Consider the following 72,089-nt stretch of genomic DNA (forward strand, 5'->3'; position numbering starts at 1 on the left):
TCAATTTGCTACAATCAGTAACTTTCGAAAGAGCCCACATAATTGATTTCACAGTAATATAGGCATAGGTGACTGAGAGCCTCAGCTTCATTTAGACAATGTTTTCTTTCATTCCAAAGTGCAGTATTCAATAGAAATCAAATTTTTTTCCCAGCAGTTGGCAGCTAAGCTTTGGCACATACGAAATTTTTTTCTTCTTCTTTTTTTTTTATTTATGGTGCAGAAACATGAAAATTGAAATTAATGCCCAGGGTGATCTAATAGTATTTGACAGGCTTTAGGTGAAAGAACTTCTTTTTGGAGTTTGTACCATAAGGATTTCAGCCAACAGGCAAGGAGCCATTCTGAACACCATTCAGACCTATAGTGACATTTGTTACTGGGGTATTTTCTCAGCGCCCAGCCAACGGAGAGCTTAGATGTGTATACGGCTATTATTAACATCTTAAACATTGCTGTTGCTATCTATTGTTTGCCTATTTATAGCATGTTCTTATTTTCACTACTTTTTTGACCTATGACTGCTAATGATCTCTGTTTTTAGATGAACATATGACTTTGAATCAGCTGAGCTTTCTTCTTTGACCTACAGACGGATAACAATACATGTTAAGCTCTTAATTTTACTGCCCAGAATGGGAACTAGCTGCCAAGTTATGGAAGAAGAAGCAGGTTCTGACCCAAAGAACCTTATAGTCAAATACTCTGTGACTTGTCCTTTGGGAATCAAGCAGAGTATGCAATTTTAAATTCATGACTTTACTAGACAGACATTTGGTTGGGCATAAGGAGAAAACATGCCCTATCTCAAGAAGCTGGCATCTTTAGATTCAAATCCCAGCTATAACCCTGGCACCTATATGGCCTTGGAAAAGTTATTTATTTTCTTTGCATCTCAGTTTCTTCAACTATAACATTGGATTAATAATGCTTCTTAGGGTTTCTAAGAAGGTCAAATTAAGTTATTTCTGTCAAGGGTTTACCACGGTACCTGGCACTAATCATGAATGATTTTATAGTTATTATTATAAAAGTTATTTTATTGCTCCAAATCTTCTTGCTCAATGATTCTCAGTGTATATGAGTAAGCCCTGAGTAACATGATATACTCAAATTCTACAGTTCCCAATCATATCATGCACGACATTTTTAATGCAAACATAATACAAAAGAAAGCCTGTTCATTTCACTTACTATAGAGTCATAATATATAATTTTCAAAGGTTATTTCCTTTTGAAAATGAGGGATTGCAAGAGCAATTCTGACACTGTGGGCATTTGCAGAAGTCATGTTTGGCTCTGATCCATTGGGACTGAGAGGCTGATAACAGCACGACGTGCAACATTGTAAAACTTTACCAAGATCTACAGGATAAGCCCGGCCGTGATCTGGTTGTGGTGTCTGCCACAGGCATTTGTGACAATAGAGGTGCATTTTCCACTCCTGGATCTGACCTTGTGTTGTCCGTGTGTCATCAGACTTTACTGCACGCAGTGTCTGGAAGTACACCATTGCTTTTTATTTTTTCTTTCTTTAACTCTAGTTGCTCTTCTCTAGTGTTCTTTCATATCCACCACATTGAGAAGACATTAGCCTCTATAGGTGACAAAGATAATGTTTATTATTAAAAACCTTTACGTGGTTATGCAGTATCAATAAAATCAGAACTATATGCTAAAAGAGAGAGATTTTCAGGGTACATTCAATAAATAGTCTAGGAAGCAAATGCAGAGAGAATCATTTTTAAAAGGGCACGATTTAATATGGCTTATTACAAAAAAAAACTCAAACACCACTTTCTGATATTATATATTTAATATCAGTCTGTTGTTAGCCTGTAAAAGAAAAAAAAAAAAGAAATGATCGTAGTATCAATTTTCCATGTAGTAAATAACCATGGCATATATCTTTAATGAGTTGTTTACAAATGATAACGTAATTGTAAATAAAAATCAGTCATGTCACATCATTAAAAAATAAACTTTTTTTAAACCCAATAACATTAATGTAAAATGTTGCATGAGTCTCATGATGTATTTATTACTTGAGGGAAAACCAGATTGACCTCTTTGGATGCTGAAAGTGGATGCTCTGTGGTGAAGAAAGCAAGATTATGAGCAAAACCCCAGCAAAATCCAACCAAAGATCTTACTAATGATAGGGAGAATTCCACTGTTCATTCTTTCATTCACATATTCGTATAACAAAATTGTTCTTGAAAATGTCATAATGGTGAGGCAACTCAGGCTTTTAAAAATTAGGCAAAAAGTATTTGACGAAACTGCTGATTCATATGGTTCAAAAATGCTGTACGCTTCTATGTAAAATCAAACAGATAATCCATGGGAAAGATTCATACCCTATTTTCAAAATCATAATTTTTAAATTTAATGACACAATATTTTATTTGGAAATATATAATTTTCTACAGTGAAAAATTCACTAGTGGCTTTAAAAGTTGTCTCTTGATCTCAGCTGTTCACTCATTTGTGTTAGCTCTTTTCTACTTGTCCCTGCACTCTTCACACTTCTGCATCATGCTTTGTGCCCCAAGGAACCAGTCTCCGTGAACTAAATTAAAGGGCACCTGACCTCTAGCTTCCTGTTGGGCTTTGCCAATGAAAGTTCCCTACAGATGCCTAGAGGGCAGGTGGTGGAGTGTTGAACTGGGGTATTCATTCTTCTTGCTCCTGTCTAGCCCAGTGCCGAAGGCTGGCTTTGTCCCTCTACCAAAAGCCACAACTCCTGCTTGGTGTTCCTCTCCTCTTCAAGCTCTGTAACCACTTAGTTCTCTTGTCCCTTTAGGGTGTGGTAATGACTCCCACTGTAACTAGCTCTGGGATACTGCGCCACGTCTTATTGGCTTCTCTTAAGCCTGTGTGTATTTTTTAAAATAGTTCCTTTATTAATCTCTCTCATTTGAGAACACCATCTGTTTCCTGATGGGACCCTGAGTGGGACCCTGAGGTGGGAGATGCTGATTCTTCCCAGAGGTATAGCTTCCCCCAGGTTGTCCAATCGACTGGCCTAAATTAGCATTCTGAGATGCAAATTGAGAGACAAACTAGAAAATACTCCCAACAGCACAGTGAATCAGTCTAGAAGTCCTGGAGTGGGAAGGATGGCCAGGAGGAAAAGGAGTGACAGATTGTCATCCCATATGCACAGACCAGGCATCATTAGAATAGCAATGTTATATTTTGCTTTTTCACTTATCGTATGATTTAATCATTTTGTCATATTCTTAAGGATTCATTGTAAACATAATTTTGGATACATATTATTCCAAATGATGGGCTGGGTTTCTAGGATTCATAAATTCTAGATGTAGTAAGGAACATCTTTTAATTTTACGTGCTGTTCCGTTTCCCCATTCCTACCATGCAGGGTACAGTTGTACATGTTGCAGATCTCCTGAAAAAAAACAAAAACCTCAGTGGCTGAATGAATGCATAAATTAAAGTTTTATCCAAAGATATCTGCAGTCATCCTAGGCACTCCTACCTAGGATGTAAGTAAGTATTCCCTTCCACTGGTTTCCTACATTTGAGTCAATAGCTTCATGAGAGATCTAATCTCCTAGATTAGTCATATTAATTAATATATTAGCCATATCTTTAAAAGAGGGTTTTATGATTTACCTTGCAAGAGTGAGCAGTGGAAGGAATTCCAAACACAATGGCAGGTAGAAGTGAGTAGATGTGTTGGGAGATTTCACAGAATATAAGATGGTCGTCAGATCTCATACAATGCAGTGTCTGGGTGAAATGTGATTATCTTTTAAGTGTGATTGCCTGTGCCTGGCACACAGAATAGAACTCTTGTCCATGTCACAGTCTGGTCAGACAGAGGAAAACACAGGCAATACACCGTTTACATCAAATTGTAAAGAAAGATAGGAGCAATAAACAGAGAAAGAATTTTTAGAGGATAATTTAGGTTATCAGGTCTAGAAATCCCCCATCCTCTTCAAAAGAAAGGATGCAAAGAATAAAAAACATCATGCCACAATTTTATTAGAGACCAAAACTGCCCATGACTGTCCTAAACAGCTCTTACAGAACTGGACACAAAGGGGGAACTACCGTCTACTTATCTTTCCTTCCTAGGCCTGAGCTAGGCGTCTGCTGCTATGAGATGCTGGCAGTCACTGGTCTTCCGGTAGCTCGATCAGATATGCAGAGACCTCGCCACATTACCATTCTGACACATTGCCATTCCTCCCCCATGGAAATCTTTCTGGGTCTGCAAAGCTAGTTAGACAAATCAACCCTCTCTCATGTCTGCCCCATTTTTATATACATTTGAGAGTTGTTTAAATAAGCACCTCGCCCTCTATTCTGGAGGCTTTGACTTTAGAGCAGTCAATAAAAAAAAAAAAAAAAGGAAAAATCCTTCTGTGGAAATTACTTCCCTATCCCACTTGGGTTCTGAAAATCTGTCCTTTTCTGCGCATCAGCCTGTGAAAGAAACAATTTAAGGGTTGTTTTGTTGTTGTTGTTGTGTGCGTGGTTTTCTTGAACATCGGAGTTCAATTATAAACTAGCCAGGAGATATATTTCTATACAGCAAATTTGAGCAGCCTTAAAGTTTATGCTGCTTAAATCACTTCAGATTGTGGGATATTCACATCTCTGAATTTTATGATAATGTCAAGAGAGCTTCTGGTGAGTCCCATTAATTTTTTTGGTATTGTTTAATTTTACATGAGTAAATATAATTACTCCTTTTGTCATGAAGAGCAAGTTCTAATACCAATTTATAATTCATGGAGCTAATTATGTTAACGAGAAGGCAATCATTCCTCAGCTATCTCCCCTGTAATTTTAAAGGATTTTGATTTTTTTCCCCTTTCCTCTACAATTTCTCTTCCAGCTATGAAAAGGAAGTGTACACAATTCATCTGTGATATAATTATTTACCATGGCAACAGTTTGTGAATGGGATTGGGAAGTTGCACAGAAGGAGAAAGCAGCTTAAGGGGAACAGCCTAAAAAATCCTTTCAAGACAAGTGAAGAGGCCTTTCAGGTGGGAAAGGTTTTTGTTTTCCTGACATTTTAAGGAGGAGCTCAGGTTTGCCTACCATTGTAAAAACTGTTGTTGATCCTAAAATGAAAGAGTCTATTTTCTACAGTTGCATTTCTGAAAATCATCTTGATTAAGAGAATGGCAGAAAAGACAAAGCCACGTTTTTCCTCTGCATTTGAATTAACAGCTCCCAGGAAGATGGGAGGGAAGTGTTTGCAGGCTGTATTATCAGATTGTAAATGAGAAAAACATTTGAGAAAAAAGAGACTCCTGTTCCTTTGTAGTCCTGAGACCAGTAATAGCCTAACCCCACTCGGCAAAATCTTCCTTCCTGGGTGAGGACAGATCCAAAGAAAGAAAGAAAAAAAAAAATCTATCCAAATCCAGTGGTCCAATCTTTGGGCTTCACCTGAGGCTGCCACAAATTCTTTCCCCATCTCCTCTGTTCAATGGGATATTGATTATTTCATCCCCATTTGTGTAATGCCAATGAATGTAATCAATATACTTCTAAAGAACACAAACATGCATATCAAAATAATAATAATATTAAAACACAAGCCACCATCTCCTAAGTGTTTTCAGGCTTTTGTCCTTTTGTTCACTTGTGAGAAATGTAACTTCTTCCTTTCTTACAGTTTTCTGCAATAACTAACATGTAACCTCAGCTGAAGCATTCTTGATTGCTTGATAAAATTACTTTTGCTTAATATTCCAAGATGCTAATTGCATCAAGAGCTGTGGAAAAAGCTCACAACCAGGAGTTGTATGAGCAGAAGGCTCCAGACAGCTTCATCTCCTCAGAAACATACAGAAGCAAGTGAGGCTACAAAGATGCCTGGTGATACAACATGTTAGAAAGAAAAGGTTAAAAAAAATTGATCCTATTGAAAGCACTGAGATCCTGTGTTCTAATTGCAGAACCAGCAATCCAGGGGCACGATCACATTTGTGACATGCTCTTGCTGATGTTATTGCATTTGAAGGACTGTCATTTGAATACGCCTATGGTGTGTCTGGAGTTCGGTACCACGGTGTGTCACTTGAGTAGAACACAGGATTGTGCAAACTAAACAAAGAAAAACATATTTCTCCTTCCTATCTTTCATAGTTTTCTAGGAAAAGGGAATTGAAACTAAGAGAATGCAATAGTTCACCCTTTGAACTATTTAGCCTGATTAAAGAAATTTGAAGAAAATTTACATTAGAAAAAAACAGTTAACATAATTTTTGAAAATATGTACATGAAAGTGATAAACTAGCTCAGCCCAGTGCAATTAAGCATGTGTTTTCTTTATCTCTTAATTTATTCCATAGTCCTTTTTCATTGCATCTGGTAGATTTGGGATTACAAGAGAAGCACCACACAGTTTTGTAGAACATTAGAACTAGAAGAGAACTTTGAGGGTCATATTCCCATTTCCTTATCTTAATAGATAAGAAAATTGAGTCTCCAGGAGGTTAAAAGAACAGCTTTAGGTCTCAGAGACTTCTTGCCTTCCAAGTTTAATTGCTTGTTCAAACAAGGTGTATAAGTAAGAAACACATAAGGAACTTTAAAATCAAACACAGAGATGATACATTTATACAGCAGTGACAAATTCTACAGAAATTTAGGGAAAGAAAGATTGTCTATGATGGTTAAGCAAGGGAGACTTCATGCAAGAGGGGCCATTGAAATGAGCCATACATGATGTGTGTAATTTACTCTGGAGGAGGAAAGAGGAAGAGGTTCTTTCTTACGTAGAGGAACATCAAGACTGCCCTTGAGTTTGCCATGAGCAACACTGTTAGTGAAATCTCTTTTTAGTTGAAGCATGAACTTTTTGCTTTGTGGCCTGGACAATGAGTAAGTGAGATTCTTCCTCCAAGAAAAGCATAATTGAAGACCACAGAACAAGATAAACTGCTCTTGATCCAGTCTTTACAACTAGGAGTAGGTCAGCTATAATATGGCTAACAAATTAGTTTGTTCATTTAACCACATCCATCCAACCAACCCAGATACCTCAGTTTCATTACTGTTGGGACCATCATCATTCCAGCAACCACAGTGTCCAAGTCACTTCTATTACTATTAGGGGATTATAGGCATAAGTTTAGCCCCCTTGATAAATCTACTTTTTGTCCCTATTCTAACTTTGTTCGATAGTCTCCTCTTTTATTTATTCATGTCCTTCCATCAAATATTCTCATTCTGCCACCTTATTGCCAAATTTCTCAAATTTAACTGCATGCTAGAGACTTCCCTGTTCAGAAATTCCTGCTTTGGATAAGAAACTCTCTTCTCAAGGTGCCCCATTCTAGCAGTGCACTTTGTAGTGGAATGAAGGTGAGTTATTAATTTATTCACATGGAGTTGTTTATGTCTGTAAGTGACTTTAAATGTGCCTCTTTGGGGGCATTTTCCTTCTCGCTAGTAGCTTCTCCTAAGAACCAGAAACACAGGAAAATGTGACTGTCTCCTGCAAGCTGAGCTGGGATGCCAACACATCATCTCTCTAGTGTGAAGAGGAGGGTGGGCAATGGGGGTGGTGTTTACTATTGAGATTGAACAAAAGAGAAGAGAGGAAGCAATAGCTGGCGGTGCTCATCCCAGCACTGCTCAGGAGAACAGAAACTTTACACTAAGGACCCGGACTATCTCAGTGCCTTAAGGAAGTCCTCGATTTTGGCGGTCAGCCTTGGCCACACCTATCCTATAGTAAGGAAGTAAAAAATTTAGATTCCTTTTTACTTCCCTTGTTCCTATTTCTTGATCACTAGGACACCTTCTGTCTAGGATGTGGTGGATTTACCCTACAATGTCTGCACTGGCCATTTGTAATTTGCAAATTGCTTTTCTAGTTCTTAGGAGAAGCTACTAGCAAGAATGAAAATGTCCCCCAAGAGGGGAATTTGGAATCTGCAAATTCCAAATCCTGTTGCATTATTATTTCTCACAGTAAATTCTATAAATCAGCATTCTCTTTCCATACATCAACCTTACAAATTTAGTGGATGTGAGTTCTCTGTGAGTGATGGGAAAATGATCACCTGACAGAAGTCAGGCTTCGGCACCGGGGAGGCCGAGAGTCAGCCGCAGGTCTAGAGGGGACCTCTCCGGAATTCGAAAGCCAATCCTCCGCACCTCCTGGCCTGCTGCCCTTTCCTGACAAAAATTCCCACCGTGATTTATCTGTCTTTGGCTGTTTGAGAATTTATTTGTTTTTTTCTCCAAGAAAAAAAATGGTGACTTATTTAGGAAACACAATGTTTTCCCTTAAATTGATGCTTCTCTGCTGATGAACCTTTAGAGATTGCGGCAGATTAGTGGTAGATGTAACTTAGATCAGCCTTTGTTCAGGCTGCCTCCCTGGGCACAGCCGATTCCTAGAGCACAGGCAGCACTTACTCCATGCGTACGTAAAGTCAGCGGTGGTGACCACTCCACCCTTCTGTAAACATGTGGCGTGTGACTCCCGAAAATATTAGAGGAAGCCTATCAAGCCAGACATCAAGGCTCCTTCTGGGCTTAATGGGGTGAATATACAGACTGTGCTGCTGCAATGACCAGAAGCTTCCATGCCTCTAGGTGGGAGTGAGGGAGGAGAACATTCTTATTGGAATCACAGCATGCCTGTTTGCAAACCAACAGTTCAAGGCTACCCTGTAATTAAACCAAAGTGACCTTCTATAAAATATTTCCCTTGTCCTTTCCCTGGCTCCCAGGTGAAGGCAAAGTGGTTGTTTAAGTGGCATTGACCATCTATGGACGTCCTTATTTATAAAGAAGTCCTTACCATGTGGCAGTCAGGCGATAGCAGTTGCAAAATGGTATTTCCCAGCCCCTTCCGCATCCAGATGGCTCATTTAAAGCATCATGAAGTGAAAGGCAAAAAGAGGAAAACATTAGCACAGACAGAATCGTAGCTTGTTTGCGGAAAATTAGAAGACGCACCCTTTGATTCCTTTGTGGCTCCCCATCCCCACCTCCAAATGGTTTAAAATTAAAACGGGGACAAAAAAGCATCTCCAGATTTATTTGGCTCTGCCATATTAACCGTAAAAAAGATCTAGCCTGTTCCAATCTTAACCCAGCAGTAAACTATAAATTCAACTTCCCTTCTCTGCTGGGGAAATAAAATCCAAATACAGTAGCATCCAAATAATTATCAAGAGTTGAGCTGTGCTGGCAGGGTGCAATGTACAAGATTCAATTTTAACTAGTGATTACAGACCGGCAACCTTCTAGCCCTGAATGTCAAACGGCCATGTCACTTTCTCCTGTCACGGAGTATGTCAGGACTCACCGCAGCCTGGTGACTTTTCATCAGAGGTAATGAATCTTGTACTCCTGAGATGGGAAATGTCACTGTGCCTCCAGCCCCTTCCTCTCCCCCCACCCTACCCCTCATTCCCTTCCTGCCTCCTGTCCAGGTCCTAATAATTAGGAAAAAGATGTTGTGTGTGACATTGCTTTTCACATCCACACCAGGGCCCTGCTGCTGTTGGTTTAAATTGTGCCGTGAGTATCCAACTTGCAACCACACGTGATGAAATGGCCACCTCAGTAGACGGTTTATGGTATTGGAGTCTCATGCATCAAGTTCTCTTGTCCTTGAGCAATAAAATGGAAAAACAGTTAAGCTCTGACCTTATAGCCTGTATGGTTTGGGGCTCCAGTCCAACTCCTGATAACTCGCCTTTAAATCTCGTGAACTTGGCGCTTTTTGTTTCTGACCTTTTTGCTGCTGAGATGCCATTTGGGACATGGATGAGGATGGAGCCCAGATTTTCCTGAGTAGTGACAAGGAAAGAGTGTGCTGTGGCTCTCAATGGTGTCTCTAAACCCCAGGAGTTTGGTGTCTGACATAAAATGAGACTGCACAAAACATTTTATTATTTTTATTATTTTTTACATAATGAAATCACAGATGATACTCATACAATTATAATCACTAGTTTTTGGAAACTTTTTCTTGAATATCTTAAACTCTTAACATAAATCCCAGAATCTTAGAGGCTTGAAGGGAGTATATATGAATTGAATTAGGAAAAAAAAATATGTGAACTAAGAAAACACTCGTTGCTTTTTATACATATCATCATTTTTAAACATATTTAGTACCTATTATGTTCAGCATAATACGTTAACCATTGAAAGATATAAGAGAGCAATGTATGGCTTGATCTCTGCCTTCAGTTAATGTCAACAATAAGACACATGCATGATATAAAATAAGGAAATATGTATAATTTCTGTATAAAGTAAGGAAATATGTAGTAACAGGAAGGAGATAGCCTTCCCTATATGAATAACAAACCCCACAGGGCACAAGTCAATTAAACTCATCTCAGATGATGGAAAAGACGCAAAACCAATATGGTCTGGAGTCACAGACTCAACCAAAGAAAAGGCATCAAGGAAGCACAGTACATGTCAACACAAGGCAACATTGCTAGGGCTGGGAACATCTCCACATTTGGTTGTAGCAGTTAGGTATCCCACAGAACACAGAAGTAAATCATAGCTGAGGTCAGTTAACCCACTGTCATCCAATATAAGCCAGACAGATGGAAAGGCAAAATCAAGGCTAATCATGGTGTCAAGCATGGCTCCAAAGGATCGGTGGGTTTCCCTTGCTAGGTAGACTTTTTGTTTTTCCTGAACAGCTTGGGGCTCTCTTATTAGTCAAGATTCTGAGCAAACCACTTAATGTACTAGGGCTTGTTAGAGGAAGTTTGTTATTTCTAGATCTGAGACTTGCTTGCTAACCTTGCTTCCTTTCTTCCTTCCTCCCATATCAAGTTCCAGACATCAAGCTAAGCACAAGCAGTAAGCAAGGAAAACAGGCTCCTTGTCATAATGTGGCCTAAAACTTGGTGGAGAAGATGAGCGAGCATCCAGGTAATTAAAATATGGTGTGGTAGGAAAATGAGAGAGGTTGCCACATGCTAATGGGGCTTTAATAGGCTGCCCGGCCCAAATGCACGAAGGTAATAGGGAGAGCTTTCCAGAGGATGCCCAAAGGTAAACAGGATGCCTTTACCCTTGAGTCTCAGGGGAGCCATGGATCTCTGGCCACATTTGAGGTTCTTTGATGGGGGTTTGAAATTTCCTCTCTCAGTTGCTAGAATGGGTCCTCCCTCACAGTGAGAAATGGGAGGTCACCCTTATTAACACCAGCGTCTTTATCCTCAGTGATTTAATGTGACATTTAGAGGAGGCTTTCAAGGACAGAAGGGGCCTGCATTTAAGGCACATGCAGTATTCTAATCAGGATTTTGTGGTGTGATGTAGCAAAGCATAACATACCTTCTCCTTTGTTTCATTTTTCTGTGCCATTATAAGTTCATTAGGAATGAGGAATGGGCAACAAAGTTAGAAATTTCTTTAAACCATCTCCTTGAAATGTTACAGAAAGTTGGTTTTCTACTTTATTTATTCTTGCCATGTCTATTTTTAAATGTATTTTTATGTTTAAAATGTATCCAACAATTGAGACTCTGTCATGTGGTAGGCAAACTGCAAGTCACTGGAAGATCCAAGAGCAAATAAAAACAATACTTTCTTTCTATTATATAATTTTCAGTCTAGGAAGGGAGAGAGATGTGGACACATAGTTACACTGCGATTTTATACCTATGTAGATACAGGAAGCAGTAAATGGTGCTAGACTGTCTCTGCATGCAAAGTCTGGGATTGTGGTCCAAAAAAGTTCATGGATCTTTTGAAAAAAAAAAAAAAAACAAATGTACATAAGCCAATATATCTGTTGAGTTTAAATAAGGTGCAGGCTGCCATTCCAAAATATGAAAGTGATTCCTCTTTGATAGTTAGAACTACTTGTAACTTCACAGATCGGGGAGATACTACTCTGGTTTCTGTGACGATCCGGGACAGTGCCGAAGTGAAGGAGGCAATAGGTGTCGCAAACAAAGGAAGGTGCCTGCATACCCCCTAGTTAGACAAGATACACGACAAGTATACATGTTTGGGAAGGCCTCTTATGAGGCAGACCGAATTAAATTGCAAATTTTTTTTTTTTTCTTTTTCATCACCAACCCTGAGATCCCAGTCTTATCTTCAAGTCAGATTGATTGAAATGCATTTCTCTGGAGACAGAGAGACTCCCTGCCCAGTGGAGCTGAGAAGACAGGTGTCTCAGTATTTGTACAAGCAGTCACCAAAGGGACGCAAGTTCCTTGAAATGCAGGTGTGTCTGGGATGAAGGTGAGTGGTCACAGAGGTCAAACTCTAATTGGCTGACACACAGGAATGTATTGCAAGAGAAACTATGCTGTATGATGTTGTAATGTTGGATACATGCCATTATATTATTCATAATACATTTGTGAAAACACATAGAATATAGAGCATAAAGAGTGAACCCTAATGTAAACTTGGACTTTAGTTAATAGAAATGTATCAATATTGGCACATCGAGGGTAAAAAATGTACCAGGTTAACAAAAGATGTTTATAATAAGGGAAAAGGTGGAGGGGCTGGGTTGATGGAGTATATGGGAATGCTCTGTACTTTTCCCTCAATTTCTTCATAAACCTAAAGTGCTCAAAAAAATAAAGTCTCTTTTTTAATACTTATTATACTATAGAGTGTCTATCCATGTAATCCATTTTTGGTCCTCTTGTTTGTCTATGAGTTATGAAGTTAAAGTCTATGTTTTCATTTTCTATTGAGTAGCTTAATAAACATTTATTGAATGATAATAAAATATAATGCTTATAAAATGTTTCTCTACGAAAAAATGTAAAACCGAGATGCGTAGCAATCCAGGCAAGAGGAGAATGGCAGCAGTTTGAGTGGAAGAGGTGACACTCTGCACAAAGGTTTGGGTGCACAAGTGGGGTTCACTGGATGGCCTGAAAGCACCTCCACTTGGTGGAAACCTTTAGTGAAACTGAACCAAGGTCTTGGTCCGTTGCTGTCGGAATATGCAAATATAGCTCCTCCTGCCTCTATATACAGTGTCCTCACGTAATCTTTTCTGGAATGTTTATTTAGCTATGTTCATCTTACTATTTTGCATTTTGGGGAAAAAAGGCTGTTGTACTTGAAGCCAAGAAACACCATCATGAAAATTCAATTTAAATGCAAACTTCAGAAATTATATTTCAAATAGTCCTAAGAGGACTAATTAATAATTGTAAAGTGCTTTGAAGACGGAAAGTGCTAAATTAATGTCAATATTTATTTATTAATAATCAGAGAAGGTGATGCTGCCATCTTGAACTTGACTCTTTCACTATCAAGTGCTGACTACTGCCATGATTTAACCCTCTTAATTGCCTTCTCCAGCCACCATTGCCATGTGGGAATTCCACACTTTATATTTAGTATTTCATTATTTTAAAATATTGCCAGTTATATATACATGATAGGAAAGAATTTCTGCACCTTGCATGCAGTGAAGCTGTGCTTTACAATGGCACCTAAAAATTTTGGCTTCATATAAAATCAAGTTGTAGTTAACAGCACCAAGTACAGTGGCCACGATAGAGTAGGTGCTTTGTAACAAGGCTTTGATTGAGTGACTGAATAAATGAAAAAACATAATAATGCGATCTGTTTTATACAAGGTGGAATACTACATTTAGACTCACTTCATAACTAATTTGTACCACTGGGAAACTTGATTCATATATTCATTGGATCTAAACAAAATGCTACTTTTATTTTTTATTCCATGAATACTAGGTTGCAATCTTCACTGCCGTATATACTTTTCTGCAGTTCATATATAGGTTGTGTTTTTGCCAATTACATTTGATGGTATGACAGTGAAAAGAGATGCTTTTAAAAAAAAGTGCAACAAGTAACGAAAATATTAAATATACCCAAATAGAGATCAAAGCTCGAGAAGGCTTCTTGACTTTTAACTGAAAGTTAGCTATTTTATATTATCCACATTGGACACTGTCACAGGAACTGCTGGCAGAGCCTGTAGTCCATGACTCAGTGTCTACTGTGTAGTCTTCCACCAACTACCAACTAGAGGGAGTAAGGACTCTGGTTTGAGAGATGCCCATCTGCACCAGCTGTTTGTTATTAGTCAGAAATCACCATCACCTCTTAGAAACAGCAGCTATCTTTAGCTGACTACACATAGGAACAAGGTTTGTCACTCAAGGAGAAGGGAGCTGGCCAAAGAACAATGAATAGTCAGCAAAAATTCACCTATGAGATCAAGTTGTGGTTTTCAAAACCAAGCTTCAAATCAATACAGAAAGGAGCGGGTAAGAGGAAGGATATATGGATCAGCAGAGAAATACCGCTTTGAATATGGCACAACAGGTCCTGTCTGATAGGAAAGTCTGAGCTCCCCGGCCCATTTATTGATTAAATAAATATATTTTAAGCACCTGGCACTCAAGCCCTGAATTAGGCTTTGTGGCAGATACACTTATGTGGCATTTTGAAGATTTGAAATTCTGCTTGTTCTCAGGGAATCCCCCCAAAGACTGAGATGCTCAGCAAATGAGTGACAACCCAAACACCTGCAGAACCTTGCCATTTCCATGTGGCTTTGCTCACTTCTTCAACACAAAGTCAGTAACTCCCAGATAGTATTTTTTTTTTTTTTTTTTTTTTTTTTGGTGAAGAGACTTCACAGCTAAGGGGGATAAAAAGCTAAAAATTTTAAAGGGAGTTATGTACATATTCAACACATTCCACTTGGTAGAGAGCTGACTCTGGAGAGAACAAGGAAAGTTTACAACAATTTCCATATGAGCAAAGTAAAGGGTTTGCAAAGAGCATGCCCCTCTGTAACCAGCAGTGTTTTATGGTCTAAGACACTATTCATCTATTACCATGTGACAGGTAAATGTAAATTCTACATAATGGAAATACAATTGTGATGAGATCATTTTTTCATATTTCTAAGTTTTATCTCATTTGTCAGATTGCCTGTTTTTAAATAATTTGTACATATTGGCAGATACACACTCAGAAGGGACTATGGTTGACTGATCGATATAAAACAGACAGAGAACAGTATCCTTTAGTCCCCAACCCCCGGGCCATGGACGGGTACCCATCCATGGCCTGTTAGGAATCAGGCCGGAGGTGAGCGGCAGGTGAGTGAGCGAAGCTTCATCTGTATTTACAGCTGCTCCTCATCACTAGCCATCACCCCCACCCCAGTCCGTGGAAAAACTGTCTTCTGTGAAACCAGTCCCTGGTGCCAAAAAGGTTGGGGACCACTGAAAACAATATAAAGCAATATAAGCCAGTCCAGGGCCCAATTCTAACATCAGTACAAATGTATGGAAAGCCACCGGGAGAATTTCCAATTTTACTATTTTGAAAGATCCGGATGCCCCAAGTTTCAGTATGGAATTAGAGGATGAAGTTTATATAAATCAAGGCTTAATTCAGGAAGCAAACTCAAATTGTTTACAATGAAGACCATCCTATCAAACTTATCGTCCTATCTTCACCTATGCTGTTGTGATGTTCAGTGCCACGTCCATACCAGCTGGGCACTGCTGATGGCGACATTCCCACTAGCAGCAGAAATATCCTCTCAATATGCATCGCAAATATCCTTCAGCAAATACAAGGCCTTCACACTGTATTCTTCACTGTCGGCCTCTTCTGCTTCCCATTTTGTTTATTTTTTCTGGTTTCCAATGTATCCATCCCGTTGATTAAGAAGTGGTCTGCTCTAAAACTAACATTCTAATAACAATTCATTTCCCTGTGATTTGGCTTTTCAGACGCTCTCTGTTCCCACATATTTACAAGCTATGTGAGGTGGTGACCTATCCTCCACAGGACCTGGTGCCATGTCCCCACCACCTCCCGCCCTTCTGTGAGATAAAGTAGGACAGATAAAGGGGTGTGTGTGGGAAGCTGCCCCAAAACTTCATCCAAGAAATTGCTTGGGAATGATAAAATTATGTCTCAGCTACTACCCATGATATTATGTTGAAATAAATTTATATGGGATTCCCTGGAATTATACGTTATGGGAAAACATTGCTCCTATCTGAGATAATTTTTTTTTACTATATTAATATCCCCCACCTTTTGCTCCACATTTCCCTTCCTCCCTAAGTCATTACTACCATACTTGGGTTTCCTACTAAATAAGAGTTCTTACCCATTGTGTCACCCATTGTGAAGGTGTAATAGTGAGGACATTTCTTTCCAGAAGGAAATCAACAATTCAACTATATTATTTATTGTTTTTCTTTTTTGAGGGGGCTGGGGAGGGAATCAACTATATTAAGTTGCTGGGTATTTCACCTCTCATATCTCTATGCAGTCTTCTCGTCATGTTCCCTCTCCTAACTCTCAAGTCACTCATGGCCATTCTCATATTTCCATTTTACAGTTATATGTATAAGCAAAGACTTGTTTGGTTTCCCAAGATGATAAATGCTCACCTTGGAAAACCTTCTTGAGATCTAGAACTTTGTCCTTTATTTTCATGTCTTCTGCCATTCCAGAACTGGGTATATCAGAGATGGTCAGATTTGATTTGACATTTGATTGATTGAATGATTGATCGACTGAATGTCTATGGTAGAGAGCACACCAGAGACAGCTGTTTTTTCAATTCATCCTGGTTCTGTGCTTGATAGATAGATGGTCTAAGCATAGTTGCTATAGAATTCTGAATACAGGGTAAGAATCCTAAGGAACAGTATTGGAAATTCTGTGGTCTAAATTATAATGAAAATAGTTTAATCATACTTTACAGCTTCATATATGTTAATATAAGTTTATTTTTGTTCTAACTTTTACAAAAGAAAACAACAAAAATAACTATCATTGCAAAGGCATAAGAAAATTGTGTGGTCTCTCTCTTTCCCTCTCTCTCACTCTCTCTCTCTCTCTCTCTCTCACACACACACACACACACACACCCCTCTATATATCAAATTGACTCCATGTGAAACACTAAGCATCTTTGTTGGGGCTTTGACAGCTAAATTAAATTAATTTAATTTAAGTTAAATCAAATACCTTGCATTGTATATTTAAGTTGCCATTCAAATAGTACAGATTTTTCTGGCTGTCATTTAGAATGAATTCAGTACCACAAGTTTTCCATTGAATGAACAGAGCTAACTGAGGGCATCCAAGAAGAAACCTTCGTAGATAATTGGCTAGCTCTGGGAGCTAGTGTAGCGGAACATGCTTCCAGATTGAATCAAATTCTGGAGCTCTACTGAAGAGAGAACTAAAGGATGAAAGCAAAAGTTTATATGCCAACTAAAGAATGATTTGTACTTTCATTTTTATCAACTTTTATTATTTTGCCTGATATGCAAATGCCTTTATAACATATTTAAAAAAATAGTTTCTATTTTTACTACATTTTATATATTATAAAGTATAACAAGGGCAAAATTCTGTTAATTGCAAGAACAATGAGCATATAAAATAATCAGGATTCTATTTTCTCTTTTTTATTTTGAAAAAGAAAATATTAGCTTCACGGAGACTTTGACAGAATTGTCATTATGACATTAACAAGGCACAAGGAAGTCCTAGACTGAAATTTATCTCGTGTGTGAAATGTAAATGCATCACTGACAATAACAGAGATTAAAATGACCTTAAGCCCAAACAAACATCATTATATTTGATGTTGAAAGTTTAAATAAGTTTTGTATTTGTGGATATAACACCAAGATTAAAATTGCTCCTTTATTATCTACCCCAGATTTTCTTTCTCTCCCCCTCACTTTCTCTTTCTTTCTTTCTCTGTCCATTCATTCTTTATTGTTCATCGTAATCTGTCCACACCTTAATAATGTACTGTGCTCCCCATTTATAGTTTCTTTAATATATCTTGGTGTCTACTATCTGTCTAAAGCCACACAATATCATATCTAAGGACATAAAGGCAGACATATCTATCTAAAGTCATCTGAGTGTTCTGTGACTACAAGGATATTTGTCATCAATTATCTGGCTGCTGTACATTACATGTGGGCTACATCATAAAGCCTGTGGTTCTGTTTTATAATTCTGAGGCCAGACATTTCCATGTTCAACTCTCACCACAATTCTTTCACTCTTTCATCACTCCATAAATGTTTACTTTTCTCTCTTTCTTGCCGGATCCCTGGTTCCTTGGAGGGTACTGCCTTCCTCATCACTGAATTTTCCATAACATTTAACATAATACATTGTACATAATATGTGCCTATTGTGTCTTTGATAAATTAATGAATCATTTATGTTTGATTTCGATGGATGAGATGAGACAGACATTTCAATTTTAAATATTCTTTTCTATTTTTTTCTGTAGGCATACTAATGTTACTAATATTGCGTAGCCTGACTACTTGATGCAACTCTCTGGTCTATGTGGCAGTGTGATTCTACCTTTCCCTAGACAAACTCAGTGTCTAGTGTTGCTGGTTTGGGCCAAAGAATAAGGGTGGTGTAAGGCCTCCTCGAGATGACTGCAGAGTCCCATTCACTGCAGTCTTTGTAAATGTCACCTCTAAAACTCATGCAGTGCTCAGTCTGACAGCTTTAGAAGCAGTATCCTTTCCTCCCTCCCAATCCATCCAACCTCACAATTCAAAAACCAAGCAAGTCCCAACTGGCCTTGTCTGTGCTGTGACCATTATATATGCTATTGTTGCAGGAAGACATTTCCCTCTCTTATTCTGTGTACTCGAAAGCTAGAAATGCAGAAATTTTCCAAATTCTTAGAACACTGAAGACAATGACAATCGAGGAAACAACAGCACCATTGAGTAGAATAACTAAGCCACATATATATATATACTGGTGGCATGGAGTGTTTTCTCTACTAAGATAAGTGATGTTAATCACAGAATGACCTTTCCTTTGGCAAGGTGCCTAAATGGGAGACTCTACTGTAAATGAAATACAGTGTAGATGTATAGCCCACTACATTAATGAACAGAATTTTTTAAATGGCAAAGATGTCTAAGGAAACATCTAGAGCTGGGCCAAAGGATTGGTGGTGATTCATGGCTGTTGTTAATTTTTAAAGAGCACTGAAAGAGAATAGTATTTTTAAGTTCTCCTAGGAGAAAATCAACAGAAAGATTTGGATTTGTAATTATGCAAGTTAACTTGCCAGATGGTATAATTCAAAATATTTTTATGAAGGAAGTATTTTCATTTTACAGACAAACAAGAGTGATTAATAGGAACTTCTTTTCTGGCCACCCTCAGCATACTTTCAATAAATGGAAACCTTATCTTATTCCCTGCCATGGGCCATGGTGGAGCTGAATGGAAAGCTGTCCTTGTCACCTGTCATCTCTTATGTGCTCCCAGGGGAATTGAGGGTTGCCTTCATCACGTGGGTCCAAGGTCCAGTATATAAAACTCTATTTTTTTGAACTATAGCCATAGATATATTGTAGCCTTTTAGTGCTAAATAACTTATACTTCCACCTACAAAACACTGACACATTTTTGTTCTCTTCCATTTCTCCATTACATGTGAACTGATCTTTCACTCCCCTGCCACGTACCAGGTTTCTTCAAGGATATTGCCTTAGTCACTATTGGATTTTCCACAATATTTAGCACAATGCATTCCCTTGCATGAGTCTATCGGATTCTTGGTAAACACATGAGTCATTTATGTTTGATTTCAATGGATAATATGTAGGATGAAACTCGAATTTCAATTTCAAATATTCTCTCTGTGTTGTAAACTATCACTGTACATAAAAGCCCAGCTGTGAACTCCAGCCCCTGTCTCAGTGAATCACCCAGGCCACTTTCCATTGACTTTTTTCCAACTAATATTTCCATGCTCCAGTGTTCCCTAGCATGTCACACACCTTGCAATACTTTGGCTTGACCAACAGTTCTTCTCTTTGCATGTTAATCTAGTGTTTGACTCTGGCTTGATGCACAGAGCTCAGGTTAGAGAAACCTCTTTTGCTCCTTTTTCTCTCCATCCACCTAGGACTATAACTATCAGTCTAATCTTTAAAAAAATATAATAATCTAAGAAATATGGAGTCAAAAGAGGTTTGAACATATAACTGTGATTAAGACAGTCACAGTGCTGGGTGCAGTGGCTCACGCCTGTAATCCTAGCACTGTAAGAGGCCGAGGCAGAAGGATTGCTTGAGCTCAGGAGTTCGAGACCAGCCTGAGCAAGAACAAGACCTCATTTCTACTAAAAATAGAAAAATTAGCCTGGTGTCCTGGCACATGCCTGTGGTCCCTGCTACTCTACTTGGGAGGCTGAGGCAGGAGGATTGCTTGAGCCTAGAAGTTGAGGTTGCAGTGAGCTATGATGATGTCACTGCACTCTACCCAGGGCAACAGAGTGAGACTTTGTCTCAAAAAAAAAAAAAAAAAAAAAAAAAAGACAATCATAGTTAATATAAATGAGAAGAAGATCCAAATGGGATATCAGAGAGGGGAAGATGCTGGGCTATATACCAAGAACTGGACTACATCCCTGAAAACCCAGAAGTTGAGGGAGTGAGTTAATAAAAACGGGTGGATAGAAGGGAGGCCAGGATGGAGTCAGAAAACCATGCTGCTATCGACACTGAACATTTTGAATCAGCACAATTTTATCCACCATAGGATGGATTTAAGCACCAGTAAATCACCCACAGACACTTGTGAAAATATTTTTCAGGGGTACCATATGTATTCTTATAAGAACTGAGGAAAACGACTTGCAAAATATTTATAGAAGCAGAAAATTGCAAGAATTAAGCCTGAATTTGAGATTCTTTGAGATACAACATCTCAAATGCAAACAGAAAAATCTATTGAAATGTTTTAAGTTTTCTGATACTGGCTACTATTATCATTTTTAGTTTCTTTTCAACTAAGTCATTGCAACTAGGTATATTTAAAAGCAGAACAGGTAGTTTAATAATGGAATTTTGGGTTGGTCACATCTGACTTCTTTCAAGGCATGGTTTGGGGAAAAAAAAAGACATGGCAAGAGAAAGGGTTATTGACTTTCATCCGGCTTTCATTTTCTTATAGCTTTCCTTTCAAATAGCCTAAAACCTATTAAAAGTTGTTGAAGTTTCTTGTGGCCAGGAAACACTGAAAAGGTCCCCCTCAGTTCCACCTATCCAAACTTACCATCTATGGTCTTCAATAAGAACACAGTGGACAGCACTGCAGATGTACAAAATGCAATGTGGTCCTTTACCTTTGCAAGTGTGCAAGGTGATCTCTGGCTCAACATGGTGATAAAGTGCCTGCATTTGCCTCCACTTCTCATTGAAATAAGAGAGAATCAAAATGGAATTAAACTCATAAACGTTAATAGGAGAGAGAATGAGAGATGCGGCAACACCCAATATTAGATTTCAAAGCACTGTTGAAAGATGAAAAATGGAAGGAGACCATACATTTGAACAAAGAAGGTTGACGAATCTACAGGCAAAAATTAACATAGAAAAAGATGGCAGGAGAAGAGGAAGCTAATCTTCCTGGCAAAACCCCAAATTCTTTTGGAATAAAATCAGTAGATATGGAGGATGGGATTATGAAAGGGGTCAAAATCGGAAGGAGAGAGGAGTAGAGAACCTGACTAAAATTCTGTCTCTGGAACAAGGGGCCAATCAGTCCCCTACTCTCCTCCTCTCTCTCCCACATTCCTGGATATAACAAGGGTACAAGACACTTCATGTTGATTCAAGGCAAAAGAAAACAAAGCAAAATAACAACTATCATCATAACAAAAATGGTGACCACTACATTAAAAAAATGCAATATATCACTTGGGCAGAATTAGAAGCACTAGGTGAGAGCTAGCGCCACAGATTAAATTTCTTCCTGCTTTGGCAATCCCTTAGCAAAAGGCTGGCCTCTCGGTGAGTCTAGTGCCTAGCTGGCCAGGTCAGCCTCCCGATTGAAGGAGGAATCTCGCAGGGAAAACAAGTCTATATATATAGCAGTAGAGAAAATTCAGCTCACTACCTGGAAATGTCTATCTAATGCCTCTTGTTTTAAATATGAACAAATAACCTATAGTCACTCAGGCATATAAAGAAAACCAGCAGCATTAAAATGACAAGATAAACAAATAAAACAATTATAGTGGAAACAGAAATAACTAATGGAAGAAAAGAAATTTGAAAAGAAAATCTAATTAGTATTCTCAGAGAGAATACCAAGAATATCTTACCAAAAAATCGATAAGATAGTCTAGGAACTCAACATGAACATACAGCAAAGGGGACAAAGAGACAGAAAATATGTGGTAAAATATAAAAACTGTAGGAGAACAATCCAGGATACCCAACATCCAACAAACATGAGCTCTGGAAGGAGAAAGCAGAAAATAAAAGGGAATAAATAAGCAAAATAAAGTACAGGAAAAAGTTGGCTATCTGAAAAAAGACATGCATATTTCTGCTTTTGGAAGGGGTCTCTAATTATATACACCAAAAAAAGGTGGATTCAAAAAAAAAAAACTACTCCTAAATATATCATTAGGAAATTTCAGAACATAAAGAGAAAAAAAGAAGCTTTCTCAAACTTTGCCAGTTGCCGTGGCAGAGGAAGGAGAACTCGGTATTTAAATACCCAGGTCTGAGTGTGACTCACTTGCCTGCTCCTTAGTTCACTGGCCAAAGTTCGTCAACTTGGCTGCATCAGCCACGATGGGTCTAGGAAGTTTAATCATCCCATGTGCGTAGAAGGCAGAGAGGAGGAATAATTATTTGGGAACAGCACCAATGTCTTCAATCATTGCTTTTACATATCTTATAAGATTGTGCATGGAGTTTTTCTAGTAAAACAAGGGTGAAGATCATGGGGAAAACATGCAGAGATGTTTATTTTATAAAGGATAAATCAAGAGATATGGGCAGAGGCTGAATAATAAAAAGATATTTTTTTGTATGCACTTGTAATATGTATACACATGTATACATAATTGTGGTAAATATACATAATATAAAATTTACCATGTTACCCATTTTTAAGTTTGCAGTTATGTGGCATCAAATATATTCAAATTGTTATGCAACCATCTCCACAATTCATCTCCAGAACTTTTTCATCTTCCCCAAGTGAAACTCTATAACCATTAAACAACTTCCTATTTGTCTCTCTCTCCAGTCTCCAACAAACTCCATTCTACTTTCTGTCTCTATGAATTTGACCACTCTAGTTACCTCTATAAGTAGAATCATATATTTGGCTCTCTGTGTCTAATTTATTTCACTTATCTTAATGTCTTAAAGGTTCATCCATGTTGCAGTATATCTTAAAATTCTACTCTTTTTTTAAGGCTGAATTATATTCCATAAAAATATAAAAATCTGCACAAATGTGCATGCTGTTCTTGAGTAGGGGCTGTATTCATCTCTGTATCATTTCAACTTTAGTATATGTGATGCTGAAGTGAGCACTGAACATATTTTTAAGAAATTGTTTAAAACAATGATAACCACCTGAAAAACTGGAATATTAACTAAAAAGTGAACGGTAGCTGGAAGTGAGGGTAATATAAGTGAGCTAAATATTCATCTTCAGTTGATAGGAAACGGCACTACCTAGATGTTATAAATTAAGAAAGAGTCATATCAGCACCTTGCATAGAACAAGGGATGCTACCTCCACAAGAAGCAACATTTTAAAAAATAACAATGAAGTGCCTCTGAAACAGCGACTCAATAATTTTAGAGGTAGAACAAAAGAGATGAGGTTTTTTTTTTTTTATTATTTTTAAGCATCCTGCATTACTGGTTTTATTTTATATACATATATATGTATATACAGCATATTTATTTTATATGTAAGTCATCATAGAAAGTGTCTCCAACCACACTAATACTTAATAACCAGCATTGTAACTCATAACTCCCCACATTTAATTGTGTCTACTTTTCATGGAACCAGGGTGCCTCTCCCACTTTCTTGAAGACCCTTGGACAGCGAAGCCACATGGAAAAGGACATAGGAATAAATGTGGAAAGGCATAACAGTAGCCTCACTCTGAAGGCCCCCTTTTCTCCTTTTCTCCACGTTGGAATCCCCATGTTACTCTATTATCTGTAGTATCATTTTATTACTATAACTGCTACTACTGCTATTTTTCCCTTTTGGTGAGATCTATCTGCTTCTTTTGGCACTGGTCTTGTTACTCGCCTGGAATGTGTCTGAGTTCATTGAAAGCATCCTAGTTTACTTTCCCCGTTTACCCCTGGACTTTCCTCAAAGGCCGGTTCTTGTTCAGTGCAATTTTCACATTAGCATCAGAGCTCACCTGAGAGTCTCTGGCAAAGGCTTCAGCAGCCAGACTTATGTGGTGGCCCCAACCCCGACTATAGCTGTGTGAGTAGTGCCTATGCATCCTCTGGGCCCCTGCTCCCTGGTTTTCCTTGGCCACCCAAAGACAATCACACCTGGATCATATTTCTCTTCCTGATTAACCCGAAAGCCCAAGCTCCTCCTAGCAGCATTACTTCGTCAGAAGCTTTAGGGAAAGCTCTCGAATTCACAAGAGCGAAGCCCCCTCTGTGTGGCTGCACCCAGGGCAGCTGAGACAGGAGAACATTCACCTCCAAGTCTGACAAATGGAGGGAGGTGTAGTTTCATATCCTCAAATGGACTAGGGAATCATTTCAACTAAGTTCTACACTCACTTTTACAGAGAAAATTGTGACATTTCAAACAAAAAAAAAAAAGAATCCTTTTGATCTGAAAATTGCAATAGGGTCTTCTCAAGTGTGTTTTCTTTCCTTAAAGTTGTTGTACTGTGATGTTCTTCTGATGTCAGTTGCCATTTTTGCTATTAATACCTTTTGCAGATGCAGAAACTTGATTTGGAAAGTGATGAGGGATGGCAGCAGAATCTTCTATATGCTGCTCTTGTCAGTCCACATTTCCAGTTCAAGTTTCCAAACATTAGGGAAGAAAGCTAGAAACTTCTAAAATAAAATCCACCATAATCACGTGGTGACTGAAACTCGTATGAACTAAGAAATGCTTAAGAAAGTGGGAATGTGCAACCTAAAAGAATGGAGTGAGAAGACAATGTATTGTGAACGAGTTAAAAATTTTAATTCCCATGATGAGTTTTGTGACTGTCCATGAGTCACTCTGTGAGGGGAGAGATTTATGTCTCAATCTCTCCTTCTGTAAAATAGGAGCAAATAATGGTTCCTATAGTATATGTAATATTAAATATTTTTCATGTTTTTTGATGATAAATAACTTATACATAAATTTGTATAACATCTTTAACATATAGAAAAAAATTCTGGTACTCATCATCATTATCACAATTACCACTGTTTTTTCTATTATTATTATTCCAAAGGGGAAAGCAAGTGCTAATGAATGAATGTCTGTCCCAGCTCAATAAAAAGCAGACTCTCTTAACAAATGAAACAACTAACCATGGGATGGAGAGTTCAATGAAATAATGAGCTTCCGATGCCCATCTCACCAGAATTCTGTAATTAAAAGGAGTTCCTGCATTAAGTAGACTACACCTGACGATCATTAAGGTCCCTCTTACCTTTCAGATATAATGTAATGATTAAGTTCACACAGCTCATTAGTGCCAATAAGTTTGAGGGTATCAATGTGGTCCCAAACTGTTCTTCTTCCTAGTTAATCAGGAGAGAGGTTGGCTGGGGTGTTTCTAGTCACTATTTCTGCACAGTGCTGCCAAGCAAAGTTGTTTCTCCCACCCTACTAGCAGGCAGGCCTCATTCTCCTTTTCTCTTTTCATCATGAAAGCCTCAGGAAGCGGAGACTGCCTGTTCTTCCCTCTACTCCCCCAAGAAAATGACAAAATGACATTCTTTCCCACTCTCTGTGAAATGATTTCTGTTAACAGCTCTGGAAAATGCTGCAAAGATGTGAGTGAAATGATGGCAGGATTTGTTGACAAGAAGGCAAAATGAGGGAATTCAGAAAAAATCACCCACATTAGTGACTAAGGAGCCTGTGGGTTCCATATGCTCCTCTCTCCCCGGGCCTGGGGTTGTCTCAGAATCATCTCCAGGGGATGGCAGTTTTTTTTACATGACTCAATCAATAGGGATTCTAATAGAGTCTAATGGATCTCACCATTACCAGACTTTTTTTTTTTTTTATGTTCAGCCTAAATTTTTTCTTTGATTAATTTAACCTATTTCTTTTCATTAGATGGTGGCAGTAATTTTGAAACAAAGGAAAGCATGCAAATTTGACAAAAAAAAAAGTCATTGTGAAAAATTCTGCTTAAAATGTTCTTATTTTTGCAGCAACACAGGGCATAATTACTGTCCAAAAATCCTTCAGGGAAGTGTGGTTTCCCAAGCAGGTAATGACCACCTTGGAGTCTACCTTTCCTGATGGGATTATTCCCACCCTTGAGGCAGGGATTAGTAGGATCTGAAGAAAATTTATTTGTCCACCCAAATCAAGCTAGTGTGCCTGAAATTCAATCTCCCCAGCCTCACTCTAGACCATTCTAGACTCTTTTTTTTAGTATACTAGGTGATCTTTGAAATTGTTATATGAACTAGCGAGAGAATCAGAGAAAAATATTTCACTACAGGGGGAGTAGTCAGTATAATGTTGGATAGACATGGGTTTTGGGGTCAAAGATTTGTGGGCCCTGACTGTGCCACAATCATCTTCGACAATTTACTCATTTCCCAAAGCTTCAATTTTTGGCCTTAAAACGGTCATGATAATCTATTGTTGACACAGTAGTTCCAAGGCACTTTTTGAGAAGTCCCTATCATAATTTATGGCAGACGTCTAGCACTCAATAAATACTACAAATAATTATCCCTCCCTTGGTGTGCATGAGATTATCATAGATACAGGTGTGAGATTAGGGAAAGATTCATTAAAAATATTTCAAGACTACTGAAACCAGGCACTAACAAAAGGAATGCACTTGATTGTGAATTCACATGTTAACCTCGGAAAGGGAAATCATTTAGGACCTAAGTAACGAGGTAAGATCCCAGAAAGTCTCAATCTTAGTATTCAAGGGTAGAAGGATAAAGGAGGTGGCATTTCTGGCAAGGAAACACGTGGAGCTCTTTAAGCGGAGTAGAAGGTACTCAACTGGCAATAAGTAAATGACCCAGTTTAAACAAAGTTGGGTATTGGAGAATGAGTAGACAGAGAAATGGAATAGGTGGGGGAGAGCCAGGATGAGAAGCCCAGACAGACATCATCACAATTTGAGAGACTCCCTTTTGAAAATGCTCATATCTCTTGTAAAAAAGCCATTGGTGTGTATCCCAAGCAACATGACAAGTGTGTTATCTTGTGTCACAGATATAGAAGGCAGTGCGTTTAATATAAAAGCTCTCACCCTGGAATCAGAAGATTTAATTTAAGATCTTCGTTCTGCCAGAAAAACCTGAGCAAGTGATTTAACTTAGTGCAAGTCACCTAATCTCTTTGTCTCTCAAATTTTTCATCTGTAAAATGGGTACAGTGCTAGCCCATTGTCCATAAAGATGCTGTAATGAGTGAATGAGGTCATGCATTTCACATAGTTCCTGGGCCCAAGAAAGCACCCAGTAGGTGTTGGCTTAAAAATAATTCAAAGAACCATTGTGTGAGTTGAGCCAATCACTTTAAATGCAATCATATCTCACAGAACCACATGGGTAGCTCCTAAAATAATGCTGGTGGAATTCTCTAACGCAGTGACTATTAAGTGTCTGTGTTGACTGTGATGTATGGGTGGAGGCACAGTATAACTGTGAGGCAGACTTTGCAGGATTGCCCTGTGAAATTTGGGCTATCTGGTTTCAGTACACAAAACAGATGCTTAGCACATTTTAGTAAAATCTGAATTCAAATAAAATAACAGACAACAAAGTACCAGAAACACAGAATTTCATAGATGTTACATGATACTACAGTGGCCGTTGAGAAATTTTATTAACTGATGTTTGAATTAAAAGAGTTGTAACTGCCTTTTCCCACCAAATTTCTAGTGCTTGTAGTTTCTGATAATAATCTAGCCCTGTTGTCCCCGACTTAGAGAGAGCTCACCTGTTCCGGCACATTTTCCATCTTCCCACCCACCAAATACTTCCTAATCCATGAAGATGATTGGTTGGGCTTGTTAATTTACCACACAGGTGTTTTGCTGAAGATAAGATACTCAGATCTGTAGTAAAGCAAAGACTATCTTATGTTTTATGTAATAAAATTATTGATCACCAATAGAGAGCAAACCATGTTTATCTGGAGTACCCTGCTCCTAAAGGATTTATTCGTGGCAGTAATACTTACCTACAGGAAACTGGCAGCGTCTCTGCTTTGCTGACTCTGGCCAGTAATGCCTTGTGCAAATGAATTTAGAGATTTTCTCAGCTTGTGTTCATATCCTACAAAAGGGAAATAGCCCAAATTGCACCTACTTGGGCCTGAATTATCGACTTCAGCTTTGAAGTGCAAATGAGCTGAATGAAAACATACTTAGGCTGCAACACAGAAACTATTCCTACTAGCTGACTGATGGTGCATTAACTGTCTGGTACAGAAAACCTTGCATTGCAATGGATTTGTAGTCGCCTGGTCCTATTATTCGACAGATGAAGGCAAATGCCATCCAGTGTACTAGCCAGTCAATGGTGGTCTTTTCTTAAAATCCTTTACTTTCTCTTTTTTTCTGGCAATTCGAGTTACTGGATCACCCATAAAATAGTTCTTTCTTGGTTTATCGGCCCTGCTGCTTCTAAAGCTAGACTTATGGACTTGGGCTAGAAAACAAACTGCCATAAACAACTTCTCAGTAGGCTAAAATCATCAGTATTTATTGTGAATGCAAACTCCTTTGGAAATTTCAAATCACCATAATCCGTCTATATAAAAATAATCCTTGACTAAATGAATATGTCTGGAAGGAAAAATGAACAGAGCATTTATACAACCACACAAAATGCCATGTGTGAACAAATTATAAAAGATTTTCAATATTTTGCAACTTCATAAAAAAAAAAAAAAGCCTTTTATGGAGCCTAAACATATATGATTGATTTTCGAAAATAATATTAGAAATTTTAGTAGCTTTTTCATGAAATCATAGCTATTTAAATAAATAAATATATTCTTTGTTCACCACTACCCATCTGTACCATCTTAAATCATTGTATAATTGAGAGGCTGTGCATGAAGATGTCCCCAGGGAATTTCTCAGTTATGTCACCATAGTAGAATTTGCTTCTGAGGAGGGTCCCCTTCTTTGTTGAAAAGTGACAGGTAATGTTTAACATCTGCTTTCATTAAAGTTACTGTAAATATTTCTTTCGTAAGATTATAAATTTTAACAAATCTCTCATTTGCCTTTACTATTCTTCCAAGAGAACTTTCTTCTCATATCCTAGAAATAATACTTAAAGATTTTAGAGAGGAGAGACAGGAACTAGACTGAGGGACTAATAGGATTACATCCATTTTTCCTTTTGCAGGCCCCTATGTTAGAAACAGTATTTTAAGATTCTCATGAGAACTTTACTACTGAAGTGTCTACCTTTTTTGTACATAAATATCCTTTCTCTAGAAATGGCCCCAGGGAGTGTTGGATGTAGACTCTAACATTGTATTCCCCACTAATAACACAAAGGGGAGGGTCTGGGAGTAACGAAATGCAGGCACAATCTTCAAAATCCATTGTACTCCACCCCATAACTTTAACCATTTCTCTCATGGCATATTCATGCATAGATGTGAAAGAAGAACAAGGCCCATTGAACTGAATTTCCCATTGCTCACAAACAAAGGACAGAACAAAGGGGTCTTGCTAGCCAACAGATGAGCTAATCAAAGTCCAAATAATTAGCAGGTATCTGTTCAGTGGTACTGAAGTTTGAATTCTTTACTAAAAGGGTAAAATTATCAGGCAATGGGAACCGAATGAGAAAGAAGGAAAGAAGATGAACCCATTTAACTATAAAATTGTACCTGAGCCATTCCTCCAGATTAGATAGACCTAAAATCCCACTTTTTGCAGCTTCAAAATGGTTTCAGAGAAGTTTTTATTATTATCATTGTTCAATTTCATGCGTCTCTGCACTTGAACTTCCAGCCAGGAGCAGGAGTCGAACTGCCAGAAACGCTGTGAAGAAGCTGTTTTTCGTGGCATTTCCAGCCAATATTTTCAGGCCCAGGAGGTTTGAAGACACATCCAAACTTTTGAGTGCTAATATGATTTGAACCTCTGAGTCTTTTGAGATTTTTCTTTCCCAATCAGAACCAAATTATGAGCTAAGGAAGCAGAAGAACAGAATACAATTTCAGAAGTTATTTTCTGTACTGGATTCAATATCTGCAGGCCTCCTGATTTCTGTTATGTTCCTTCTCTACTCTGAACATTAAATGTAATATCTATAAAACTAATTATGATATATATTATCAAGAGTGACCGATGCTTCTTGTGAATAGCCTCTTGGTGAAATTTCAATCTCTATTTGAATGAGTATTCAGTTTAATAAGAAAATGTATATGCTTAATGATCACTATAGAACAGCTGTGTTCTATACAGACATATTAAATTATCATTTAATTTATCTAGCATTATAAGGGGCAAGGATTTCCCAGATAACCAGAATCTAGTTTCACAAGTCAAAAATGAGCTTATTTCAATATAGGGTGATGGAGATCTTTCTAAGCTGCCTCATCATAGAGAATGCTAAACATCATTTAACCGTTGCTTGATAATCCTCAGTTACCACTGTGATTATGTCTGTGCTATCTGGAAATACATACTTTATCTTTAGTCTGAATTTTTCGTATAGCAATTTATTGTTATTATCTGTAATTTCTTGCAAATGTCAGTCTGCCTGATTCAAACAAAACCCCTATCTCTTCTCTAATTTGAAACTTAAAATATGTTCTAACATGAATAAGCAGATAATCAAGTGTGGTGTGTTAAATCAAAGTTGTTAGGTGTTGAAAGGAGAGTGCAAGTACCTGCCTTTAATGCTGGAGCTTTTATGACAATTAATTTGTGTTGTCAGAGGATTTCTTTTTTCTGTTTATTTGCAGAAATGGGTTTATATCCCCATGAGACAGGATTACTGCAAGAGTAATCTCTGCACACATGTATTTAGCAACTACATTCATCAGTGATGTGCATCTTACTTAGGAGGCTGGTGGTACAAAAGTCATATACTTATACTTTGGAAAAAGGAATTGAGCCCACAAGCCCGAGACAAAGAAGACAAGTGCTGCAGAATGTGATTGGAGGGATACTGGCACGTTCACACCTGCTCCTGGATATTTTGTAGGGGCCTGGTTTCAAAACAACATCAGCTTGATAGGTGTAGCATTAGACCTTCTCCACATACAGTGAGTCATTATTTCCAAGCAGTTAAAATCATCATGAAAAGATTGCAGTTTTTGGAGTCAGCTTCAGTTCTAATACCAGCTAAAATACTTTCTAGTTGTTTGTTTGTTTGTTTGTTTGTTTTGTTTTTATCACATGCAAGCAATTTGCCTATTATTAGCAATGTTTGAGGATAAAATAAGTTAATTTGTACATTTATACCAAGAAACCCTATATCATTCTACATTCAGACATTATTCTGAATACCTTTTATATTAAGTAATTGAATCTTATAACAGCTCTATAAAATAGCTTCTACTGGTACCTCTATTGAAAAGCTAGGGAAATTGAGGCACAGAACTTAAGTATCTTGCCAGATGCCACATGGCTAGGAAGTAGAGTAGTTAGGATTTGAACACAAGGAGTGTGGTTTTAAAACCTGTGTTTTTAATCATCAATGTATACCATACTTGGGAGAGTATTGAGTATTTTTTTAATGATTAATATTATGTTAGGTGGGAAAGGAAAAGAAGGTCTGCTTTTCTATATTACCTTCTCTCATGACCTGCTAGGTGTGTTTGTCATGCCGACCAGCTGTCTCCTTGAAGAGCCAAGGACCATGGCCGAAGGGGACTGAACACTGTCTTAGAGAACATGACACAAGGAGCAAGGGAAAGACAAGTTCGAAGTGGGAAAAGGAAGGAGGAAAGGATAAATTACTATTTGCAGTCTGAAGACAGAGGCAGACCCTCCGGGCAGACAGGTAAAGTGAGCTGATTGGCTGGGCACAAGGAGAGGGATGGGGAGTGAGAGATTTGCAGGAAATTGAAGGTTTTCCATTGCTCACCTTTGCCTTACCGTGATCTAGATTCATTGTAGGTAAACCTTCACCACCCTTCTCCTCCCCATCTGTGCAATGATTATGGTGCAAGCGATCAAAAAATTTGATGTTTTATCCACACCTAATTCTATCTGTCAGGGATATCACTTAATATAAACAGAGTCTGGTTTATGTCTTAAAAAATACATATTGAGCTAATTAAATTAATTAATGATTATACTATATATTTACATTGAGTTTGGATTTTGAGGAACAAGGCTAGGAATAATGAAGCATTTAAGCAACATCAAATTTTAAGCTTATGTGTAAAAGATATACACACATGCACACACCCTACTTATGCAATTATTATTAATATAAGATTTAAATAATTTATAATAATATGTTTAAAATATAAATAGTGCTGCAGAATTGGCACTATGGAAATGCGATGCTTCTCCTTCACAGTCTTGACGATACACACATCTATGTGGAGAGTGATTCCGCACGAGCCTTTAAGGAAGCATATCACTATCTGAAACCAACATCCAGAACCTCACCTAACTCTGTGAACATAAATCATGCTGTCTTCACTCTAGGGAATAAAAATTGCATTTTGTAAATGCAGTGAAACATGTTCCTTCCTTCTTCATCACCATCCTGATCAAATAACTGTGAAGAACATGACAGTATAATCATGGTCACATGATTGAGAGATCAGGAAATAAGACTTATATATATTTTCCAGTTCTTTGCCTTACTTTTGTCCTCAAACCTTATTTATTTCATGATAGGTTTTCAATTTAAAGTGGGACTTAGGGTAGCCAGCAATTGACAAACATAATAACAAGAGGCCCACAGTAGAGGAATAGATATGTCTAATTTCTAGGATTGTCTGTGTTTTAAAGAATTGGAACATTTGGAACATCTATTTAAGTATTTTACTGAGTATCAAATTCACAAGAAAAATCAGAGAAGCAGCTGTTAAAAAGGTACTGGTTATATGAAAGTTTAAATTTTGTTTATGAAAAAAGTCTATTCAATTTTTTTATAGACAATGTGGTATCTTTTGTCTCTGTTACATTTTAAATGGCTTATTTTATTGAGGACATCTATTTTGATTTTGAGAACCTTAAGACAAATGGCAAAAGGGGGAATTAGGGCAGTTTGTTAGAAAGTACACTGGGCTGAATGAAGAGACTCCTGGGTTTTAGACTTGGATTTATGCAAATGTACTTAGTGCCTGACTTTGGTTTATTCATGTATCAAATGAGACTGATCAGTGTGTTCTCTCTAACTCTGATAGCCATTGTGAGCATGGATTGAACTAACATCTATGGATCTATTTTGTAATATATTAGGCATGATGACAATAGTAATCTCCAACTGTATTGTTTTTAATTCCCAGATCCCAGCTCATCTATCAGTATATTAAAAATAGCCAATAAATATGTGTTTAACTGAATGGAATACAGCTATGTAAACAAACAAACCAAACATACAAACAAATAAGAAAATAATCCACTAAGTCAAACTGCTTGGATGAAGTGACAGTTTCAGTTGTAAAGTATTATTGTCATTTAAATAAATGCAGCATTTCTGACACATTCAATAATTAATTTAAGGCCTGGCATGGTAGCTTACACCTGTAATCACAGCACTTTGGGAGGTCAAGTCAGGTGAAATCTCTTGAGGCCAGGAGTTCTAGACCAGTCTGGGCAATATAGCGAGATCCTCTCTCTACAAAGAAGAGAAAAAATTAGCTGGGCCTGGTGGCTGGCACTTGCAGTTCCATCTACACAGGAAGATGAGGTGGGCGGATTGCTTGAGGCCCGGAGTTTGAGGCTGCAGTGAGCTATGATTGCACCACTGCACTCCAGCCTGGGTGACAGAGCAAGACCCTGTCTCTTAAAGAAAATGATTTTAACATAGCATTGCTAGGTATAGATACCAGGGCCATCATCAAAAATAATATTGCACAATTAATAAATCAAACCAATACAATGAAAACCAAGGTGTCTAAAAATTTGAAATGATTCTATAAAACTTTCCAAATATTCTTCTGAGAACTTAATCAGACTCTGAATATACCATATAATATACCATACCTGCTCCAACCATGATTCAGACTATTAGTACATAGATTCCAAAATAATGAGGCTATCAGAGAGGGAGATATATATTATTTCTTTATAGAGTTTTGTTTATTTGGTGTTTTCAACGGAATTGTAGTGCCTTGCAGCAAGGAGAGGGTACCAGAGAATAATCAGTGGATCAGGTGCTTTAGGTGGATGATGTGAAAAAGGGTAAAAGTCAGTACTCTCCCTGACCTCCTCTTCTTTTCCTGTGCTCTCACCAAGGGTTTCCCCATCCTATACAGGAAGATTTTTTTGTTTCATTTGTGTCTCTAGGGCCTCAAATCCACAGTCTACCTTTGGACCAAACCAGCTGTGAAATGGCTATTTACCACATTGGCCCCAAGCAGAATGATGGGACTAATAGATCCATCAGCGTTAGTTGATCCTCTGCCCACAATGGTTATAGAAGCGTGATTTTGTCGGTGTATACTGGGGGTTAAGATAAAATTACCTCCCTATGAAATATATTACTGAACTTTATAGAACAATTTTATGTGTCTTGATTGTTTACTGTATTTTATAGTGTCTTTGGGCATTGTTTTCATTTTACATGGTTTGATCTGGCCACTAGCTGGCAGCTTTAGCAATCCCAGGGGCTGTTAGGTGTATATTGGCTCCAACGAAACATATTACAAAAGACTGGAGAACCAGGTCTGTGAGGCAAGTGGAAGAGGTTTCCAAAGCTGCATTTTTGGTGTAAAAGTGTATAAAATAGCCTCAAAGGTGAAGTATTGCAGGAAATAAAGCTAACCAGGTGATTTTGGTTATTCCAGGCTTTTCAAATCAAGAGAATCTTATCACAGTAAGTAGGGTACCTTCCATCAGAGCTAAATTACTCATTGCAGAAAATATTGGTTTTTGATAGACCTGTGATCATGAAAAGTCTATCACAAATATTATTTACCTGGTTAAAGACATATAGAATTATCTAATGTCTTTCTGACCTTGAAATTTGATGGTCCCTATATCACTCTGAAGTGAAGGAGATTGGTGGAAAAGAATTGCAAACCATTGCTTGCAAAACTGAAAAGCTAACAATGTTGAAACTATTCTGCGCCTAAATAAGCTTGCCTAATGTTGTATTTATGGCTGAATTCATAACGGAACCTTGTACAATGCAATTGCCTAACTTCAAAGTTCAGATGTTACTTTGTAATGGCAGAATTAATTTCCTTGATTGCTAATCCATCACGCCTAAGTGTGATGCATGTGGTATCAAACATGGGTATTTCTGCTATCATTAATTGTGGCATATTGTCACAACTGATAAGGAAGTGCAGTAAGAGGAAAAGAAGAGAGGCCCTGGTATTGGCAGTTTAGTTTTGTTTTCCCATAAGCCATGGCAGGTACAGCCAGAGCCCTCAAAATAAAGGGAGGGGGCCCTTGTGATTCTCACAAGGAGAAAAGACAGGCATCCATAAGCATCAATCACTGGGCCAGCCTTGCTCTCCATTTGCAAAGCTGTTGTTTATTGTGAGATAATGATTGATAGTGTCTAAACAAATGCTCAGAGAAATCAGGGAAGGTGCAGGCGCTTAGGTGTGACATTTGGCCACAGGAAATCTGCAGGGAACAGGCCAGCTGGCAATGAGGACACTCTGAGGAAATTAACACAAATGCATTTAAAAGAAGAGCAAATAATGAACCGTGGGCTAAATGGCAGCAAGGTAAAATGGCAACTATGGATACCAGGTAGACTAAGTGCCAGAGAGAAGAGAAAATGGGAAGGAATAGGACAATAAAAACTATTTGGGTGGATTTTGTTAAGAAAAGGGCATCTTTTAAAGGAGCTACTCAGTAAAAAGCAGAACATTCATTTAAGAGGGCAGAAGATTCAAGAGATAAAGTACAAATAAAAGGAATAGGCTTGAAAACTTTTATTATGAATATAGGCACAACTGGAAAGAGAAGAGTGTGAATTATTGATATACATGTTTTACTCCATTAAAATTCAATGAAGGGAGGATGAAGAAAGGCATCAGGGCTTGATTGCTGGCATCAGGACCATGCGCTCTTCTCTATGCAATCCCACCATCCGGGTACTACTGAGGAACGTCTGTATGCTGACAACACATCAACAAACATCCGTACCAGGGACGTAATTTTTCTGTTTACCAAGGAAGATGGGCATTGTGCAGATCAAGCTCCAGGTCCTGACTTTAACACAAGCACTACCTTAACACTTGCTAAAGGAGAACTTTCTCTATTGCAAGCCCTGTTTTTTTCAAATACCAATTCTTCAGTTTAGATGGCTTTCATCAATAGCTACAATTAGTTCAGCTTTTCTCACCCAATCTCATCTCATTCCTCCCTTAAACATGCATTTACCAGAAAGATCTATTCTCATTGCTATCTTTTGCATATGACTTTTCTTTTCTCTGCCACTTATTCCTGGTCTCCCTCTGCATTGGGCCTTGTTCCATGCTTATCTCAAAGAGCGATGCCAAGTTTCTTTAACCTCTCCCATTCTTAGTTTTTATCTTTTTTAAATGAGAAACTATGGAACCTACACATAGATTTATAAATATTGAATGAGTTAAGCTGAATAAAGCTTGGTGAATAATTCCTGGCTCAACAAATATACCTTTCTTCTTTTCTCTTCTACATTTCTTAATGTGCTGTGGCTGAGGTGTAGTGATGGGGTTATCAGACAGTCCATTATATTGGCACACACTTAACGTTTTTATACAATAGGAGAGATAGAAGTGGGCTTTATTTTATTTTGAATCCTTTTTCTGCTACTGTTGTTGCCAGGCTTTACTAGTTGGCCCTGATCTGTCCACAATAGCACATAGATGTCATGTCTACACTTGCTTCTGTGTTACTTCAGCATGGAAGGTTTCAGTTTGTGCTGTGTTGGTGAGTCTTGATGGGCTGTGTTGGGAACTGTGTTAAGCAGAGTCATGGAAGAGAAGCCAGTTTGTCATCTGAATCTGATGTGGAAGCTCACCCATTAAGTGGTGGTGAAAAAAATGGAATGGAATTTAGGAAGTATGGTGCCTAGTCAAGCCTAAGAGAAATGTTTATGAAAATAACAGGGGTATTTCTGCTCAACAAATTGTATCAGTCTCTCATTCTTTTTTATTTTATTTATTTTTTATCTATTTTTTATTTTTTTGAGACAGAATCTTGCTTTGTTGCCCAGGCTAAAGTGAGTGTCGTGGCGTCAGCCTAGCTCAGAGCACCCTCAAACTCCTGGGCTCAAGCAATCCTCCTGCCTCAGCCTCCTGAGTAGCTGGGACTACAGGCAGGTGCCACCATGCCAGGCTAATATTTTCTATATATTTTTAGTTGTCTAGCTAATTTCTTTCTATTTTTAGTAGAGACAGGGTCTTGCTCTTGCTCAGGTTGGTCTCAACTCCTGACCTCGAGCAATCCTCCCGCCTCGGCCTCCCAGAATGCTAGGATTACAGGAGTGAGCCACCGCCCCGGCCTCTCATTCTTTTTTAATACCCTTTCATTCAGGAAAAATAAAATGCATACTGAGCCACACCCTGCTGGAGGGAGGTCACAGTCAGACAAGCAAGCCTAAGAAGTTTCTTGCATGAAGTTCAACTTCTTTCTCTATGAACTTGAGGAATAAATCACTTAACCATTTTTAATTACAGTGGACTCACAGGGCAAATCAGTATCGTAATGAAATCAACATTTTCTACTAACAGAGCGAAAATCATTAAGAGAATGAAATAAATCCTTTTCCATAAAAATCCTTTGAAAATTGAAAAGAAGAAAAAGAAAGAAGAAAGAAAAAAAAGAAGGAAGGAGGAAAACACACTATAGGCCTACCTAGTTTTGTTGTACTTTGTAGATAGTGCATTTTACAAATTATAGATTTGGGGCAACCCTGGGTTAAGCAAGCCTATTGGTGCTATTTTTCCAAGAGCATATGCTCAATTTGTGTCTCTGTGTCACATTATGATAATTGTCACAATATTTCAGACTTCTTCATTACTGCTATAGTGGTTATGGTGATCTGTGATCAGTGATCTTTGATGTTACTATTGTAATTGTTTTAGGGCACGATGAATCACGCCCATATAAGACAGAACTTAATCTATAAACATTGTGCATGTCCTGACTGCCCCACTGACCGGAGTTCCCACTTCCCCTCTCCTCAGGCCTCTCTATTTCCTGAGACAGAACAATATTGAAATTAGGCCAATTAATAACTCTACAATGGCCTCTAAGTGTCCAATTAAAAGGAATAGTCTCATGTCTCTCATTTTAAATCAAAAGCTAGAAATGATTAAGCTTAGTGAGGAAGGCATGTTGAAAGCTGAAACAGGCTGAAAGCAAGGTCACTTGCCAGTAGCCAAGCAGCGAATGCAAAGGAAAAGTTATCGAAGGAAATTAAAAGTGCTACTGAAGTGAACACATGAATTATAACAAAGCAAAACAACCTTATTGCTGATATGAAGAAAGTTTTAGTGGATAGAAGATCAAACCTACCACTACATTCTCTTAAATCAAAGCCTAATCCAGAGCAAAGTCTTAACTGTCTTCAATTCTATGATGGCTTAGAGGCGAGGAAGCTTTAGAAGAAAAGCTAGCAGAGGTTGGTTCACAAAGTTTAAGGAAAGAAGCTGTCTCCGTAAAATGAAAGTGCAAGGTGAAGCAGCAAGTGCTGATGTAAAGGTTTCAGCAAGTTATCCAGGATATTTAGCTAAAACAATTGGTAAAACAGCAGATTTTCAATGTAGATGAAATAGCATTCTATTGGAAGATGATGTCATCTAGTACTTTTATAACTAGAGAGGAGAAGTAAATGCCTGAACTTCAAAGATTCAAAGAACAGGCTGACTGTCCTGTTAGGGATAAATGCAGCTGGTGACTTTAAGTTGAAGCCAATGCTAATTTACCATTATGAAAACCCCAGGGCTTTTAAGAATGATTCTAAAGGTACTATCCTTATGCTTTGTAAATGAAAGAACAAAGCCTGAATAAAATACATCTGTTTGTAGCATGGTTTGCTGAATATTTTAACCCCACTGTTGAGACCTACTGCTCAGGAAAAAAAAAAAATATTTCTTTCAAAATATTACTGCTAAGTGACAATGCACCTACTAACCCAAGAGCTGTGATAAAAATATACAATATAGGCCGGGCGCGGTGGCTCACGCCTGTAATCCTAGCACTCTGAGGCTGAGGCGGGTGGATCGCTTGAGGTCAGGAGTTCCAGACCAGCCTGAGCAAGAGTGAGACCCCATCTCTACTAAAAATAGAAAGAAATTATCTGGCCAACTAAAATATATAAATAGAAAAAATTAGCCGAGCATGGTGGCACATGCCTGTAGTCCCAGCTACTCGGGAGGCTGAGGCAGTAGGATTGCTTAAGCCCAGGAGTTTGAGGTTGCTTTGAGCTAGGCTGACGCTATGGCACTTACTCTAGCCAGGGCAACAAAGCGACACTCTGTCTCAAAAAAAATAAAATAAAATAAAATACAAAAATAAATATACAATAGATGAATGTTGTTTTCATGACTGCTAACAAAACATCCATTCTGTACCCCATGGATCAAGGGGTACTTCTGAATTTCAAGTCTTATTATTTAAGGAATACATTTCCTAAAGCTATACCTGCCACAGATAGTGATTCTTCTGATGGATCTGGGCAAAGTAAATTGAAAATTTTCTAGAAAAGATTTATGATTCTAGATACCATCAAGAACATTTACAATTCATGGGAGAAGGTCAAAATATCAACATTAATGGGAATTTGGAAGAACTTGATCCCATCCATCATGGATGACTTTGAGAGTTCAAGACTATAGTAGAGGAAGTAACTGCAGATGTGGTGGAAATAGCAAGAGAACTAGAATTAGAAGTGGAGCCTGGAGATGAACTGAAATGCTGTAATCTTATGATAACACTTGAATGGATGAGGAGTTGCTTCTTATGGATGAGCAAAGAAAGTGGTCTCTTGAGATGGAATCTATCCTGGTGAAGATGAAGTGAGCATTATTGAAATGACGACAGAAGACTTAGAATATGACATAGATTTAGCTGATAAAGCAGCGGCAAGTTTTGAGGGGACTAACTCCCATTTTGAAAGAAGTTCTACTCTAGGAAAAAGGCTGTCAAACAGCACTGCCTGTCACAAAGAAATCATTTGTCAATAAAAGTCAATTGATGAGGTAAACTTCATTGTTGTCTTATTTTAAGAAATTGCCACAACCACCTCAACTTTCAGCAACTGCCACCCTGATCAGTCAGCAGCCATCAACACTGAGGCAAGACCCTCCACCAGCAAAAAGTTTATGACCTGCTACAGGATCAGATGATTGTTAGCATTTTTTAGCAATAAAGTATTTTTAATTAAAATATTTACATATTTTTAGGCAGAATGCTACTTCACATTTAATAGATTACAGTAGAGTATAAACATAACTTTCATATCCGCTGGGAAAACAAAAAAAAGTCTGTGACTCACTTTATGGTGATATCTGTTTTATTGCGAAGGTATGTAACTGGACCCACAATTTCTCTGAGGTATGCCTATATAAAACTTTCAGTTTCACATAGTTAATTAGGCTATTTTCTCTTCCAAACCCAGCTAAAAAACTAAAACAAGTAAAGAAAAAGATTGGAAGAAGATATGACAAAGACTGTTATAAGTTTCACCAAATCCTTTTTTTACTTCCTATAGCCTCCTCCTAGACTGAGCTTCTCAGCCTTCCAGGTGAGCTTGGCTGTGTTCTTAAGTTCTGACTTATGAAATGAGTTGGAGGAGATACACACCAATTCCAGAATAGGTTCTAAAAAATCTTCCCTGTTAGTGATGGGGTTATCAGTGAACTGATAACTGCCTCCAGCAATGAAAAGATATTCAACAAGAAAGGAAATGTGCTCAAAATGCATACATAGCTCAGTCACGAACAATTCTTATTCTTATGCGCAGTGTGGACAAATTTGACCTTAAACTGCACCATAACCATGCTGGGAAGTAGAAGAATGGAGGACTACAAACATGAAGTGTGTAAGAGCACTAAATCTCTACCTCCAACAACAGAGAGGCAATCATCACAGAAAAAAATTGCCATCAAGATATATTAATAGTAATGTAAACAGAGTATTTGGAAGTATGTAGATTAAGAAAAATAAAGCTGAAAGAATAGGAATCTATTGCCCAGGGAGGGGAAATTAGGAACAAAGAGGTCCTACAATTTCTCATTATGATTCTGATGTTATGATTTGACTTTTTTAAATTTATTTAAATAGATTATTTTAAAATATTCTTTTTAAGAAGTAAAAATAAGGTGAAGAAAAATATTATAGTATAAAAATATCTAAGGCACTATAGTTGAGGATAGATGCACCAAAGACCACTTACTGGTGTTGTAGGAGAGATTCTAGCCTTGCCAACACTAGCAACTAGAAAATTTAAATATTCATATAATTATATTAATGCCAAACCACATGTCTCAGATCCTGAGTATTAATCCTGGCTTTGCTGTAGGCTTAAACTTGACCTTAAGTAAGTCTCCTTTCTTCCCAGGATCCTCAAAAAATAAATAAAATAAAATAAATGGGATGGGAAAATAATACACTATGAATTTCAAAAACTGAAAAATGGCTTTGCCCATTCAAAGTCAATGAAAATTGTCCTGCTGATTGCCCGTATCCAATGTCAAAATATTCCCAGGATTTACTCTCAAGAAGGTTTGCTAGGGAGTTTTATTTTACAGTGACTACGGAGTCTTATGAATTCAGCAAAACCCTTAACCACATCCAATCTTCTCAGGCCCCCTTTCATTTAGTTCCTGGATGTTGGCATCAATTGAACAATATTTTGACCTTTTTTAAAGGGCAGATATAATACTACATCAGCTTGGTTTGCTGAACTTTAGACTCCTCTGAATTGGAGAGTATTTGGGAGCTCCTGGGTAGATTTCGTATATAATGTCATGGCAGAATTAATGATTCATTTCTTATAGGAATTACAAAGCTTTCTTTAAAAACAAGTTAAAATATATATCATTTAAGCTTGAACATTCACACCTATTGTTGAATCAGCAACCCTCAGGATAAGTAGAACTAGATTAAAAGGGAAACAATGATTGGATCAAGAAAAATATGCAAAATCAAAGGCATATTGTTCACAATTTTAGAGAAAGAACAGGAGTGGCTCTAGGCATAAATAGAAAAGGGCGAGCACTTATCAGAAATTCAAAATACATTTTTGGGACCCCTTACTTGTTTTGTTCTTCCTTCTTTGGCCAAAATCTGTACCCTATCCTTGGCATTTCATTTTGTTTTTGTTTTTTTTTTTCCCTAAAGTAGATTTTCCCTCATTGAAATTTATTCTTTAAGCATTTCATCCCATAGATGTTTGAGCACTCCAAAGTGAAACCCAATATGATAAACTAACTCATTTTCATCATCATCTTCTTCATTATGAATATCATCCAGTTCATATCTCAATCATGTTTAACAGTTCACAGGATATCAATTCCCACAATCAATCTGTGAAGGTCGGTGTTAATAATATGCTCATTTGAAGTTGATATCGGTCATGCAAATACAATTCTAATTATAGTACCTGACATATTATACATACTTAGTAAATACTAGCTAGTAATTTAAGCTAATCTTATCTTCCATGACTCAGTAGTGAGAAAGAAATAGTGTACTTGAGAGAGAAACAATTCTCCGATCTATGTAACCCCAAATATATTAAAGTAGGCACATATTCAAATCAGATGCAAAACAGTTTTTTTTCTTTTTCTTTCTTTTCTTTTTTTTAAAGACAGAGTCTCACTCTGTTGCCTGCGCTAGAGTGCCGTGGCATCAGCCTAGCTCACAGCAACCTCAAACTCCTGGGATCAAGCGATCCTCCTGCCTCAGCCTCCCTAGTAGCTGGAACTACAGGCATGCGCCACCATGGCCAGCTAATTTTTCTCTATATATTTTTAGCTGTCCATATAATTTCTTTCTATTTTTAGTAGAGATGGGGTCTCACTCTTGCTCAGGCTGGTCTCGAACTCCTGAGCTCAAACAATCCTTCCGCCTCGGCCTCCCAGAGTGCTAGGATTACAGGCGTGAGCCACCATGTCCGGCCGCAAAGCAGTTTTAATGATACTCAGTTAATGGGTATTTACTGACACTATTGTACAAGGTACCATGTGAGGCAAGATGATGACCACAAAGTTCAGGGGAGTCTACTACAGAGTCAAGTGGCCTGGGAAGCCTACGGGAAGGCAACAAGGGGAGCTTAGCAGGACCTTGCGGCAGCTCTGTGCTCTTGTAGCTCACAGTGGGTGTGTGAGCTGAAATGGGGCAAGGAGCTCATCTAGGAGGCTCTAGCTCTGCTGCTGTGGAGCCTTCCTGTTCTCAGTGCCTCCAAAGCCCACTTTTCTTAGACTACTCACGTTTGAATGACGTCTTCGGCAGGGTTGTTCCAGAAGCTGAACCACTCCCAAACCATGGTGAAAACCTCAGAAAAGCCAGACAAAACAATTGTGGAGGACCCGCTAGCCAGGAGGTGGCAGTTGCTGACTTCTTTTTTGCAAAAAAAATGAGCTTATATTTGATAGTGGTGGAGAGAAAGGAATCCTCGAATCATCTGCTGTGATACCACATAACCAGTTCTATACTAAGGCTCCTCTCCAACAGAAGAGATGGCCCCTGACTACAGAGCACTTCCATGTTAAGCTCCTAAGACCCAAGGAAAAAATAAAGATATTGTTACAAAATAGGGATAATATGAGAGCATGCTCCATCCCCAAATATTAATAGTGTTTGATATTGGATAAGTCCTTTCTGCTCTGTTCGTTCTTTTATAAGGCGAGAGGTTGAATGAGGTGGTCCTTGGCATCCTTAACTATATTAGCCTTTTTATAAATCTAAGTGTGACATATAGCAGTACAAAGAGTATTTGGCTATAGGAGTTAAAGAAAATAGAAGTGTATATAGGGTTTTTAAGAATATTTAGATTCCTAGGGCTCTTTGTCATAAAAGGTGTTCATAGCCATTCCTCCTGAAAGTAGCTATTGACTGGGTGTGCAGGAAGCTGGAAAGATGCCAGTACAATAATTACACAATAATTTCTGTAATTGTGGCTATTGCTTCAAATCCTCCCATTTTTCTAGTATATGTTGCAACCACAGCTCCTGCCCCCATCCCTCCGCCTGCCACCCTGGAGACCTTTTCATCTTTTTGCTGTACATATATGCCAGTCTACCAGGGAACAGGAGAATTGTTTTGGGGAGGGACACACAGGGGGAGGCTGGATCCTTGGGTTGCAAGAAACCACGACATGCAGGTAGTCACTGAGACAAACTTCCTGCCTTACCTGTTGGTCCATGGTTTATCTGGCTTCTCAAACTCAAACCTTAAACTCCATTGAAGTCTAATATTTCTGACAGAGGGTGAAATGAAATCACAATGCAGGAAAACCTTACAGAAGGAAGAGGGGAAAAAAGGAGCTGCCATTTGTAGGACATAACAACCAGCCACTACTTTCTCTTAGTTATGAAGCTGAAGAGAAAGACAAGGTAATGAGATTTAGACTTATAGGTCTCAATAAAAATGAGAATGATATTATATTTTATGGCCCAATTATGACTTACACTATCCTACCCAGTCTCCCCGGAGTTTATATTGTACCTCCATCTCCGATGCTCCTGCAGCATGCAGTGCCCACGCTCCTAGGATAGATCTCACTCTGACTCCTGCCCAGATTCTGGTTGACGTCCCCTGCTTCCTCAGCAGTTGGCTCAAGTGTAACCTAAAGTGGCAGGAACAAGCCACAGGCCAGGTGGTTCTGAGTCATTTGCCTTGGCACAATCCTGCCTGATGATGCCTGTTTAAGGCTGTCATTATGGGGAACACAGATGAGAAAGGATCAAGGACTTCTGAGCATCTACCAAGTGCCAAGTACTATGCAGGAACTTCAGAAATTTTATTTGATTTAATCTTCACTAATTATTTTCAAAATAATTCCTGCATTTTCCTCCTCCTGAAAGAGAAGCCCAGAAAAATTTGGTAATACTGATAGATCCCAAATATTCCCACCCAGGTGTAATGGGTTATTTTTATGCTACATCTTGCTGCTTCTGTGTCACCAGATACTTGTATAATAGGGATGTGTTGAACTAATGGCCTCTCTAAGGGTATTATTTCAAACCTATGTATTATTATAGGGATTCCCTCTTTTCTTCTACCTACCCTCCCTCAGATGCTCAGAGTTCTGTTTTCTTCACTCTGTGCTTATAGAAGTCTGCTAGAGAATTAGCAATGCCTGGGTTTGTCTTCATGAAAAACAATGGATGGACACCAACTGGGGTCTTGGGCACAGATGGAATTCCCAAAGGAAGACCAAAGGGTACAATCCCGGATTCTTTTGACAAGAAACCCATGGTAAAAGCTATGAGAAGGAGATTATGGGCAATCATCTAAAAGAAGGCAGGCTATCTGCAAATAAAGACAGCCCTGTTTGGCTAGTAAGTACTTAAGTAAGGTTTCTCATCCATGTGGCTTTATGCCTAGCCTTTTTACTCTGGATTTTACAAACTCTCCTCCATCACTATCTATTATTTACATTTTACCATAGAAGTCTCTTTAAAGCCTACTTAATCTGTAAGTAAATATGTACTCTGTGCCAAAATCTATTCTAGGTGAGCAAAGAAAAGACAAAGAAATGGCTTCAGTTTCAAGATATCTCAGTGTCATTGGATGAAGAAAGACAAAAACCCATGAAGTAAGAAGAGGCAAAACAAGATAGTGTAGACTCAATATCAAATTCTGGATGATATATATACTCAAAATTCTACGTAACCTAACACATTGATTCTACCACTGTTATTATTTACGCCTTGTGGAAAGCAGAGACTCTGAGTTCAATGTCTTTTGTTATACTTGTATTTATATTTGTGGTGAATTTTTTATGAAAGCTGACCAGCATCCAGTGGATATATACTTTACCTATAGCATTTCTGGCTATTAGCAGAGTTGTGGTAGTGATTTGAATTATTAATGTTTTTTATTTCTCCATGGGATTGTACAAGTGGATGTTCATTTATGCATTTATAAGAAGAATATCTAAAACAGACAGCCAGGAAGATCAGAGGAAGGAAAGGCTTGGGATCAATCTGTCTTGCCAAGATATAAGAGATCCTTTCCCACAGGTTTCTGGCTTTGGATGATTTGAGAGTAAGCATCTCTCATTTTGACTTAAGCATCTTTTCCAACTATTGATATGAGTGTGCATAGTACAGAGAACAGGAATGGGCACATCGTTCACAATAAATGCAAGTTTATGGAAATGCTGAATAAACGAAACCTGTCTGCTTTTCTGTAATCATGCTATTCCATTATATCACCATGAATATAGGATTATGTCTTTTTACATCAAGTGTCTCCAGATAAGGTCCCATCTCCCTTTACTTTCTCTCAAATAGCCACATATTTGGTGATGTTGTGTTTATGTATGCATGTACTGATTGATTCGGTTCATTTATTTACATATTGCTATTTAGCATATATTAACCTATGATCTTGGCAAGGTCTATATTTCCATTGTATGTTTAAGCTGAACGGTTGGGTCATGCTTTCTGTACCAAACTAAATCATACTTATTCTCTTGGGGTTTTAGTAGAATTTTCCTCCATTTGTGTACACCAAAAATATTCCTTACTTTCATTTCCTCCATCATTCTAGACTCTGATAAATAAGAGATGAGTTTCTTGTTTGTTCCATTCAGTGTATTTCAACACATATTCTCAAGCATATAATATGTACTGGGCATTGTGGTAGGTTTTGGAGATATAAAACATACCTATGACACTGATTACAGGAACTTGCAGTTTATTAGAGGAATATACACAAATAAACAGATAATTTCAATATAAACTCGTACGTAGAATGATCCAAAAATATGTTTACGATGAGCACAGGAGCTCCAGATAGCAACACAGATCAGGAAGATGCTCCTCCCAGGGGCTGCATTCAAATTATGTCTTGAAGAATGAGGAAGAGTTAACTAGGTGAAGGCAAAAGGAGGGGAAATAGATATCCGAGGTAAAGAGAAAAATGAGAAATTGCATATGGGCATAAAGTCACATGTGGACAGAGAAGCATTTTGGGATAGAAGTACAAAGAAATTAACTTGGTTCCATCTAGACACCTACTTGTCAAAGTATCCATGTTTTCCCTCTATAGCTCCTACAACTCTAAGAAACTGGAAGGTAATGATGACAGCTAACACATTCTAGCACTCATTATAGGGCAAGAACTATTCTACATGCTTTACATATATGTTAACTACCTGTATTAACTCATATAAATTTTACAATACTCCTATAAAATCAAGTGTTATTATTATCTTCAGTTTTACAGATGAGAAAACTGAGAAAAAGACAGGAATTTGGTGGAGCTGAGATTTGAACTAGGCAATTTAGTTCAGGAATCCATGATTCTAACCTGTACACTATCTGCACACACATACACACACACACACACATGCACACACACACATGCACACACACACAGAGACAAACTGAGATGCATGATTTTACCTATTGCCTTTTATGTTGAGTAGTATGGGTATCCTTTGGGGGTTCTAAAATAGCTTAGAGTATCCTGTATGTTCCAGCCTTGAGATTTGGGGAGAGACAAGGTATATGTGTTGGAAGGGTATAATTGTATGTTCATAACAATCTATTTATTTAATAGAACAATTCTCATTCAAATCAATCCTGTGTTATATGAATTAATCTGCAGAAGTATGTGAAAACCTGATCTAGAAAATTTCTTCAGTAGCTTTGTGACTAAGAGAAGAATCACTCTGTGAGTCAATGCCCTTATTTATAAAATAAGGCATTCAGCACAGGAGATACTGAGGTTGTTCCAAACAGAGCATTCTATATTGTAATGCTACAGTGCACCTTTCATAGTTAGGCTCCTACATATTAATACAATGCTTGTACTTTGATAGTCAATGATGCCCTCAGCGAGGGAAATCAATAAACAAAAGACTATCTAGAATCAAGAAAGAAGAGTGATGAGGTCACATCACAGTTAAGCTTATTTCATTCTTGAGATAAAATTCAATGCAAGACTTCAAAAAGAGTTACTCAAAAAGGTATTTGTAAATGAATTCAATATAAAAATATTTATATTTTCAAAACCTTGGATCACGTATAGAGGAGAATTGGTAGAAATAAATATTCTTAAATTGAGGACTCTTTCAGTTGTATCTCAGTGTAATAGTACCCCTGCCTCATCTACCTACAGCTGTTCCGGAAGAGCAGCACCTGCAATTAGAGATGAGACACCATCGATCCCACGAGACTCCCCAACCCAATCATAAATAAACACTTGCATGTAGAAGGAGCCATCTCTCTATAGACTGACTTAACATCTCTCTTAAAAAGATGAAAAAGACATTATGAAGAATGGCTCCCCTCTGCAAAGAGTCCAAAGAAGTCAGCAATATTTACATGGAGACACTAAGTATAGTGCCATTTTAATTTGAACCTTTTGGACAAAACATACTGAGGAAATAATACAGTATTGTACTCTCTGATGTTTTTGCAAAGTATGCCCTTCGCAGAGCCATGTTTGAAATATCCCAAATCTATCTTCCTAACCATGTCCAGAATGTGTCATGTCTGCCAGGCTGGCGGCATCTAACCGTGATTCATTGGAATGTGTTGGAAATGTGATTTGTGTGGGAGTCAAATAAAAATCAGATTGGCCCCATCCCTTATATCTATATCTCTCTATATACATTTGGCTTTGACATTCATCAAATTACTCTGTCCTAACAAAGCTTTCTTGCACAAAGTAATCTCAAGCGACAGTGCACAGCTATGTGTATAATATGAAAGGAGTTGAATGGCTAAGTAGTCAGCTTGACAGTATCGCTGAAATCTTTTATTGCATATATTAGAGAGTTAAACATTGCAATCTGCTTTTCCTGTGAGACCCAATGAGTAAGGAAAAAGCCAGGTTTCCTCAGGATTAGACTGGTTTTCCTTTGTTTTCTTGCCAAAAAAGAAACAGTCTTGATTAGCTTATGGAAGGCAAAATTTGCATCTCTATGCTTACAGGGGTGAAACTTTTCTGCTAAAAATCCATTTTCAGAAGGATCCTCTTGAGCTAAATATTTCATCCCACTCTTCTGTCTCCTAAATTAAAAACAACTTTATTTTCATTTCTGATTTTGTAAATGGGAATTTTATCCACTTCATGGGTATGACTCATATATGAATCATACACTTTGGGGAACTGCTGAATCGAAAAGTCTTTTTGTTTGTTGTTTGTTTATCTCACTCTGGAAGCAGCTCTTTTGCTTAACCCAGCTCTCCTGGACATGTCAGCCTTGACACACTCTGATAATCAGATGAAAATAAATTATAACCGTGCCAATAACAATGACAATGGAGAATGAAGAGGAGAAAAGAACTGCCGGTTCTCAAATGACCACTGACAGTCTGTGACCAGAATATCTGCATTGGAAAAAACGATGTTTGTATACACATACACATGTATACATACAGACCGAATATTCCATGGCATATGCCACTTCTTCATTTTAGAATGGAGTTTGTTCCTTGGGGAAGCTGCAATAACCCTTTTGGGATTTCCATAATTTTCTAGAAACTAATTCCTTTAAAGTTATTGCAAACCTTAAGCAGACTCTGACTCAAGGTACTCTGTGCTTTCTCTGATTTTTTTTTTCCCTTTTCTGAAAGCAAATATAACATGACATTTTTACATTATTCTATGAAACACTAAAGCTATACCAAATCCAGAATTAATTGGTTTTGTTTAATAAACTCTGTACAGTACTTATGAGGTGAGGTGCCAGGTGCCTTTTATTCTAAATCTTTACCGACTATGACTCATTTGATGCTATGAAGCCACTGTGGGGACATGTGATTATTATCCTCATGTGAGGTGCAGAGAGGTTAAGTAACTTGCTCAAGTTCACACTGGTAGGGAGTTTCAGAGCTTCACTCAAACGTAGACAGTCTAGCGCTAGAATCTGTTATCTGAGCCACTCTGCTATGCGTGGAAACTAGAAAACTGTACTGGAAAATTAAAATAGAGTAGGCATGGGATTGGCTAGAAACATTATCTCAGAGACTGAAAATGAGCCTCCCCAAAACTATCTCCTGCACCTATCTTTCCTACTGTTTGAAATTATACAGTTAAACATTCAGTGTGGAATTATAACATTACAGAGTTAAAATACAGGTGAGAGGCTACCAACTCTCTCGGCAGATACTAAACTGAGAACTACAGCAGTTGAGCAACTTACACAAGATGATATGGCAAATAAATTGCAGAACTAGAACCATATTCTTGTGCTTTCAATTCAAACAGAAATGTCTAAAAGGAATCAGGTGAGACTAAATTAAATCTTAATAATCATGTATTTAAGAGGAACTGTTGTAGCTATTTTATACATGTTAATTGTCTTTCTACCTCAATCATTCATAAAGTGCACACTACCAAAGCAAGCTAATTACATTTTTTGAGTTGACGATAAAAGATCATGAAGACATATTTGACATGCTCTAGAATGAATAGTCCATAAACAGAATAAATAAATACTTCAAAATATAATTTTACTTCTAAATGGGAGCTCTTAGAAGTCATGGGAGACTTTCCCATTTTACTTTATACATTTTGTTTTACATTTTTATAAACATTTAATTCTCATAATTAAAACAAAGCATTATTAATGAAAAATTACAAGAGAAAATATTTTTAGGAGGTTAAAAAAATGCAAGTGACAAAGTTGATAAATCAAAAATGTGACCCAGAGGTGAAAATAATTAGCATTTTTAAAATCTTTTCATTTTGAACTAATTTGAAACTTATATAAAAGTTGCAAAAATAGGAAAAGAGTGCTTGTATATACCTGATCCAGCTTTCCCTAATGTTGTCACCCTATATAATTATAGTATTAATAGAAATATCAAAACCTAGGAAGTTAATATTGGTGAAATACTATTAACAAAACTGTATCCCTTATTCAAATATCACCATTTTTTCCCACTAATGTCTTTTCTCTATTCCAGGATACTACATTGCATTTAGATATTATTTCTTATTTGTCACCTCTAATTTATAAAATTCTCTCAGTATTTCCTTTTCTTTCATGCTATGGACAATTAAAGAATATTTGTCAATTATTGTGTACGATGTTCCCCAATTTGAATTTGTCTGGCATTTTTTTCTTGATTAGATTAAAGTTAGGCATATTTGGCAAGAATGCTACAGAAATGATACTCTAAGCAACATACCAACGGGTTCATATCAATTTGTCTTACTAATGGTGAAATTAATCACTTAATTTTGCTCATGTCTGCCTGAGTTTTTCCACTGTAGAGATACTAACTTTCCCTTTCTTATTAATAAACTTTTGGAGGCAGATAATTTAAAAATATACAAGTCCTGTTTCTTTTCAAGTCTTCACTCTCTAATTTTAGCATCCATCAAGGTATCTTGTCTGCAACAATTACTGCTGTGTTGTTTGCTTAATGTTTTTTTTTTTTTGAGACAGAGTGTCGCTTTGTTGCCCAGGCTAGAGTGAGTGCCGTGGCATCAGCCTAGCTCACAGCAACCTCAAACACCTGGGCTTAAGCAATCCTACTGCCTCAGCCTCCCAAGTAGCTGGGACTACAGGCATGCCCACCATGCCCGCTAATTTTTTTTTTTTTCTATATATATTTTAGTTGGCCAGATAATTTCTTTCTATTTTTAGTAGAGACGAGGTCTCACTCATTGCTCAGGCTGGTCTCGAACTCCTGACCTTGAGCGATCCACCCGCCTCAGCCTCCCAGAGTGCTAGGATTACAGGTGTGAGCCACTGCGCCCGGCCATGTTTGCTTAATGTTGACATTCTACTTCCCCTTTCTTTCTACACTTATTAATAAGAAATCTACTCTAAGAAAGAATTGCTTTTCTCCCCCATTTACTTATTTAATTATGTATATCAGAATGAATTAATAAATATTTATTTTATCAAAATTTATTTTTTCTGGAAGCAGATTCCCCTAACCAAAAAAAATATACATATATTTTTTCACTATTTATTTTGTTGGTCAAATTGTTTGAGTTTCGTGCATTACCAGCATCTTCAGGTTGGTTCCCATAGTCTTTAGCCAAGTGCCTATCCTTCCTTGAGAACTTCCTTACTACCTGATACCACAACATGCTCCAGGCCCATCTTTAATTATTTTCTCTGCCCCAGAACTGCTACTTCTCCAAGTAATCCTTCTTGATCTTGATTTTGTCATTTTCTTTTTGACCTGTTAGTGGTGGTTCTTATCATTCATCCTTTTATTTTTATATATTCAAATATTTCAGTATTTTCTTTTATTGTCTCTGGAATTTCAATCATAGTTAGAAAGCATTTTCCTGAACAAAGCTTAAAGAAGATTACACTCATATTTTATTATAGCACTTTCATGATTTTATTTTGAATACTAGATCCTTAATCTATTTGGAAGTTAACCTCACATAAAGTATAAAATATGGATATAATCCTTATGATATAATATGCCTACTCAGTTGTCCAAGCATTGTTGATAGGGAGTCCTATTCTACAGGAGTGATTCAAAGCGGCTACAATAAATCTCCATATGTGGTTGGGTCTGGTTCTGGACTTTCCATTCTATTTACTGGTTTATATGTATATTCCTGTGCAAGTGTCAACCAGCTTTAATTATAGAGTCTTAATAATATCCTGGCCGGGCGTGGTGACTCACGCTTGTAATCCTAGCACTCTGGGAGGCCGAGGCCTGTGGATCGCTCGAGGTCAGGAGTTCGAGACCAGCCTGAGCAAGAGTGAGACTCTGTCTCTACTAAAAATAGAAAGAAATTATCTGGCCAACTAAAAATATATACAGAAAAAAAAAATTAACTGGGCATGGTGGCGCATGCTTGTAGTCCCAGCTACTCAGGAGGCTGAGGCAGTAGGATCGCTTAAGCCCAGGAGTTTGAGGCTGCTGTGAGCTAGGCTGACGCCATGGCACTCACTCTAGCCCGGGCAACAAAGTGAGACTCTGTCTCAAAATAATAATAATAATATCCTTTAATATTTGGTAAGGCTAGCTGCCCCTTTGAGTGAGCAGAATGGTGGCCCCCTAAAACATACACCTATATCCTAATCCCCAGAACCTATGAATAGCAACTTCTACAGACAAAGTTCGAATATTGTGTGATATGGCACAAGTTGTAATTATGTTAATCTTAATAGGAGAAATGTATTCTGGAATACTCAGCTGGGCCATAAATGATCATACATGTCTCATTATAAGAGAACAGCAGAGAGAGCTGTGAAACAAACACACAGAGGAAAGGGTGATATGAAGACAAAGCAGAATGATGCACTCACATATCAGAGAATTCTGACATCCAATAAAAGCTAGAGGAGTCAACAGTCTGGTTCTGAGAGCCTTCTGGGGAGTACATCCCTGTTGATACCTGGATTTTAGGCTTGTGGCCTACAGAATTTTGAAACAACCAGAAAGTAAATAATTTTTACACACATGCTGAAATTTTACAAAAATTGGACTTTACCAAAGGCAAACCTCAACATCCTGTTGTCGAAACTGCAAGGAGGTTTTGGTTGAGGTCCAGTTGCTCATCATATAAAAATTTAATTATTAAGACAACAAAGATTGACAAGGTAGGAAAGAATTTTTAATACGACAGATATTTTGTCCTGAGAATGGAAGAAGTTGCCTCAAATCTCTATCAGACTAATGGAGACCTCAGGCATTTTAAGGAGGGGCCATGCATACCTTGAGGCAGGTCGAGGAGGTTGCTGAAGCTTGGCTCAGGAAGTCTTCCCTGGGGCCTTCAGAATCTCAACTCCTTTGTTTTGAAAAAAATCTACCATTTCTGGAAAACAACTAAACACATCAAGTAGTCCACTAAGTGAGAGGATTATTAAAAACATATAATAGTCATTGAAATTTGTTCAAGGAGCTGGTTGTAGTCCTCTAATCCCACCGAAGTTAAGTTTAAACTATTTACTAATAATGAAGAAAGAAAAATAGCATGTTTAAATAGTAAGAAATGCATTTTCAGACTTTCAGTATCACATTCAACATGTAAAGATCTTGGTAGTCATCACTTCCATCCTTACTACAAGAAACTGGAACAGAAGAAATGGCTTGAAAAAATGGAAAAAAATGTTTTATGTCTCTTTAAAACATCCCCCACTCCTTTTGGAGAGCTAGGACCTGCATCCCTGCCCCAGGTCAATGGTTGGGAGGGGCAGGAATGTCTTTTGTTCTTTGTGCCACTGGAGATGGCTCAAGGGAATTGTCTGAGCAGAGATCACCAGATCATTTTAGCTGAAGATTGGAGGTCACCAGACTGTCTTAGCCAAAGATGGGATTGATCAGAACCTTTAAAAGCTCTGGGCCCGGCGTGGTGGCTCATGCCTGTAATCCTAGCAGTCTAGGAGGCCGAGGCCAGTGGATCTCTTGAGGTCAGGAGTTCGACACCAGCCTGAGCAAGAGCGAGACCCCATCTCTATTAAAAATAGAAAGAAATGATTTGGACAGCTAAAAATATATATAGGAAAAAAAAAATTAGCCGGGCATGGTGGCGCATGCCGGTAGTCCCAGCTACTCGGGAGGCTGAAGCAGGAGGATTGCTTGAGCCCAGGAGTTTGAGGTTGCTGTGAGCTAGGCTGATGCCAGGGCATTCTAGCCTGGGCAACAGAGTGAGACTCTGTCTCAAAAAAAAAAAAAAAAAAAAAAACAAAACCACCAACATATATGGTCTAAAAGAAGATGGTCTAAAATCAACAATCTTAGTTTCCACCTTAGGAAACTAAAGAAAATAGAGCAAATTAATCTGAAAGCAAGCAGAAGGAAGGGAATAGTAAAAATAGAGCAAAAATCAATGCAATTGAAAATGAAAAAACAAGAGACATAGGTAAAGCAATTCTAAGAAGGAAACATATAGCCTTAAATATGTATGTGAAAGAAAGAAACTCTGAAATTAAGAAGATCAGTTTCATCTCAAAACTTCAAAAAAAAGTAAAATAAATCAAAAGAAAAATATAAGTTTAAAAAATAATGAGCATGGAAAACTAAAATAATGAGAAACTAAACATACACTATAAATCAGAAAGGTCAAAAGTTTGTACTTTTTAGTGCATAATAAGATTGACACACTTCAGGCAATATTATCAAGAAAACTAAAATAGAATGGAATTAAAGTATTTTAGAAACAAAGAAGAGGCACATGTATTTTGTAGCCATTAAAAATAATAAAAGTATATTTTAAACAACTTTATACAAATAAATTTAAAAATTACGATGAAATAGTCAAATTCTTAAAAATATATACATTCCCAAAATAGCTGAAGAAGTCGTCAAAAACTAGAGTGGCCTAAATTCATTAAAGAAAATGAATCAGAAGTTAGATATCCTCCCACAAAGAAAATTCCAAGCTGAGACGCTTTAAGCAGAAATTTTAAAAAATAATAATTTGGAAAAAATAATTTCAAATTGTACAAAAGCTATTTAATATAAGAAAACAAAATGCACTCCTCAACTTGTTTTATGACGTAAGTATGACCTTGATTTTAATCTCAACAAAATAAAAATGGAGAAAGATAATATAGGCCAGTTTTAGTCTTAAACCTTGGAGCAAGATTAGTAACAAAACATAGCACACACAATCCAGTAATATTTGAAGAGACTAATTCTAGATATCTAAATTGGATATTCTCTAGAAATGTCAGAGAAGTTTAACATTAGGAAATCTGTTTAGAGTGGATCATTAAATAAAGAAACAAAATAACCTTGAATTATAGACCCTGTGTTTTTGCTTAGATTCATCTCTCTCCTAAAGTAATTAAGACTTTGTTTCTGTTCGAAAATATAATGTCTGATTCTCTCTTTCCTTAAAATGGTTTTAAAAACTTTAGTGGATTAAAAAAATAAAAAGTGTCACCTACAAAGCTAATTCTAGGACTCCTATCACAGAAATCTTGGGGCAGAGATAATAGCAATTTTAACAAGCACTCTAAGTGACTTTTACATCATCTGAATGTTTAAGGCCATTGTGTAGAAATGCAGTTGACCGGTGTTAAGGGTCAGCTGTATAGGAAAAAACATCATTTAAGACCAAGAAAACCCAGGTATTAGTTTGGTTCTACTGCTGACTTGATCCCATTTAACCTCATAGTACCCCAATTTATTCTAACTCTGTTAAATAGAAGTAAGTCACATTCATCTGATTCATAGTATTACTCAAATGATTAACTTCAATAATGATTATGACAGTTTTAAATTTATAACAGCAATAGTGATTTAAACAATTTGTTTGGACAGTGGAGAGAAGAAACATTGGTGAACCTTAGAAAATAGGTAAGGCACGGGTGGTGTGGTGGCGGAAATAACACGAGACCAGAGGAAGTGGAAGTTGAAGGATGGAAAATAACTACAGATCCAGGGACAGAGGTAAATCAGTCCATCTACTTTTATTTTTTTAATTGCTGGTGGTGGAATTATTGTTCCAGGAGAACTGCAGTCACACTCCCTCCTTTATGCATATCCACTGTCTTTGTCTCTCATTTCACAGATGTTCAGTGAAGCAAGAGGTGCAAGAGACACCAGCCAGGATGCTCTCCAGACACAGAATACAAAGGCAACTCCAGAATTCAGCTTCTCAAAAATTAATTCACTGAAAACTCCTGAAAGCCAGGACTTTCAATAAACGCACAGGCAGCTCAAGCAATTTCGGTGATGGAAGTATTGTTTTGGAGATTGACATGTAGCTTATAAGTATTAGGTGGAAGGAGCAAAAAAAAAAAAAAAATCTTTATTAAAGAAAGGAATTAATGAAAAACTAATTAAAGTTTTATAAGAAACTTTCTCCACGGCTGGCATTGCCGGTATTCAGACAGTACCAAGGGGCTGTCAGGAAGACACAGCAGGGATGGTGAGGGGGAGACTGGTAGGGAAAAGGGTCTGGCTTCCGGGTCCAGTCCCAGGCTGTGGCAGTTTTGAGGCACAGCTCCAGCCTCTGCATGGTGGGTACACAGGGAGGGTACGGGCTGCATCAGCTTCCCTGGTTTGTTCAATCCATCTCAGATTCTTTAGCCACAATAGTTTACTTCACCCCATCCACTTAAAAAAAATAATAAAACGTTCTCTCTGCTTCACGTTTCCAGCTGCCAGTTTATTGTTTGCCTATTGTACACCTCCCTTTGCCTGACAGTTGCGTCCAATACACCTACAGGCACCTAGTGGAGAAACAGGGATAGTAAATTCATTCACTCATGAATTCATACATTCACCGCTCATATTATGAAACATGGTGATAGAATTCAATGTTAAGAAAAGGCAGACATGATCTCCACTCCAAACAAAATTGAGTTTGAAAATGAAGTCAGTTAACAAAGCAGAGTTTTAAATTAATGGAAACTGGTAGGAATAACTCTATACCATGGCAGACATTTTTCTTTGGTCAGCATTTTGCATTATTTTCAATCTCAGTTCCCTTCTTCCTCACTCACCTCCCACGACAGAAAATATAAACTCCTGTGCTGTGTCTGGTCCTCTAAACTCTTTGCAGCTAGGAGAGGCATGAGGCCCGGTTCCTGATAAGGAAGTGAAAGGATAAATGTCTGAGGATCTTCTTTCAATTTCCTGATAAGAAGAAAAGGTGCAAGAGAAAGCTTGCTGGCCCTACCTCTATCCTCCTTTCTCTGGATAAAATATAAATGTATAACCACAGGTGATTCAGCTATGATGTAACATTGGATCAACAAAAAATAGTCAAAAGCCATGGTGATCTGATCCTGACGGCTGAGCAAACGATAGAAAATGATTTTGTTTTTGTGGTCATAGAGAAGGTGAACCAATGCCAGCAGATTTTCTGTTATGAATGAAAAATAAATCCCTATTTCTTGAGAATACTGGTACTTGTTTTGTTGCTGTTAATTTACAGCTTATAATTAGGGCGATACCTCCTAACGTACAATAGCTTTCCATGTTGGCTACTTTGAAGAGGACTAGTTTATTTGAATAGCTATAGTTTGCTTTAAAAAATCAATCTCATTGTATTATAATCTTAACTCAAATATCCACATCCCTTTTACCAACACAGTGCCATGTTTGCAATCACTGGGTCCATAGCAGTGAACAAAGACACTCTGCCCCCAAAATAAATATTTTTGTAAATTGTATTAAAGTCATAACAAAGTAAATGTGTCTTTTTTTTTTTTTTTTTTCTCTGAGTCCTCTGTTGATGGTCTGTGGAAATTTGGAATTGGGTTTTCTACTTCTTGGGAATGCCCTGGAGGTGCATTTCTCTATGGCACTGCCTCTAATGAGTCAATAGACTAAATTCTATTTAGAAGTGCAAGAGAAATGAATTTTGTATAAAAGTATTTCCTTTCTTTGTGTGCAGAACAGAAAAAGAAGAAAAAAAAAAAAGAGTCACCCATTACTCAGCCTTGTACTTATTAGTATTAGTTCCAGACCCAGTGCTAAGTCAAGTATTCTGAGATGTTGGTCCATGAATAATAATGTCATGGAAGCACAATAATTAACAGAACAGGAGAATGCTCCCTGAAGAGGAGACACAGCACTGTATGGGGAGAGAAGACCTCACCTTTCAAACGCATCTGATACAGACGCTTGAACTTTGATTTCTAAAGGTGGGGGCAAGGTAAAATGAATTACCCTTCATTAGCAATGTGGAGGGAGACACAGCCTCCAGTCTCTAGAGAAGCAGGCTTTAATTGTTAAACTCCCAGCATTCTCTGGTGGATGGCAGGCTAGATTCTCTGTCCTGATTCTGCTGAACACAGGTAGCACTTTTTTTTTTTCATGACTGGGTATAATTTTCTCTCCTGTCTGTCATCATTATTGCTATTATTTATTAAATTACATAGCCCTGCTCATACATAGAACACAGAGCTTTGTGGTCAAATTAGCAGATGATAATTGCATGCCCATCTGTCACCCTCTAGTACCCAACTTCAATTCCGGTTAGGCAGCATCCCCAATCATGTAGCTTCACTCACCTCGATGCCTAATCTATAAAATGGAAAGGCAACAGTGTTATATTTGCTTATGCTTAGTGTTATGTGAAGGACAGGATTCCCTGGGTTTATTATTTTTATCCCACTTCACTATAAAGTAGATTTTAGGCAGCCTGTAGAATTTATAGTGAAATACGTATTAGATTTTGGGTTAGGTTTAGGGACAAGAAAATAAAGATAAATATCTAAATAGAATAAGGTAAATAATAAAAATGAAAAGACGCAATGTGTAAAATTGGTATTCTGAGATATGTACAATAAGAACTTGCAAAATTTCTTAGAAAAAGTGATACGAGTATTTCTGTACTATTAATACTAAGGAATGCAGGAAAGGCAAAGAGGAATATTTTACTGGATGTAGAATTCACAAATGAAATAAGATATCAGTTCACTCTTCAAAATCCTAGGAAGAACCTAGAAGCACTGTGACTAACTCATAAGGTAACCTGTGCTAGCTCCAATTGAAAGAAAGAAAGAAAGAAAGAAAGAAAGAAAGAAAGAAAGAAAGAAAGAAAGAGATCTTAAAATGGAAAGCAATAGTAAATGATCTCAAAAAAATTTGGATTGGAAAAATTTTAAAGTCACTTTGGCCCTCAGTAAATCTCAAGTATGTATCCATAAAATTTATACTTTTAAGAAATATAACTTCTTGGTGAATCCATGGTGGTAAATTTTACACAAATTTTACTCTCAGTAATTAAATGAATAAATTATTTTATGCTATGGGGATTTTAGCTATAAGCCTAATAAATTTTGGAGGGAGTTTGACAGAATGGTTGATTTGTGCTTTTCAATATTCAATCTCTAACCAATCTTTCAGGAAAGGGGTTTGATAGTATAAGAAATGAATACTCCCAATGATTTTCAGCTGATGATAGTAACAGCATATTATTGATTTTTATGGGAACGATTGCCTTAATTTTTTTTTTATACCTTGGTGAAAGATGTGGGGTACGAGAGGGCAGAAATAGAGGCCAGGTACATACAGTAGAGATATTATGTGCCAAAACAATCATTTTAATGATGCCATTTTATTTCAGAGAACTTTGATACTTATAACAACATCATTGCTCCAAAATATTTTAAACTTTAGTGTTACCATTACCTAATAATAGTTACAATTTAAAGCTTTACTCAACTCTAACTCATGCTCCTTCCCTGAGCTTCAAGCCATCTTTGATACTACAAAGCATTAACCTATGTTATAGTGTTCACATTCTCATTCCAGAGAGCTACTAAACCAACTTAAACCTATTTGCTCTTATTTGAACATGACAGAATCTCTTGTACCTTCTTTGCAAATGCCATTCAGTGGATGACTGTCCTCAGTGCTTTCCCTCTGTTGAGTTGGCCACGGTTGCTCACCTCAGGTGCACCTGTATCTTCCTCACTGCAGCCTCTGGCATTTCCTTGTACTCCAGTGGTATTTTGCTCATATAGCTACTGTAGCTTTTAAAATCTTATATTGTAATTATTTTTATGTAATGTATTGTATCCCCACTATCAATCATTCTCTTTAATGTTAATAATAGTGAATGATTCATCTTAGAATTTGCAGAACTAAATAATACATAAAATACGATTGTTGCTCCAAATCTTTTATAAAAACAAAAATATGAATGAATGAATGAATGAATATGAGGAATAGAAGTCAGTGGGATCTTTTTAAGGAATGTTAAGAATCAACTTTCCTTTAGGAAAAAGATGCAGGTGAGGTGACAGAGATGGGTGGAAGAGACTCAGGAGAGACTGTGGAAGGTCCTAAAATCGTGTAGCTTGCCCCGTCCACTTCTACAGATGCCAGACCCTGACCAGGAGCACCACCTCTTTCAGTGAGGGATGGCGCATTTCATTTATTTAAACCACTGGGCACCTAATGAATGCCAAGGGTTTTCATTTAAAACCAACTCTTTTCTTACAGCAGTGAAAGAAACCCAAAGCATCACTGGCATTGGGCAGGTGGAACTATAAGGGAAATGATAACCTAATGAGAATGAGTATATATGATTGAACATAATGAAATGTTTTTAGGCACAGTCAGTAAAAAGACATTGTAGAAAATACAGTTCAATGATATGGTACAATAAAATGTTCTGGTTCCAACCATTAACCAACTTCCCTAGAAGTGAAGACATCTCCACTGGATGACTGGCCTTGAATTAGGCCATCCGTATAATACACAGTGACATAAATTGCCATTACAAGCAAATGAACATTTACAAAGTGGGACATGGGGGAATAGTCACAAAGCTGAAAGGCTAGGCCTTGGAACTTTGTATCTTATAGAGTTGCTTTGCATAAAAAGTCAGTGAGACCACAAGGAATCTCTGACACTTCTAAAAATAGATATTAATAGCAACATTGTATTTATATGTGCTTCTATTCATTTTACTGTATTTACATTCTCAAAAGAAACTATGCTTTAAAAAATATAATTAAATCATAACTCTTGGCATGTGTTATATTTTCCAAAATGCATGTATATCATTTCCATGAACAATGTATATTTTAATTTTAATGCCTGAAAACCATTCATGTTTATAAAAAATTTATTTACTCAGGTGGGAGGATGCTTTTGATGACTCATCTTTTGGTTGTAAAGACACTTCAAAATAAATCCAGCCTGTTCCATAAGAAGTAGGCTTGCCACTATCCTATAAATCCAACTGGAGGTGAGAGGAAAAGGAATTTTTAAAACCCTCATATTTGTGACGTATTTATCAAGTAATGATTATTGACTTTGTTATTTTATATCTAAGCTCATGGAATCATCAAGATAACTTGATAAGGTAAGTATCATTTCAGGTGAGGAGACCTGTGCTCAGAGAATTAAAAACTAGCCCAAGATCTGAGATTTACTACATTGCTAATTTAGTACTTGCACACTGATTTTTCTGGCTTCCAATTCCTTGCTCTTGTCACTACTATATTTGGTACCCACATATTCAAGTGAAATCAGAACTGTTGTCCTGAGTGAGAACAATGGAACATGCTCGTTGTTCCACTGAACATTCCTCATATTCAGTCTTCTCTCTACTGGGAGTCAAATCTCAGGACAGAAAATGTAAGGCAGATGATAAGAATAAATATCAAACCAGATGTCTCCACCCAATTCCTATTGCAATGCCTTGAAACAACAGATTTTTGTCCCAATGTAAACATGCGTGCCAGCTTTCTCCCTACCACTGCCTGTAGGAGGCATTACCTAGAAGTTTTCCCACAAATCTTGGGTGCTATCTCCCAGTCTTTTATTTCCATGACTTGAGGGAAGTAATAACAGTTAATCTAGCTGGCCAGGTGTAACCTTTCTACCTTTGAGTGTGGTTCAAGAGACCAATGTTTCCTTTTATTTTATTTTTTTTTCCCCTAGCGATTCTCTTTCATCACCAGGATGTCAAGTGGGGAGTTCTGGACTCAAGATCCTTTCAAGATCCTTTATTACTATGTGTATCTTTGTTTTTTATTACTTAATTTTTAAATTTGTAATTGACACATAATAGCTGTACATATTTATGCAGTATAATGTGATGTTTCAATGCATGTATATATAGTATAATGATCAAATTGGAGTAATTACCATATTTATCACTTTAAATATTTGTTGCTTCTTTTTGGTAACAACATTCAGAATCTTCTCTTCTAACTATCTTGACATACATACTGCATTGTTATTTGCTATACTAACCCTACGGGTAATAGAACATCAAAATTTATTCTTCCTGTCTAACTGTAACTTTGTACCCATTGACTAACCTCTTCCAGGCCCCATCTCCCTCCCCCAACCATCCTCCCCAGCCTCTGGTAACCACTATTCCCCTTTCTACTTCCATGAAATTAATTTTTTTAGATTTCACGTATGAATGAGATAATGTAGTATTTGTCTTTCTGTGCCTGGTTTATTATATTTACCATAATGTCCTCCAGATTCCTCCATGCTTCCACAAATGACAGAATTTTACTCTGTTTTATGGCCAAATAATATTCCATTGTATATATAGCCCACATTTTCTTTATCTATTCATTTGTAGATGGGCATTTAGGTCGATTACATTTCTTGACTATTGTGAATAACACTACAATAAACTTCATGTGCAGATGTTTCTTTGACATACTTATTTCACTTCCTTTGAATATATACTCAGTAATTATATGATTATAATTGTATGAATACAATTATATGATAGTTGTATTTTTAATACTTTGAGGAACCTCTATATTGTTTACCATAATAAATGTACTAATTGACGTCTCACTAATAGTGTCTAAGAGTTTTCTTTTCTCCACATCCTCACCACCATTTGTTATTTTTTGTAATAGCTATTCTAATTGGGAAAAGATGATATCAAAAAAGGATGCATGCAAATGACTGGCAGATACATGAAAAAATGTTCAACATCATTGATGATCAGAGAAACGCAAATCAAAGCCACAATGTGATATCACTGTTGTCTCTTCCTTTTCTTATTAGGTCATCAGCTCTATTGGATCAGTGTCCTACCCTCATAACCTCACTTAACCTCAATCACCTCCTTAAAAGTCTTATCTAAAATACTGTCATCTGGGGGTTTGGAGCTTCTACATATAAATTCTGGGGACATGCAGTTCAGTCCATAGCAAATGGCTCCTGTTTAAGGCAAGCTTGTCTGGTAAGTTTTGTCAAAAAAATCTCTTTGAAGCCTTCCACAACAATCAACACTGCTTACATGATTGTATAGTTATGTAATTCAGGCTCAAATATAGCTTCAAAAACAATGCCCAACAAAAATCTTCGTAATGGAGGCTATTGCTTCTAATCCTGCCTCACATCCAATAAATATCTCTCATTTGATATTGCCAATATGCAAGGTTAGACACATGCATGTTCATTTATTTCCAGTCTGCTCTAGACTGGTGCCATTTTAATACACTGATATGAAGATATAAGGTTGCAGGAAGAGAGATTGTATGTGCGTGCGTGTGTGTGTGTGTGTTACACACTCACATCCCTGCCTGATTATTGTAATATAAATGTAAATAAACAGATCGACTAACATGAAGAGTTATTGATTAAATACTATAAGAGACTGAAATTAAAATGCAAACTCCTATTTTTTTTTTTTTGGAAACAACAGTTTATATAATAATTCAAATAATGCTCCTCTAACTAGAAGATATGAAATGAATCCAAATTGTAATTCTGATAACCTTTACAAGTTGGACCTAGTCAGGAAGATGAAAAAAATGGAAAATGTGGCTCTAAACTCCTGTAGACTGCAAAGGAAATTATTCACCAAGGATAAGAGAAGCTGTCTTTCAAGCACCTCAAAATATTATGCAGTCAAGTGGACCAGGCAAATATAAGACAGGTAGCATTCAACACCAGCTCTTATTCATATTTAAAGGGCAACTGGGTCGAAGCTAAGATCTCTGGCTCTAAGATAAAGGATTTCAATTTTCAGAAAGTGTTCTGCAAAGAAATTACAAGGGAAGAAGATAATGTTATGAAAGAGATTCTGGCGTCTTTGTTGAACCCTAAAGACAAAGTCTCTAAATCGCCATTGTGTTCTACACTAGTGTGGATCTTGATTCAGCGTGACCAGATCACCAGATCTACAGCCTCGGAAAGCAACAGGGCCAGGGTTGTGTGAGGAGAGGGAGCAGGCTTATTAAAGCTGACGGCAATGGAACTCTCTGCGGGTATTCTGCTGTTATACAGGTGAAATGATTAAAACGTCTGTCCCAGATTCAAATACGCTCCTTTTTGTACTTATTTATTTTTTATTTTTCTACCAAAGAAAAGTATCCAGCAGATGAGAGACACGTTCTGGAAGTCCCCACGATACCAGCTACGATGAAGAGAAACGTGAATTATTACAAAGCTATTCAATCCAATGGGCTCGTGAATTTCACAGCTGAGTTGGCGAACAGATTTACTTGTAATTTTAAGATTAAAATGAACCAGTACTCAAGGTCTTTTAGTGACTTGGAGGCTTTGATGATGCCATCTAGTTGACAACCTTCTAAGGAAAATGTGAATTTATGATAATTCCCACACCAAGAGGCAAAGCTATCTAACCAGCATGGCCTTTGTGAGCAGCTATTCCTGATTCCTCCTGACCCAGGAACTGTGTGGCAGCACCGAGAGCAGAGGAAAGAAACAGCCGTTACCCTCACACTGTTTACCATACAGCTAGAGATGAATCTCTGAACCGGTAAAAAGTATAGCTACTAATATTTTGCAAAAGGATTGAGTGGCCAGACCTTCATGCCCTTAGAAAACAATGAGAAGAAGGAATTCTTCATGAACCACCACGGTGTCAATGAGAGTCTAACAAAGCAGGAAGACGAGGTTTGGCTTGGACATTGGAGAGTGGCATGATCTGGCATAGGGGTATGCCCATGGGTGGAGCATAATGTGGGGTAGTTTTGTTGTAAGCATAGGATTAGCCCAGACTGGAAAACAGTTTGTCTTTTATATGTAAAGAGCAAGAGCTATGATGAAATCTATCGCTGGTGCAAAGAGTATTTTAAGGCTCTGAGTGAAAATTCAGAATTCAACGCTATGACTGAAGAACGACTAGATTTTGAAAAAGGAGATTGTCATCTTCCATCAGTATTCACAAGAAGGACTGGTTAATTTTATCTTAGAGTAGATGGATAGTAAAGTGAAGGGGTTAAGAACACAGATTCTAGAGTTAGACATGCCTTCATTGTAACCTAAATTCGACCTCTTCTTGCTGAGATCCTGGAACAGTTATTTAATCCTTCTAAGCCTCAGTTCCTAATATATAGCATAGGAATAATAGTAGCCTCCATGTGTTTTTAGGGTATACAGTGAAAATGTTTCTACAGAAAATATCATAAAGCTAATGCTTCAGGACCCCTCATTTTCTCAGTTGTTTTTGGGAAAATCCTCAGCAATTTTGTATCAATAATTTTCTATCTTCTAAGAGAAACTAAAGAGGACTCCTCAATTTGTACATTTGTGCTCTTCCCTACTCTGACTTTTTTTTTTACTGTGGCCCAAATCATTATGCTGGAAGAGGATGATGAAGGTGGGGTGTAAATTACTAAGAAACGGGCTTGCATTTCCAGCTTCTTACATTCCTGAAGTCTTTGCCTCAAATGTGCTCTTGTTCAGGCAAAGGGTAGAACTTTTTTGCTGTCAGTTGGGGCTCCTTTATTCAAGTCTTATTTGCACAGCCCCAGTGGTCCCCGGTGCCATCCATCTTCAGACAGAAAGATTGCTTTATTACCACATTCATCAATTTGTACTCTGGGCTTGAGTTAGAAGTGACTTGGAAAGACAAAACTGTTACCTTATTAATTGAATATGAAAGTCTTATTAGAATACACTTGCACTAATCTGATATGAAAGTCACTAATGTGGTATGACTTTAACACTGTATAAGCAACAATAAATTCTGATATGATATGAATATTAATATAATACAATGGGATACTGCTAATATGTTAATGTGGTGAGATATTACTAACAAGATATGAGGATCTTGATTGGAAAAATTAATATTACATCTCCATAATTCCTCTGAAACTGCAGTCACCACATTGGCTAGATTTTAGGAATAAGTCATTTGCTTTCTGAGTCACAGACAAAATAAGTCCAAATTATTTTGATGTTCCAAGTTAAGAAATATTTGTGAGTCTGGTAAACAATTGCAACTTGCATTCTTCTTATACCAGTTGCATGCATCTATTGATTAAGTTACATAAATTATATAAAATGCAAGTTAACTAGAGCTCAGATATCAATATGGGCTTATCTATACTCTGAGAAGAAAGATAAGGAAAAGTGGGGAGGCATGGACTTTGAGTACCCCCATACAACACCAACAGGCATATACCTGCTAATCATTAAAATATTTCCATTGTGTACCCTTTTTGTACTCACGTCTAAATAGGTGCAATTCTGGACTTGTATCTATTTTACCACTTCCACTTCAGAAATGATTCAGGGGTAAGCAGTGAACATTTCATCATAAATCAGGATTTATTAATATGAGTGACCTTCATTTTGTTCTAAGTTTTGACAAGCTTTAGTGCTTTAATTCTGTTACTAACAATATTTCTCAGAACTCGTAATGACAAATGTCAAGACACCAGGGCTGAAAATAGTTGGTGTAGACACTAAAGAGTGGCTAATATCTCCACTGTTCAGCTCAGACTTTGGGATTATCCAGACTTGGCCATAGACAATACTTTTAAAGATCCAGGAAATTAAAATATTTGTTAATATTACCAATTGTAAACATATAAATGGCAAGTTAAGGGCTTTCTTTATGTGATGCTAACAGAGAAAGAAATCGTGTAAAATCTTGCTAGTCAAGGTCTGCATAAATACAGCAGACCTTCATAGCACAAGGTAGCTGGGGCCAGTCATCCCCATTTATAAATTAGTTTATTTTACTTAGGGATTTTTTTAACAGGAAAATATAAAGATAGATTCATCGAAATAGACTCAGTGGAGGTCTGGGAGTGAGGTAATTGGTACGTAATAGGTATATTTGGATGTAAGAATACTAATTTTATCTATTAGGAGATGCATAAGAGGGCAAGAAAGAGAGTTCTGAACCCAAAAATGTAAACGGACTAATAAAAATTGGGCCTCTTGGTTGGTAGTGACATTTAATGCTGGCACAAGGTAAAAGTTAAATTAAATTAATGTACAATTTTGTGAACTCTTTGGCCAATAAAAAATATTAACAACACAATATTTTTCCCACATAGCACCATACCAAATAAACCTGGATCCCCCCAAGTTAACATATAGTAACAAACACTTCCTTCTCAGACATCTATCAGCTGGATAGAACTAGGTCATAAATGTACAATAACAGCAAACCACTTCATTGACAGTGAAAAAAAGAGAAAGTTAATGAGAGGGGGAAATAATTCTTTTTTTTTTAATTGGAAAAAAAGGATTGAGTTTTTAAGGGGACTGGATTGGCTGATTATTTTATCCACTATTGCCATGGTGTTACCAATTTCAGAATGGCTAGAATTGATTCATAGTTATGATGAATTCTACCATTGATACATTCTTTGAGACACATATATCTTAATTTATAAATATACCTAATTATCTTTTTGGTGTTAGCCTTCAGATTAATTGTATTTGTGAGAGGACACCTTTTTATTTTTATGATTTCAGGCCTTTGGATTTATTGAACTTGTTTGATAGATAATTTAATGTATTTGAATTTTACCAGAAATCCTACTCATGGTGGGTTAGTATGCCAACTGTTAATGTGTTGACCATGTAGATTCCCATGAATGTCAACAGCACTTCTCAAACTGTCTGCTGTGTCTTATGAAGTTAGAAAACATTTTATCTAGTGAAAAATGGTGTTTTAAAGCCTTGGATAATTTTCTTCTTTTGGTTCTTGGCCTAGTGATTCTTCCCTACCTTGTTTCATACACACACACACACACGCTCACAAATAAAAAACATTAAACATATTTAATACATAATCTATGGTCTGTGTAATATATATTTAAATAAGATAGTAAAGAATCTCTCACATACATATAAAGTTATATATGTATACATATATATGTATATAATTTCTAGCTTTTTAGTTTCCCTAAATGTGAGAAATGGCCCCAATTGTCAAGCCCAATGATAATTGCTTCTTCATAGCTCTTAACACTATTTCCACACTTTTCATCTCTTTAACCTCAAGTAAAACTTTCTTAAAAAATTCCTAGATGAGATCTTTCACATCATAAATTTTCTTGTCTGCTGTGCGCATTTTTCATATAACGGCATCCACTGAGTATTTAATTTTTATTGTTCTGTTTTTTATCTGTTACATTTTCATATCTAAGCTCTCTCGTTAGCTCTATTTTCTTGATCCCATTTGATAGATCAAATATCATCCTTGATCCTTACCAGAAAATTTATGTTTATTTTTTTGTTGACTACTTCCTTGGCTATAACTTATTTCATTTGTCGAAATATGTTGTCTCTTTTTCTCAAATTGTAGTGAGCCTTGATTGTGTCACCACTTTTATAGCTGTGCTACCCTGGACTTCCATTTGCTACATCGTTTGGATCAGGTTGTCTTCTGGTTGAAATGGTCCAGAGGTCCTGTTTTGTCTCGCACTCTGTAGTGTATTCAGAGAGAGTTAGAAACAGGAAAGATACACTTTCAACAGGGGTTTGGGTGCCCTTTGATTTCTTAGAAAGTATCACCAACACCTGGAGAGCTGCTTTTTCTTCAGTCCCTGATAATGGACACTATGCTGCCTCCTAGAGGCAGTCAGCCCAGTTACTGCACATGATCTGCAGGCAGTGGGGTGATCTGTGACTGTGCCTCTGGCTGCTCTCACTCTAACTCCCCAACAGATTACACCGCATGTCCCCCTCCTCCTCCTCTTGCTCCAAGCTCCACCACTTAGGAAATAGCTCCCTGCATGTCTCTGATAAAGGCCCTTCCTGTGCTCACCCTGAGCTCTAGCTTTCTCAATGCTGTCCTCTACTGTTCTCCTCCGATGGATCCCACACGGTTTCCACTCCTCTGAGATCACTACACCATTAGTAATGCAGTATAGATTCATCTTCTTTTTATTAATCTGTTCCCCTATTTCTATGAATGCGCCATGAAATAAAGATTCTGCAGAAAAAACAGAGTATGTCTTCTTGAAATGAAAATGTTCTCCAACAAGAATGATTTCAGGAGATGAAAGTAATAAGGGTGTTTCAGAGTAGACCGGAATGCCTAGAAGCATTACCCTGGGTGAGTCAGTACAGGGGGAGATGCTGAAAAGCATAAGTCAATATATGGAACCAGAGCACCCCCAGAGGATGAGGAGAAAAGGCCGAGAGGAAAAGGAGAATGGAGAATGTTGGAAACCTACACTAGCCAGATTTTTACCTACTATAGCTAGAGCCCCTGTCCTCTTCCTGAATGTGAGAAATATAGTAACATGGCAATAGGCAAAGTCCTTGGATTTTGTTTGCTTTTTTAATGCAATCTCTATTTCATTTATAGATGATGACCAGCCTAGGATACGGAGATTGATAAAAAACTTGGTTATCCATTAGCGGAAGGACTGGCCAGGCAAAATGTAATGGAGCCTAAGCACTTAGACTGCCTATTCTTAAGAAAAGCAGTGATTGCCAAAGCATGCACTGACCCATATCTTTTCTGCCTGCCATGACTACTGGCTCCCATGAACTTTCGTGCATTAAAGTTTCATGGCCTCAATTAACAATTAAATAGTGAGTTTTCACTGCTTGCAAGGCGTTAAGTTAAACAGTTTTGGGAATAAAAAGTGAACAAATTGTTGTCCCTGTATTCAAGAAGCTTGCGGTCTTGAAGGAAAGGTAAAAACAGTTATGCAAATTAAAATACAGAGTAAAAGTGATAATTTTGATTTAAAAAAAGAGAAGTTGTATCCCTTTAGTTCAGAGGAGAGGGAGATAAAAATATAAGGAATTAACAGTTTTAGAAGTAGATCATTATAAAGAAAAATACATTAAATAAAAACAAAGTAATAAAAAAGATTTCAGTATGTTTGGAGTACAATAGTTTGTTTACTCAAATGCAGAATTCTTCAGGGAGAGCAGTGTGTGCTAGATTTTAATATATTAATAGATAAGAGCCATTTCAAGGAGGTCTTGGAGTGTCAAGCTAAGTACTCCTAGCCCAGCTCCCACCTGGTTTCAAGTCTAAATTTGGGGATCCTTTTCATGAAGAAAGGGAATCTGTGAAGCAAATATTGGTCCTATCTCTCTCCTATTCCCCCTCAACCTTGCCCACCCAAGGCAAGGGAGTAAGATGAGCAGCAAACTGTTAATGTGTTTATTCCATTCAATATATGTCTGGGTAACTCACTTTTACTCCCTTAGGGAAAGGTGAGTGAAGACTGGAGGCAGAAGTTGTCTTCCCTATAGTTATGATGTGAAGAAATGCCCAGTGTGTGGGTTGCTGCAAGAATAAACACATGCATACAAGAACTTTGGTGGTGAGAACAAAAAGAGAGAGAGTATAGTAGCTTGCGAGGGTATCAGGGTAGTATTTCTATTGTTATCATAGGTTAGAATTAAGTAGGTGCATAAACTAAGAAAAATGGCACAGCTGAAGGGCTGGGCTTATAGATTCAAAGAGAGAACTTAATGAGGCAAGATCCCACGTCTGGCCAACGGTGCACAAACATCACGGTCCCAGTAATGGTCTCTATGCTCTTGCACTTTCCCAGGCCAACCCCACTAATCCTGGCACAATAGGCACTTTGCATCCCCAGAGATCAGCCTCTTCTGTGGCCACCCTCACTCTCTGGGCAATTGATTCAGTTCTACACATCAGGGCTCTCACATGCTTCTGTGAGACTGATCCAAGAACATAGTTTTGGCACCAAAATTAAATTCACCAGAAATTATGAAATATAACGTACGATGAGTCAAATTCTAAGTGAAATACTGTTCCTCCTAAATTTTATTTATCTTTAAAAGCATTTTGTCAGGTAAATTAAATTAATAATATATACTGTCTAGAATCCCTTTTGTATTTTTTTAGACAGCAAAAAATTAAGGTTTGTTTAAAATCTTAATAAGATGGAAAACGTAATCATAGAGACTTGAATCTAAATCAGGAGAAACCTTAGATATCATCTGCTAAAGTTCTAACTCAACATCTTCAAAAACAAATGAGAAAATTGAAGTTGGGATAATATCAGGATTGTTGTCAGTTTGTTTCTTAGTTTCACTACCGAATTCTATAAAATAAAGTTTTCCGTTTGCTCACTGGAGGGGGTAAGAAGAAGAAACATTGGACCAAATGGGTAACAAATGTTTCTTCAGTATTTCTAATTGTTATT

The 72,089-nt window shown here is 37.4% G+C and overlaps 1 non-coding gene across 1 annotated transcript; it reads right to left on the minus strand.

The window, feature by feature from the left end:
• Window positions 1-23,286: 23,286 nt before the first annotated feature.
• LOC138383535 (U6 spliceosomal RNA) lies at window positions 23,287-23,390 on the minus strand. The gene has a single exon (XR_011233602.1). It is a non-coding gene; the product is annotated as a U6 spliceosomal RNA (small nuclear RNA).
• Window positions 23,391-72,089: the final 48,699 nt, after the last annotated feature.

The sequence above is a fragment of the Eulemur rufifrons genome, chromosome 5, assembly GCF_041146395.1.
Source record: "Eulemur rufifrons isolate Redbay chromosome 5, OSU_ERuf_1, whole genome shotgun sequence".
Classification (NCBI taxonomy): domain Eukaryota; kingdom Metazoa; phylum Chordata; class Mammalia; order Primates; family Lemuridae; genus Eulemur; species Eulemur rufifrons.